General features: G+C 49.6%; 3 protein-coding genes and 1 long non-coding RNA gene across 6 annotated transcripts in view; 3 read left to right on the forward strand and 1 right to left on the reverse strand.

Moving 5' to 3' along the window:
• Positions 1–1,672: 1,672 nt before the first annotated feature.
• LOC142912571 (uncharacterized) lies at positions 1,673–7,021 on the reverse strand. Of its 2 annotated transcripts, XR_012934144.1 has the most exons (4): positions 6,847–7,021; positions 6,394–6,540; positions 5,801–5,927; positions 1,673–2,670 (listed from the first exon to the last, which is right to left on the reverse strand). It is a non-coding gene; the product is annotated as an uncharacterized LOC142912571 (long non-coding RNA). The 2 variants fall into 2 exon arrangements; XR_012934143.1 differs by having other exon boundaries at positions 6,394–7,016.
• Positions 7,022–16,786: 9,765 nt separating this feature from the next.
• On the forward strand, positions 16,787–33,818 carry LOC142912572 (protein LSM14 homolog B-like). Of its 2 annotated transcripts, none has more exons than XM_076060699.1 (8): positions 16,787–16,990; positions 20,782–20,939; positions 22,480–22,687; positions 25,552–25,704; positions 26,421–26,573; positions 28,027–28,129; positions 29,325–29,562; positions 33,162–33,818. In XM_076060699.1, the coding sequence occupies exons 1-7, from the start codon at positions 16,870–16,872 to the stop codon at positions 29,530–29,532; spliced, it is 1,104 nt and encodes a 367-aa protein (XP_075916814.1). In that variant the 5' UTR covers positions 16,787–16,869; the 3' UTR covers positions 29,533–29,562; positions 33,162–33,818. The 2 variants fall into 2 exon arrangements, with proteins under 2 accessions (XP_075916814.1, XP_075916813.1); XM_076060698.1 differs by having other exon boundaries at positions 16,870–17,005.
• Positions 33,819–41,539: 7,721 nt separating this feature from the next.
• On the forward strand, positions 41,540–45,084 carry LOC142912573 (beta-1,4-galactosyltransferase galt-1-like). The gene is made up of 2 exons (XM_076060700.1): positions 41,540–42,083; positions 43,236–45,084. Exon 2 carries the CDS (start codon positions 43,320–43,322, stop codon positions 44,697–44,699), a length of 1,380 nt encoding a protein of 459 aa, XP_075916815.1. The 5' UTR covers positions 41,540–42,083; positions 43,236–43,319; the 3' UTR covers positions 44,700–45,084.
• Positions 45,085–68,146: 23,062 nt separating this feature from the next.
• The window catches only part of LOC142912574 (uncharacterized), a 4,693-nt gene continuing 1,611 nt past the window's right edge, over positions 68,147–71,228 (forward strand). Inside the window, exon 1 of the mRNA XM_076060701.1 lies at positions 68,147–68,665. Coding sequence (XP_075916816.1) covers positions 68,618–68,665 — 48 coding nt within the window. The 5' untranslated portion in view covers positions 68,147–68,617. The remainder of the gene's footprint in view (positions 68,666–71,228) is intronic.

The following is a 71,228-nucleotide window of genomic DNA, read 5'->3' on the forward strand; positions in this document are numbered from 1 at the left end:
TGTGTGTGTGAGATTGTCAGTGTGTGTGAGTTTGTGTGTGTGTGAGGTTGTCAGTGTGTGTGAGTGTGATGTTGTCAGTGTGTGAGTGTGAGATTGTCAGTGTGTGAGTGTGAGGTTGTCAGTGTGTGTGTGTGAGGTTGTCAGTGTGTGTGAGTGTGATGTTGTCAGTGTGTGTGTGTGAGGTTGTCAGTGTGTGTGAGTGTGAGATTGTCAGTGTGCGAGTGTGAGGTTGTCAGTGTGTGTGAGTGTGAGGTTGTCAGTGTGTGAGTGTGAGGTTGTCAGTGTGTGTGTGAGATTGTCAGTCTGTGTGAGTGTGAGGTTGTCAGTGTGTGAGATTGTCAGCCTGTGTGAGTGTGAGGTTGTCAGTGTGTGTGAGTGTGAGGTTGTCAGTGTGTGAGTGTGAGATTGTCAGTGTGTGTGAGTGTGAGATTGTCAGTGTGTGTGTGAGTGTGAGGTTATCAGTGTGTGTGTGTGTGTGAGGTTGTCAGCCTGTGTGTGTGTGAGATTGTCAGTGTGTGTGAGTGTGAGATTGTCAGTGTGTGTGTGTGTGAGATTTTCAGTGTGTGTGTGTGAGGTTGTCAGCCTGTGTGTGTGAGTGTGAGATTGTCAGCCTGTGTGAGTGTGAGATTGTCAGCCTGTGTGTGTGAGTGTGAGATTGTCAGTGTGTGTGTGTGTGTGTGAGATTGTCAGCCTGTGTGAGTGTGAGATTGTCAGCCTGTGAGTGTGAGATTGTCAATGTGTGAGTGTGAGATTGTCAATGTGTGTGTGTGAGTGTGAGATTGTCAGTGTGTGTGTGAGGTTGTCAGTGTGTGTGTGTGTGTGAGATTGTCAGTCTGTGTGAGTGTGAGATTGTCAGCCTGTGTGAGTGTGAGATTGTCAATGTGTGAGTGTGAGATTGTCAATGTGTGTGTGTGAGTGTGAGATTGTCAGTGTGTGTGTGAGGTTGTCAGTGTGTGTGTGTGTGTGAGATTGTCAGTCTGTGTGTGAGGTTGTCAGTGTGTGAGTGTGAGGTTGTCAGTGTGTGTGAGTTTGTCAGTGTGTGTGTGTGAGTGTGAGGTTGTCAGTCTGTGTGTGTGTGAGATTGTCAGCTTGTGTGAGTGTGAGATTGTCAGCCTGTGTGTGTGAGATTGTCAGTGTGTGTGAGTTTGTGTGTGTGTGAGGTTGTCAGTGTGTGTGAGTGTGATGTTGTCAGTGTGTGAGTGTGAGATTGTCAGTGTGTGAGTGTGAGGTTGTCAGTGTGTGTGTGTGAGGTTGTCAGTGTGTGTGAGTGTGATGTTGTCAGTGTGTGTGTGTGAGGTTGTCAGTGTGTGTGAGTGTGAGATTGTCAGTGTGCGAGTGTGAGGTTGTCAGTGTGTGTGAGTGTGAGGTTGTCAGTGTGTGAGTGTGAGGTTGTCAGTGTGTGTGTGAGATTGTCAGTCTGTGTGAGTGTGAGGTTGTCAGTGTGTGAGATTGTCAGCCTGTGTGAGTGTGAGGTTGTCAGTGTGTGTGAGTGTGAGGTTGTCACAGTGTGTGTGAGTGTGAGGTTGTCACTGACCCTGGTGAATCTTCGTCGTTGTCAAGGCCGCAGGCTTCACCTCCCTCACGACTCTCAAAATGGCGGCGAGCGAGGAGGGGGAGGAGCCAGAAAACTTCACGTCACGTGGGAGGGGAGAAACTGAAACTTGATTGGCTCCAAGGCGGAGAGATTTTATTTTTTTTACGGGAAAACTTTATTGTTTTTAACCGTACGATGAATTTACAAAACTCACCATCAACAATAAATACTCGCGTTGGCATTGGTGCGGTCTGAATAAAAAAAATATTGGTTATGTAAATATTTATAAAACGCGGTAATATCAGAAATCTCATCTGAGTTATGAAAAAAAATGACCCCAATGATATTCCGTATTTAAGAATCTTTCCCGACTCGATCCATCAGAATCGATCTGCGGATTAATCCTCAAATCGATTCTCTCCATTCTTTCAATGCATTAACAAACGATTCTTAGATTCGATCGTCGATTCCAGCACACCTTTAGCTGAACAGTGTCTGAATCTGATCTCCCGTTGATGCCCCCACACCTGAAGATGACTGCTTTGTGTTGAGACTGGAACGTCGAGGTCTATTTATTTATTATTTTTAATTTGTTAATTTTGAAACCCCCCGTTGACTTTACCGAAAGACTCAAAGAAAATGAATTCCTGCAGTCACGACAGCTTTTAAGTCAAGATTCAAACAAACCTCTATCAAGGTTATATTTGGTTGTCAGATGGCTTCTCACATTTAGTTGGCACGCGTCAAACGAGAAATGGACCAGAATGCAGCAGGGACGTGGCCAGACTCCGCCGAGAGACTTGCAAGACATCGTTTCTGGTCAGCACCACGGTGGATAGGAGATGTTGACGACCTCGCCCGGTCTACAAGGAGGTCGTGGGTTCGATCCACGACCATGACACTGCCTGCTGTTGCTACTGCTGCTGCTGTATATTTGGAGTTTGCGTGTTCCTCTCTCTCTCACCGTGGTTGTGTAGATATTTTTTTTTTCCCAGGTACTCGGGATTCTTCCAACTCCAGATTTAAATCCAGCGTTGGCAGCGTTTTCCCGCCGCTCTACGCGTCCGCACCACGTGACGATGATGGCGACAAGCCACGGAGTTGAGCTGTCACCTGCGGTCAGAGGCGGGTCGCTTCTGAAACAAGAGACCCACAGCGTCCCAGTGGGGCCCTTAGTAAAGTGAAACAAATGTTTAAATTTTGATCTAAAGCTTTCGTGACTGCAGGGATTCATATTCTTGGTTCTGTCGGTAAAGTCGTCACGTAGAAGGGAAACAATAAAATAATAAAAATATAAAAATACATACTCTTTGGTTCTATTGGGTAAAGTCACGTAGGTGAAAATAAAATAATAAAAAATCACGACGTTTCGGCCACAACACAAGCGGCCTTCATCAGGTGAAGGGACAAGACTGTCTGGAGGACAGCGCTGGAGTGGGAGAAGCCACGCTTAGATCACGACCTTTAAGCTGTGTGAGAAGAAAAACACAAAGCGCCTTGACAAAGGAATTAGCATATAATTTAGCATTGAAATGGCTCATTGAAATAGCTAAGTTAAAGTATACACATCCGCAGAGGTACCCCTTGACAAAGGAATTAGCATAGAATTTAGCATTGAAATGGCTCATTGAAATAGCTAAGTTAAAGTATACACATCCACAGAGGCACCCCTTGACAAAGGAATTAGCATATAATTTAGCATTGAAATGGCTCATTGAAATAGCTAAGTTAAAGTATACACATCCGCAGAGGTACCCCTTGACAAAGGAATTAGCATAGAATTTAGCATTGAAATGGCTCATTGAAATAGCTAAGTTAAAGTATACACATCCACAGAGGCACCCCTTGACAAAGGAATTAGCATATAATTTAGCATTGAAATGGCTCATTGAAATAGCTAAGTTAAAGTATACACATCCGCAGAGGTACCCTTTGACAAAGGAATTAGCATAGAATACAATTTTATAAAACAATAAAATTGTATTGTTTTATAAAACTACAATTGTATTGTTTTATATTTTATTATTTTACTAGCGGTAAGTACCCGGCGTTGCCCGGGCGAAAAAGATAGACTCACACATCAACTTACATACACACATCGACCCACACACGTAGAAACACATCGACTTACACGCGCACACACATACACATATAGACTCACACAGACAGACATCGACTTACACACACACACATATGAACTTACACACACATAGACATCCACTTTAGATACACACACATGGAGTTACACACATACAGCGACTCACACACACATCGATTCACACACAGACAAAGGTGAACTCACACACACATTGACGTAAAAACACGTCATTACACACACACACATATCGAGTAAGACACACACACACACGGACGTATATATACACACACATGGACCCACGCACACACATTGACTTACACACACACACATAGACTCGCACACACATAAATAGACTGACACACACATTGCCCCACACACATATGGACTCTACTTTAGATACACACACATGGAGTTACACACACATATCAACTCACACACATGTATGGACTTACACACACACACATGTATGGACTTACACACACACATGTGGACTAACATAGAGACATGGACTGACACACATACACATGGACGTACACACACACATCGACTGACACACATAGACACACAAACGCACATTGACTTACACACTGACATGGAGCCATGCACACACATTGACTAACACACACACAAACACATCGACTAACACACACACAGCGACTGACACGCACACATGGACTGACACGCACCCTTGGACTGACACACACACAAACACATCGACCTACACATACCCACAGCGACTGATACACACACATGGACTGACACGCAACCTTGGACTGACACACACACACAAACACATCGACCTACACACACACACAGCGACTGATGCACACACATGGACTGACACGCACCCTTGGACTGACACACACACACACATCGACCTACACACACACACATCGACTGATACACACACATGGACTGACACGCACCCTTGGACTGACACACACACACACACATCGACCTACACACACATCGGGGGTTGTCCGTTAGAAAAAGACAGACACACGCATGGTCCTACACGCACACACGTATGGACTCAAACACACACATCAAATCACAAACAAAGATCCCCCATATAGCCTTAACAGACTGTAGGGGCAAGTGCTGTTAGCGAGCACCTATGAAGGCCGGAACGGTACACCAGGGGGTGAGTGGCCAGCACCACGCCCGACCGCCTTTGTCTCCCCAGTGCCGATGTTTACACACCGCACCAGTTACTCATTTAGAGGCTGAGTCGACCTAGGGGAGGCCCGGGACCGGTTCAGATAATCGTCACTGGTGTTGGCTGTGAGCGGGAATCGAACCCAGGTCGCCAGGTTCATAGCGCAGTGCGCTAACCGCTACACTATCGCTCCCCACATCAAATCACACACACACATCGACGTGCACAGCAATCCCCGATGATGGCACAGCTATGAGCATCGCAGTACTACGTATCAGCAAATAGTGTGACGTGAGCAATCGAAATAGTAGAAATGCATAGAAGAAATCAGCTGAAATAAGTGTACATGAATGAGCATCAGTATGCACAGGTAAGTTGAGAAGCAGGCTACAGTCTAGATTATAGAGTGGCAGTACGTCGACTCAATGACATAAGCATAGCTACAGTCGACATAAAAAGCTGGCAATATGGGCAGCAGCTGAAAAAGCAGGATACAGTCGACATGAAAGGCTGGCAGTACACTGAGTGAGGTAAAGAAGCAGGCAACAGATTATAGACTGGCATACACTCATAATGGGCAAAAGCTAAATTAGCAGTGTGTATAATAGCGGCGGTGCACTGGCGTGAATTAAACAGCAGGCAACAAGCCACATCACAGACTGGCAGTGCACGGTCTCAGCGTCATAAAAACACAGCTCAAAAAGGAAACATGTAGCAACCTAAGAATTAAAAAAGTATTTTTCTGCACACAAAGAAAGTGATTGTAATATCTGCCACCTTCTTTGTTTCATAATAGTAAACAATGAACCCGAGTTATTATCTGCACACAAACATTATTATTATTGTAATATCAGACAACTTATTTGTTTGGGAATAGTAAACAATGAACCCGAGTTATTATCTGCGCACGAACATTATCATTGTAATATTTGGCAACTTATTTGTTTGATAATAGTGTAGGGAGGGGCGTGTATGGGCTATGTGTAGCGACGGTCTGTGTACAACTTACCTGTAAGGGCTGACATAGTCCAGTAGGGGCAGTCGCAATATCCCTTGCCCCGTAGCAGGAGGGGGCTGTTGGGTGTCCTGGGATCCGCCGGGGTCCCTCCTGGGGGGGGAGGCGGCTGCCGGGTGTTCTGTTAAACACGTGAAATAAAATGTCCGGTGTGAGCTCCACTGAACGCACAACACTTGGCGCGGTCCACCGCCCCCTTCCCCCCCCCAAGCAATTGGCGTGAGTTGGTACGGTCAATGTCGCGCAGTAAATAAATTCATATAGCGAAATCCCACGAAATCGCTAATGTGACTAATTTAAAGGTGACGGACATGAAAAAGGAAGAGCCTATTCCCACCGTGGGGCTTAGGGCGTGCTGGCTGGCACATTTTTTTCGATGTCAACCCCACGGTTCGAGAGGCAAATCCCTCGCAAGCGCACGCGCGCGGAGACGTTTATAGATAAGATATTTACATACAAAAATTATGCCTTTTATTTCATAATACGAACGCCCGCTGGCAGAAGGTCAAGGGACAGACCCAGGTGCCACGGGTCGACTGACTGAGATGACTGGCTGATGCACCACCTGTGCCCCCTCCTGTGCCAACCTGCTGTGCTTTAGCCACCCGGCGTTCCGCTCGTTGTTGTGAGCGTCGCTCCTCCGCCCTCCGTTGTTGTTGGAGGGTGACTGCCTCCAACTGCCCAGTAGCAGCGTCCTTCACGAGCCTCCTCCACAGAGGCCGATCTTGACACCGCTGGTACCAGTCATCGGCAAGTCCACTCAGCTCCACGTCCTCCTGTACCACATCACTCCATCTCTTCTCTAGCCCGTGCCGCGCACAGACAAAGATACCCCGTATAGCCTTAACAGACTGTAGGGGCAAGTGCTGTTAGCGAGCGCCTTTAAAGGCCAGCACGGCACACGAGGGGGTGGGTGGCCAGCACCATGCCCGGCCGCCTTTGTCTCCCTAGCGGCGATGTTTACACATCGCTCCAGGTACTCATTTGAGGCTGAGTCGACCTACACACACACAGACACATATCCTTGTGCGTGGTCTCACCTGGTCGTCGTCCTCACGGTCAGTGAGCAGCGTGAGGAGTGAGCGCAGCGTCCCAGCCGCCCTCACCACCCCCACCGCCCACTTCTCGGGTTGCTCGCAACCACCACCAACACCACCAGCACCACCACCAACACCACGGCCACCACCCCCACCAACGCCACCACCACCACCACCGCCACCACCGCAACCACCACCACCAACACCACCACCACCAACACCACCCCCACCAACACCACCACCAACACCACGGCCACCACCCCCACCAACGCCACCACCACCACCACCGCCACCACCGCAACCACGACCACCAACACCACCACCACCACCACCACACCCACCACCACCAACACCACCACCACCACCAACACCACCACCACCACCACCAACACCACCGCCACCACCACCACCACCACCGCCACCACCACCAACACCACCCCCACCACCACCAACACTACGGCCACCACCCCCACCAACGCCACCACCACCAACACCACCACTACCCCCACCACCACCAACCACCACCACCAACACCACCACCTCCACCACCACCGACAACACCACCACCACCAACACCACCACCACCCCCACCAACACCACCAACACCACCCCCACCACCACCAACACCACAGCCAGCGGCGGTGGTGTTGGTGGTGCAGCAGCAGCAGCGTCTGAGAGCGCCCAGGAAGCCGAGCCACCAGCGGCACAGCGGGGAGCCAAGCGGCAGTGCGGCAGCAGCAGGAGCAGCAGCAGGGACAGCAGCAGCAGGGACAGCAGCAGCAGGGACAGCAGGGACAGCAGGGACAGCAGCAGCAGGGACAGCAGGGGCAGTAGGGACAGCAGCAGGGACAGCAGCAGGGACAGCAGCAGCAGGGACAGCAGCAGGGACAGCAGAGGCAGCAACAGCAGCAGGGGCAGCAGCAGCAGGGACAGCAGCAGGGGCAGCAGGGACAGCAGCAGGGACAGCAGCAGGGGCAGCATCAGGGACAGGGCGCGGAGCGTGAGACAGGAAGGCCGTGTTGGCCATGGTGGTGACAAAGTCCCTCGTCCTGGGGGGGAGGGAGGGGGAGTGGGGGAGTGGTGAGTGTACTAGTGGTGAGTAGTGGTGAGTGTACTAGTGGTGAGTGGTGAGTGTACTAGTGGTGAGTGTACTAGTGGTGAGTGTACTAGTGGTGAGTGTACTAGTGGTGAGTAGTGGTGAGTAGTGGTGAGTGTACGAGTGGTGAGTGTACTAGTGGTGACTGGTGGTGAGTGGTGAGTAGTGGTGAGTGTACTAGTGGTGAGTAGTGGTGAGTATACTAGTGGTGAGTAGTGGTGAGTGTACTAGTGGTGAGTGGTGAGTGTACTAGTGGTGAGTAGTGGTGAGTGTACTAGGGGTGAGTAGTGGTGAGTGGTGAGTAGTGGTGAGTGTACTAGTGGTAAGTGTACTAGTGGTGAGTGTACTAGTGGTGAGTGGTGAGTAGTGGTGAGTGTACTAGTGGTGAGTGTACTAGTGGTGAGTGTACTAGTGGTGAGTGGTGAGTAGTGGTGAGTGTACTAGTGGTGAGTAGTGGTGAGTGTACTAGTGATGAGTAGTAGTGAGTGTACTAGTGGTGAGTAGTGGTGAGTGTAAACTCACCAGGCGATGCTGAACCCCCCGGACCCGGATCCAACTCCACACGACGAACCGGTTCCAAACACAAGTCGACAAGGAATTGATTCAGACTCTAAGTCGATTCCTCATGCAATTCAATGAGCAATCGATTTCTAATACAACTCTACAATCCGATTCCCCGTGCAAGTCAATGGGAGTCGATTCTTAATGCGATTAAAAAGGAGTCGACTCCTCACGAAACAATGTTGAGAATCAATTTGAACGGTGGAGTCACGGAGGAAAAATAAAATAAAACAAAATAAAACAATTAAATCACGACGTTTTGGAGGCAACACAAGTCTCCTGCTTCAGGTGGAACAGACACAGCGGTGTACTAGTGGTGAGTGGTGAGTAGTGGTGAGTGTACTAGTGGTGAGTGTACTAGTGGTGAGTAGTGGTGAGTGGTGAGTAGTGGTGAGTGTTGAGTGGTGAGTAGTGGTGAGTGTACTAGTGGTGAGTGGTGGTGAGTGGTGAGTAGTGGTGAGTGTACTAGTGGTGAGTGTACTAGTGGTGAGTGGTGAGTAGTGGTGAGTGTACTAGTGGTGAGTGTACTAGTGGTGAGTAGTGGTGAGTGTACTAGTGGTGAGTGTACTAGTGGTGAGTGGTGAGTGTACTAGTGGTGAGTGTACTAGTGGTGAGTGTACTAGTGGTGAGTGGTGAGTAGTGGTGAGTGTTGAGTAGTGGTGAATGGTGAGTAGTGGTGAGTGTACTAGTGGTGAGTGTACTAGTGGTGAGTGGTGAGTGTACTAGTGGTGAGTGTACTAGTGGTGAGTGTACTAGTGGTGAGTGTACTAGTGGTGAATGTACTAGTGGGGAGTGGTGAGTGTACTTGTGGTGAGTGTACTAGTGGTGAGTAGTGGTGAGTAGTGGTGAGTCGTGAGTGTACTAGTGGTGAGTAGTGGTGAGTGTACTAGTGGTGAGTAGTGGTGAGTGGTGAGTGTACTAGTGGTGAGTGGTGAGTAGTGGTGAGTGGTGGGTGTACTAGTGGTGAGTGGTGGGTGTACTAGTGGTGAGTGTACTAGCGGTGAGTGTACTAGTGGTGAGTAGTGGTGAGTGGTAGGTGTACTTGTGGTGAGTGTACTAGTGGTGAGTAGTGGTGAGTGGTGAGTAGTGGTGAGTGTACTAGTGGTGAGTGGTGAGTAGTGGTGAGTAGTGATGAGTGTTGAGTAGTGGTGAGTGTACTAGTGGTGAGTGTACTAGTGGTGAGTGTACTAGTGGTGAGTGGTGAGTAGTGGTGAGTGGTGAGTAGTGGTGAGTAGTGGTGAGTACTAGTGGTGAGTGTACTAGTGGTGAGTGGTGAGTAGTGGTGAGTGGTGAGTAGTGGTGAGTGTACTAGTGGTGAGTGTACTAGTGGTGAGTGGTGAGTGCTAGTGGTGAGTGTACTAGTGGTGAGTGTACTAGTGGTGAGTGCTAGTGGTGAGTGTACTAGTGGTGAGTGTACTAGTGGTGAGTAGTGGTGAGTGTACTAGTGGTGAGTGTACTAGTGGTGAGTGTACTAGTGGTGAGTGGTGAGTGTACTAATGGTGAGTATACTAGTGGTGAGTAGTGGTGAGTGTACTAGTGGTGAGTGTACTAGTGGTGAGTGGTGAGTGTACTAGTGGTGAGTGTACTAGTGGTGAGTAGTGGTGAATGGTGAGTAGTGGTGAATGGTGAGTAGTGGTGAGTGGTGAGTGTACTAGTGGTGAGTGTACTAGTGGTGAGTGGTGAGTGTACTAGTGGTGAGTGTACTAGTCGTGAGTGTACTAGTGGTGAGTAGTGGTGAGTGTACTAGTGGTGAGTGTACTAGTGGTGAGTGGTGAGTGTACTAGTGGTGAGTGTACTAGTGGTGAGTAGTGGTGAGTGTACTAGTGGTGAGTGTACTAGTGGGGAGTGGTGAGTGTACTAGTGGTGAGTAGTGGTGAGTGTACTAGTGGTGAGTGTACTAGTGGTGAGTGTACTAGTGGTGAGTAGTGGTGAGTGTTGAGTGTACTAGTGGTGAGTGGTGAGTGTACTAGTGGTGAGTGTACTAGTGGTGAGTAGTGGTGAGTGTTGAGTGTACTAGTGGTGAGTGTACTAGTGGTGAGTGTACTAGTGGTGAGTAGTGGTGAGTGGTGAGTAGTGGTGAGCGTTGAGTGTAAACTCACCAGGCGATGCTGAACCCCCCGGACCCGGATCCAACTCCACACGACGAACCGGTTCCAAACACAAGTCGACAAGGAATTGATTCAGACTCTAAGTCGATTCCTCATGCAATTCAATGAGCAATCGATTTCTAATACAACTCTACAATCCGATTCCCCGTGCAAGTCAATGGGAGTCGATTCTTAATGCGATTAAAAAGGAGTCGACACCTCACGAAACAATGTTGAGAATCAATTTGTACGCTGGAGTCACGGAGGTAAAATAAAATAAAACAAAATAAAAGAAAACAATTAAATCACGACGTTTCGGAGGCAACACAAGTCTCCTTCTTCAGGTGGAACAGACACACCGGAACATCAGTGTCAAGTGGACAGCTCAGTGACACAGAATTCGTAAAGTTGGACTACATGTTTATTTCTCGAACGCATTTTGGCTGTAGACCAGTGTAACAAGTCACAAATTTAACTGGAATCATTATTTCTTCCAGCAGAAGACACATGATATGGTAGCTGCAGTAAGCCACCCACCGCCGACACACACACACCCACGTGTATTTGTGGATGCACTAAGTCCGACACACACACACACCTGTACTTGTGGATGCACTAAGTCCGACACACACACACACACCTGTACTTGTGGATGCACTAAGTCCGACACACACACACACACACCTGTACTTGTGGATGCACTAAGTCCGACACACAAACACACACCTGTACTTGTGGATGCACTAAGTCCGACACACACACACACACACCTATACTTGTGGATGCACTAAGTCCGACACACACACACACACCTGTACTTGTGGATGCACTAAATCCGACACACACCTGTACTTGTGGATGCACTAAGTCCGACACACACACACCTGTACTTGTGGATGCACTAAGTCCGACACACACACACACCTGTACTTGTGGATGCACTAAGTCCGACACACACACACACCGACCCCCTGTACTTGTGGATGCACTAAGTCCGACACACACACACACCTGTACTTGTGGATGCACTAAGTCCGACACACACACACACCTGTACTTGTGGATGCACTAAGTCCGACACACACACACACCGACCCCCCTGTACTGGTGGATGCACTAAGTCCGACACACACACACACACCTGTACTTGTGGATGCACTAAGTCCGACACACACACCTGTACTTGTGGATGCACTAAGTCCGACACACTCACACACCGACCCACCTGTACTTGTGGATGCACTAAGTCCGACACACACACACCTGTACTGGTGGATTCACTAAGTCCGACACACTCACACACCGACCCACCTGTACTTGTGGATGCACTAAGTCCGACACACACACACCTGTACTGGTGGATTCACTAAGTCCGACACACTCACACACCGACCCACCTGTACTTGTGGATGCACTAAGTCCGACACACATCCACCTGTACTTGTGGATGCGTTAAGTCCGACACACACACACCGACCCACCTGTACTGGTGGATGTCCTCGAAGGACTTGGAGTTGTTGATGGCGAAGACGCAGAGGAAGCGCTGGCGGTCGGAGACTGAAATGGTGGCGGCTGAGGAGCTTGTTCACTAGCTCACTCCTTGTTTAACAAATGCTGCTTTGAAGGTCTCGCTCTCAAAATAACTCTCCCAAATAATCAACGGATATTGGTAGTGTGCTGCTATCGACCGCCTAGTGGGAAGGATGTTGAAGCTGCGTCTGCACTGAGAGAGCTTTTTGGGGTCCTCCCTAAAGGTGAAATAGTTTTAGTGGGTGATCTACATTGGAATTGGCTAAACCCGCCGGCCGTGGCCACACATTTTGCAGATGAATTTAATCTGTTTCAATTAATAAATGTCCCCACAAGACCCAACCTAAAACATTCGGGACAATCAACTCTGCTTGACGTCCTATTGACAAATGCCCCTCACAATTTCACACTGACTGGTGTTCTGGGTAATAACCTTAACGATCACTCCTTCATTTTTGGAGTGAGATCATCAGCCAGACCCAATGCCCCCCCTAAATTGGTTGAGAAGCACTCTATGAAAACACTTCAGCACTCAGGCATTTGCTAATGATGTGCTTCACTCGGATATTGACAAGGTCTGTGATATCCCCAACCAGATTACGGCTTGGGAGACCTTCAGGTACACGTTTCTCCAAATTCTTAACAAACATGCTCCGTTGGTTAGATTTAAAACTAAATGCAACCGCCCACCATGGTTTGATCCTTGATTACAAAGCTAATGAAAACTAGGGACAAGGCTTGGGCATGTGCTCAGAAAAGTAATTTGGTCAATGACTGGCTAGAATACAGGATTTTAAGGTATAGATGCGTCAAAAAAATACGGCATGCAAAAAATGCCTACTTTTCCTCCACTCTCCTGGAATCACATGGAAATGCCAGGATTTTCTGGAAAACAAATATATCGAAAAGGTATCCAAAACAGACAATCTACCCATTGAGCTTAACCGAAATGGGGAAATATTTTTCAGATCCCAAAAAAATAGTTGACAATTTTAACCTTCATTTTTCTGAAGCTGGTAATCTTTTTTTATAATGTATTGGGAGTCACCTCTGCTCATGCAAATTCCTACACCCCTGTCCAAACATTAAACGAATTTAGTTTCCAGACAATCCACGAAAGTAATGTTCTGAAACAACTGTCTTACCTCAAAGGGCCTTCCTCTACCGGAGCAGATAGTATTCCCGTCTTTGCTCTACTAACTGTTGGTCACCTAATATACAAACCTATAGCCCATATTTTCAACCTGTCTATCAAAGAAGCATCAGTTCCTCTAGAATGGAAACATTCCTATGTCCGTCCACTTCACAAAGGGGGCCCTAAAGATGATCCAAATAACTACTGACCTATCTCAATTTTGTCCCCGTTGATGAAATTTTTTGAAAAATTATTGACCTACCAAATTAGCAGTTTCCTGTCCACCAACAATCTACTATATCTAAAACAATCTGGGTTCGGGAAAAAATACAGCACCACATCTGCTGCATTAGACTCTCTGAATCACATTTACACTAGCCTTGATAAGAAGCAGTACTGTACCTGTCTTTTTCTAGACCTGTCCAAAGGTTTTGATACAGTAGACCACAACACCCTGCTTAGTAAACTAAGTTGCCTCGGTTTTTCCGAAAACAGAGTAAAATGGTTACAAAATTACCTCTTTTCTCGCACCCAAACTGTATTCACAGATGGTTGGAGGTCAAACAGTGTGAAGATAACAAAAGGGGTTCCACAGGGTTCCATCCTCGGCCCCCTTTTGTTCTCTCTTTATGTCAATGACTTGGGCACTGACCTGGATCATTCCAGGGTAAATCTTTTTGCAGATGACACAATACTGATTACTGCTGGCCGCTCTCCGTATGACGTGATTGCTAAGCTACAGGGTGATTTCAACAAACTACTACATCAGCTAGTTGCTCTTAAACTAGTCCTGAATACCTACAAAACCAAGGTGCTATGCTTATCACCAGGACTAAAGCAGGAAGTTATGTTTCCCCAATTACATTCCTTAAATAATTATAAAATAGAGCAAGTCAAGATCTATAAGTATCTTGGGGTCATCCTGGATTCAAAACTGAATTTTGAAGATCACATTGATTATATTGGTAAAAAGACAAAAATAAAAATTGGTTTTCTGTATCGACACAAGCACTGCTTCCCCCCAATGTTCCGTTTGGAATTGATAAAAGCTACCATACTGCCTCTACTTGACTACTGTGACATCGTGTATAAATCAGCCCCAAGTACTGTACTGAAGAAGCTTGATCCCATCTTTCACTCGGCCTTAAGATTTACATTGAACTGCACATATAGGACTCACCACTGTGATCTCTACATTGGGTCAAACTTAACGTCTCTTAATGTTCGACGGCTTGTGCACCAGATCTTATTTATTCACGATGTACTTACAAAAAAATCCGCAGACTACCTGCTGGATCTCCACTCTGTTTCAAATAACAAATTTGACCTCAGGTCTTCGCTCATTTACCAGCTTCACATTCCCTATTGCCGTAGGAAGGGCCTTTGCTATTGATGCCCCCAGAGTCTGGAATGCTATTGCCAATAAACTGCAACTTGAATCGCTACCAATGAGATCTTCTCTCAAAACTGCTCTAGAGTAGTTGTACACCCCTAGCTGCCACTGCTATTCATTGGCGTAACATAAAATAAAATGTTTCGCTCCGGATGACGCTGCAAAGTATTATCTGTATTTTGATTTAGCGTGCTGATCTTAAAGGTACATTGAATAATTTGATACTCAGACCGATGCTTCTGTTGTTGTGGAGTAACTCATGCAGCCAACTATGGCTCTAGGATTTGGTGTTACATGTTATTTATGTAGTTTATTGTAAAAATTCGGTCACAGTCCCTGTGATCGCTGTTACGTTGCAATTATGGCTTTATTTATGGGTGATTTGGAAAACGTTTTTAGGTTTGGACATGTTTGTTTTGTTGTAGTACGGAGTTAGACTGATGGCCTTAATCTAAGTTCTTGTGATTGTTGTTGTTGTTTGACTTGCATCCCACTGGGATTTTTTGCACACAGCGTTGGTGTATGGTGCTTTTTTCAGGAATATTTTGCTGTTTTTTTTCATGGATTTTCTGTTTGCACAGTCACACACAGTCACTATAAGATGTTTTTCTTGTTCGTGTTTTTGTTTTTTTGTGTTTGTTGTGGTTGCACCCCGATTCAAGAGCCGAATGGCTCACAGGGCTATTACCAAAATAAACTGAAACTGAACTGGGCCTTCAAACCTTCACGGAGAGACGCGGGTGGAGGAGGGGCGGGGTTTGAAGGGGGCGTGGTGGAAGGAGGCGGGGCGGGGTAAAAGAGGGCGGGGCGGTGCAAGGGGGCGGGGTGTAAGGGGGCGGGGTGGGGGTGTAAGGGGCGGGGTGGACGGGGGGCAGGGTGGGCGGGGTGGGGAAATGCCCCTCGGTTTAAAAAAACGCCGCGTATTTCGATTGGTCGAGAGGCGTGCACGTGACCCGCTTTATATTTGATGCAGTTCACGTTCCTGGTTCTTTCGGTAAAGTCACGTAGATAGAAAATAAAAATTAAATTAAAAATAACTAAAATGAAACACAAAGCAAAAAACCCACGACGTTGAGCGGAAGAGAAACAAATCCCCCTCCCCCTCCCCCCACAATCCCGCCCACTTGGCGCTACCCAGAGTGCATTGCAGTGCCATTGGCGTGTCCGTGAACACGTGGGGGATACGCCGTGAGTTGTTGCCATCATCACCATCATCATCAACATCATCAACACCACCATCATCATCATCATCACCATCATCATCACCATCATCATCAACACCATCATCACCATCATCATCAACACCATCATCATCAACACCATCATCAACAACACCATCATCATCAACACCATCATCACCATCATCATCAACACCATCATCATCAACATCATCAACACCACCATCATCATCAACATCACCATCAACAACAACACCATCATCATCATAAACACCACCATCATTAACACCACCATCATCATCACCATCATCAACAACACCACCATCATCATCACCATCATCATCAACACCATCAACATCACCATTAACAACAACACCATCATCATCATAAACACCACCATCATCAACACCACCATCATCATCACCATCATCATCAACACCATCATCATCATCAACACCATCATCATCAACACCATCATCAACAACACCATCATCATCAACACCATCATCATCACCATCATCATCAACACCATCATCATCAACACCATCATCATCAACATCATCAACACCACCATCAACAACAACACCATCATCATCATAAACACCACCATCATTAACACCACCATCATCATCACCATCATCAACAACACCACCATCATCACCATCATCATCAACACCATCAACATCACCATTAACAACAACACCATCATCATAAACACCACCATCATCAACACCACCATCATCATCACCATCATCAACACCACCACCATCATCAACACCACCACCATCAACACCATCAACACCACCATCATCACCATCATCAACACCATCATCAACAACACCATCATCAACACCACCACCACCATCATCAACACCACCACCATCAACACCACCACCATCAACACCACCAACACCACCACCATCATCATCATCGTCGTCGTCTCGCGATCCGGGCCAAGTTTCCTCCTTCCCCCCCCTCCTCCTGCCCGGCCCCACCAAGGCGGCCCCACCAGCCCCTCTCGTCGCCCGTAGCCAGAGCCGGCGACCATGGCCACTTGGGCGGCCTGCATGGGCGTCAGGATGAGCTTGCTCTCCATGGCGGGCATCCGCTACGAGGGCATCCTCTGTGACATCAACACGGACGACTCCACCGTCGTCTTGGCGAAAGGTTACGCACTGGGGGGTGGGGGGTGGTTCACGGGGCGACTGTGGACACCCCGAAGCTGCGGGTTAGGGGTTTAATGAAGCCGCTTGAGTCGTCCTAACAGGCGACTCGCTCGGGCAGCGGCAGCAGCAGCAGCAGGAGGAGGAGGAGGAGGCCTTGGGGCTGGGGAAAGTTTGCCAGGAGGAGGTGAACGTGTCGGCGACGTTGCCGCCTTCTGGACAGATTGGTGTGAGTGTCGTGGGGTCAATGTATGGGGGGGTATTAAAGAGGGGTTTGACCCTTTTCAGGGCAATCAAACAGGAGGTGTTAAGATGCTCAAACGACAAATAAGATAGTCTTTGTTTTTTTTCGGTAAAGTCACGTAGGTGAAAAAAATAAATAAAATAAATGAAAAGAAATAAATGAAATCATGATTGTATTGGATTGCTGTATGTACTTTTGTGTTTTCAATTAACCTGGATTTGTAAGAGAGTCCTTAATCTCAGTGGGAATTGCCCAGAAATGTTTAAAATGACAGCCATTGATGCGTCACGTGGGGGTCAGACATTTGTGACGATGTGTGACGAGGGGCGGTGGGGAGTTGAGAAATGTGACGTCACATCAAAATTCACAACTTTAAATATAGACAACACGTTCTACTTATCTTCTTGGTTCTTTCGGTAAAGTCACGTAGAATGGAAATAAAATAATAAAAATAAAGCAATAACATTTTATTTTTAATAAAATTGTATAATGTTTTATTATTATTTTTTACTTATTTTTTAATAAAATAAAATGTTATTTGATTATGTTTTATTTTTATTATTTTATTTCCATTCTACGTGACTTTACCGAAAGAGCCAATGAGATGAATCCCTGCAGTCACGAAAGCTTTAAATCGAAACGTTCTACTTAATCAAATAGACTTGTTAATAAATGTTTTCACCTTCAACATCGGAGTGCAGCGCCACATTAAATACGCACTACAATGATAATAGTTTAAAGAGATTTGAAGCGTGTTTTATATTTTTTTTTTGGGGGGGGGGGGGTGGCAAAAATCGTCCAAAATCGCGCGACATCATTTATGGCCGGCGCCTCTAGCTGTGCTGGGGCAAAGTTCTTCAACTCGTCACCCGCTTAATCACGAATGTTCTGAGGTTGTTCTTGCTGATTCTGGGTCGCAGTGGTTTCAAGTATTTTTCAACGAAGGTTATTGGGTGCACAGCCGTTTCAATACGGGCACACATTGTTTCGTCCGTCTGTTTGCGTTTCTCCCTTGCGACGGGACCTCGTTGGCTAAACGTTGATATTTATAAGGGCAGGGGGTGACCAATCAGGGTTTGAATTGATCTGTAACAATCTAGGGGCACTGATAAGGGGTTGACAGCTATGCCAACACGAACGCGCGATTAACCCCGTTGACCTGAACAAGTTCGTGGTTTCGGTGCGTGCGCGTGTTCAAGTTTCAAGTTTCATTTATTAGGTATACCCCTGTGAGCCATGCGGCTCTTAAGTCGGGTGCAACCGCAACAAACAAAATTTGAACACAGAACATCTTAAAGCGACGACGCGTAACAGAAACATTCTGGAATAAACCAGCAAATATTCCACACAAAAAAAACGTATTAAAACGCTGTGTGCAAAAATCAAGTGTTGAAGTCGGGTCGGTAGTCACAGGGCAATGAGACGCGGCTGGTCACAGACGGCGCGTGACCCGGCCAAAGAGCCCGGCAGGGTGCCGCATAAGGGGCCGTCCATAAATGACGTCACGCGATTTTGAACGATTTTTTTTACCCCCGCCCTCAAATATGACGTCACAAAGCTCTGCCCCCTCCCCCCCCCGCCAAAATAAAACACGCTTCAAATCGCTTTAAACTATTGTTGTCATTGTAGTGCGTATTTAATGTGCCGCTGCACTCTGATCTTGTCGGAGAAAACATTAAAAAGTCTAATTAGGTGGAACGTGTTGTCTATATTTAAAGTTGTGCATTTTGATGTGACGTCACATTTATCAAACTCCCCCCCCAGTCGTCACACATCGTCACAAATGTCTGACCCCCCCAGGTGCGTGACGTCATTTCTGGACGGCCCCAAAACAGTTAATTTGGAAATGTTCCACATTCATTTTTGCCTTCATTCACAGATTTGGGCCAACGGCACCTGTCGGGATTAAATTGGCACAATGGAGAACTTCTTCTTTGCGACGGTGATGATAGCGATTTGTGATGTTGATACCCATAAACATTCAATACCTGCAGGCATATGGCTAATGGTTGACAGGCTATTGGTTTTAATACAGCTAAGACGTAATAAAATAAAATACATATAAAATAAATTTCATTTATATTTTATTTAAATAAAATAAATTTCATTTTGAGTTAATGTTTTATTTTTATTATTTTATTATTTCCCTTCTATGTGACTTTATTGAAAGAAACAAGAATATTTAATACAGCTTGTTGCAGGAAATAAATGAATCTTAATTTTTGGCTTGCAGAGTTGAGAAATGTGTGCAGCTCGAAACCCCGCGAGCTAGATTTGATTCCTGGCTACAGACAACGTCGTCGGTGGTGGCTTTGTATCCCAACACATTCTGGGCTTCGCGTAGGTAGACTGCCTTCAAGTGAAGTTACCTGGTGCGGTGTGTAAGTGAAAAAGATTATTAAATCAGCACTGGGGAGGATGAAGGTAGCTGAACCAGCTAGAAACTATTTTAAAGAATTGTTTAGGTTGCGAGTAAGGCCCACTTACTATATCGCTCTTTCAGAAGCGACCTGCCCACAAATGGTAGGTAACGCAACGAAGTGGCTTAGCGCGTGGGAACGTTTAGCCGCCAAATACTCTAAACGGATTCACAGATTTGGGTCAACGGCACCTGTCGGGATTAAATTGGCACAATGGAGAACTTCTTCTTTGCGACAGTGATGATAGGGATTTGTGATGTTGATACCCATAAACATTCAATACCTGCAGGCATATGGCTTATGGATGACGGGCTATTGGTTTTAATACAGCTAAGACATAATAAAATAAAATACATATAAAATAAATTTCATTTTAATTTTATTTAAATAAAAATAAAATACATTTCATTTTTATTTTATTATGTTTTATTTTTATTATTTCCCTTCTACGTGACTTTACCGAAAGAAACAAGAATATTTAATACAGCTTGTTACAGGAAATAAATGAATCTCAATTTTTGGCTTGCATGGCTTGCAGAGTTGAGAAATGTGTGCAGCTCGGAACCCCGCGAGCTAGATTTGATTCCTGGCTACAGACAACGTCGTCGGTGGTGGCCTTGTATCCCAACACATTCTGGTTTGCGCGTAGGTAGACTGCCTTCAAGTGAAGTTACCTGGTGTGGTGTGTAAGTAAAAAAGATGATTAAATCAGCACTGGGGAGGATGAAGGTAGCTGAACCAGCTAGAAACTATTTTAAAGAATTGTTTATGTTGCGGGTAAGGCCCACTTACTATATCGCTCTTTCAGAAGTGACCTCCCCACAAATGGTAGGTAACGCAACGAAGTGGCTTATCGAAAGACCTGGAGGGGGGGGGGGAATCCGCTCGACCCATGGGAAGAGAAAACCTCGCTGACTCCAAATATACAGCAGGTGTTGTCAGGGTTGGGATGAAACGCATGACCTTCGATATATACCAGGCGAGGTAGTTAACGTCTCACCACAGTGGCGCCCAAAACCCACAACCACGCACCTGCTCCGACCTGCATAGGTGCTCTCGACCGTAACAACGCTTGACCAAACGGGTACGTGGAGGTCTGTACCGGCGGCGGGCGTCTTTGTGTGCGCGCAGTGCGCTTGCGCGGGACGGAGGGGCGCCCCGCCGACCGTCCCATTGCCCCTCGCGAGGAGGTCTTCGAACACATCGCCTTTCGCATCAGCGAGATCAAGGACTTGACCCCGTGCGAGTACATGCTGTCCGCTCTGCACCACGACGTGGCCATGGTGCAGGTGAGAGGTGCAGCCGCTCTTTACCATTAAACTCTTTATTTATTGTACCATGTGAGGCCCACCGAGCTACTTAACTCTCTTTTCAGAAGCGACCCGGCCACAAATGATTTGCTCAACGAAGCGGCTTATCGTGTGGACATTTCCAGCAGCCAAATACTCCAAATGCACGTCGGTTCTAAAACGTGGAGGTAGAAACTGGATGACCCAGAAAAATCCACGTGACCACGGGGGAGGACGTTGAAAACTCCAAAAATATGCAGGCGTCGGGGGTCTGGATCAAACCCCACGACCTATTGTACTCCAGGCGAGGTAGTTAACATCTTGCCACTGCAGCGGTGCCATGGTTTAGGGGAGCGGTGGCACAGTGGTTGATGCGCTGCACCACAAACCCGCCTACGACCCACCGGGGTTTGATTCCCACTTACGGCCAACGCCAGGTGACGATTATCTGAAACGGTCCCGGGCTTTTCCTGAGATCTATCCAATGAGCACCTGGTGCGATGTATAAACATCGCCACTGGGGAGAAGGCGGTCGGGCGTGGGTCTGGCTTCCCCACCTCCTCCGTGTGCTTTGCCGGCCTCGTAGTTGCTCGCACTGCACTTGCCCCGAACGTCCGTTAAGACTTTAAGGGACATCTTTGGCAACATGTTGACAAAATGTGGAAAAAAAAGTCAACGCTGATCGGCCGCATTTCGGGCAAATTTTCCCTTCACGGCACTGGAATCGAGGAAGCCAGAGATGGTGGAGAATACGAGGTTGGAGACTGCACTTCACACTCGGGGGGCTTGATGAAAGTTGCATTTGAGAGTTACAATAGTTAGCTAACAGTGGTAGCTGTGGAGGGTTTTTACAGGTTGAGGAGGAGGAGATGGAAGAGGCTACCAAGATCCGAGCCCGGGTGCCAGCGTGCCAGTGGCTGAATTGCGCAACCCTTGACACCTGATTGGCTCTCGGGTGATGACATCGCAATTATCCCTCCTCCTAAGACCGAAACGGGAGAATCTCTCATGGTAGCCTGATGGCTTACAGAGGTTCTCTGTAAGCCATCTGGCTACCATGAGAGATTCGTTCATGAGGCTATCCACATATACAAACACAGAGACAATTTCAACCGAGAGGAAGGAATTCTGGCTTAGCAATCATTGGAAGGATTTGATAAATTGTTCACGCTTACGGTGGCTTTCAGACCGCATCCATCATTTTCGACTCCCCCCTCCTCTTTTCCGAACATAGATGGACTCGTCCATCTGAATAACTGCCAAATCGCTCTCCGTGGTGCTAACGTTAAAAAAAAACCTGCCACTTTAAAAAAAAAATGTCTTGCTGTGGTTTTTACACCTGATGATGATTGCTTGTGTTGCAGTCGAAACGTCGTGAGAATTTTAAAGTTTTATATTTTTATTATTTTATTGTTTCCCTTCTACGTGGTGGTGACTTTACCGAAAGAACCAAGAAGGTGCATAAGAAGTTTGACATGCGTACGTCGTCCATCGTGATTTGTTCTAATCGCTGCCTAACCCACCCTCACCCCCCGTCCAGTCCTCGCCGGGCACCCCGGGGGGGGCCGCCACTCGCTGCCACACGTGCGGTATCGGAGCGGCGGCGAGCTGCCACTCCGCGCCGGGCACGCCGACCGGACCCCCCCGCGGTGCCACGGGCGGCCACCCGGGCCACGCGCGGCACGACGCCTGGGCCACAGCGGTCGGGCACCGTCCCTTCGTGCAGCCTGCGTACGGAGGAGCTGTGGGTACGGGAGGGGGGGGGGTGCGGTGTGCGGTAAACATCGGCACTGCAGGGCTGCACCTTTGCCCTCTTAATGCCACGTGGTTTCCGTTGCCCAGTGGCCTTGCCTCGGGTCGTTTTCGCCTTTTGCTCGTTTAGAGGCAACTGCGTGATTTCAATGCGATCTTAATTGAACGCAGTTGAGTTACAGCTATCTTCATGGAATTATTTCCGTAAGCGCATGCAGGAAAATAAAAGGCTCTGTGTATGACAGCTCGATGATGATGATAATGTGTAGTGCATGCGGACGAGCATTTTTGTTTTTACTTTGCGCTTGATGGTGATACCCAGTGATTGTATTTTAAATTGTCGCCTTTTCAAAATAACCCGTCATTTAAAGCGTTATTATTTGGTGCCCTGTCAATGAACTGCTCGGCGAAGGCCGCGCTGTCTTGTCATGCGGGGTGGTTATTTCACCTGCCACGCTTCACTTGTGCGGTTGTGGTGAATGGGAAGGTGGGGAGCCAGCCACCGATTTGGATATAATTCGCTCGTGATATGGCTGAGAATCGAGTTATTTTTTGCGTCGTTGGGTTCGTAGTTGTGCGAGAGCCACTCTTCTACCACGAGATAATACAAATGTGGTGCTAAATGGGTTTTGTTGTTTGCAATAACGGCGTTTATCAAGAAAGCCGCTTTATTCAACGATCATTTGTGGTAAAGTGGCTTCTGAAAAAGTGCAAATATAGCTCGGTGTCTTGCCTGATAAAAAATAAAAACGTTTTAAAATTACCCCTCTTCCACAACTTAACCCAATTAAGATTTGCACCAACAAAATTTAATTGCGGCTTCAAGGTCCTGCACGATGCATTTCTCCATGGCGATGATGAACGAAGACTTTCTTTTTTAAAATCTGTGGTTTTGTGAGAAACGAGGTTGCCAGAGGCAACTTGCTATATTGATCTCAACGAGGTGCTATCGTGGTGCTGAGGTTGTGGCCACCCTGTTCACTGGCTGGGTATTGAGAGAAGAGAGGATTTCTGATCGGATCTCCACCTGCATCTTTTACCAAACACCTGATGCCCGATTTTGTAATGTCCAATGAGACGTCGTACGGAAATATGATTGTTTTTTTGGGTTTTTTTCAACATTCTGGTTTGCCGAAACCACATAAATTGGTGTGGTGCTCCAGGTGACAAATTTAATTTGTTGGGTGGCAGATGGTGTAGCAGAACATTGGGCATTGTAGAGCAGTACCCCAATTTACATTGGTGATGCGTTCCTGAAATGTGCGACGTAAATTTAAGCAATTTTTTCCCAAAATACCGTACATCAATAATGTATTTTGTTATCGAAAGCACAGTACATGTCGTCATGCGCGCAACACCACAGGGTAGTTTACAGGGTAGGTGAAGCAAGAGGCGATGGGGATACGAGAAAGGATCGATGCTGTCACCGACGTAAATTGTGTTAGCGGTGTTCATAATAAAGCGACGACGTGAAAGGGGTGTGAGTTGTAAATTGATATTACTGTGTTACCCCACGATCGTCTCGCCCAGTGGTTCTTAACCCAGGGGTGCACGCACCCCTTGGGGGTTGCAAGATCCCCTTTCTGGGGATTTCTTTCGAAGGTATATCATCGAAATACAGATTGGGTGCGGGCGCGCGGGCCGAGTGCAACCGCTTTGTTTCATCAAACCCCTTACGTCTGTTGACGTTGCACGTTGTTTGTGAACGATTGGGAACCAAAGGGGTTGCAAGGCTGCGGCAAAGGTTACAACAGCCACCGACTTTAACGGAAGCGTCGTGAATCCTCGTGCCGTCCGTGTTGGTGCAGCCGAGGCCTCCCTCTGCAGGCGGGAGGACGAGTCGTGAAGTATGCCGTGGCTTGTGGACAAGAGCCCCGGTGACCCTCGTTCCACCGTCTCGTTTATTAATGTTAACACCCCCCCAATGTAATGCTGCCCGACCCATAAAAGTTGCGCGCAAACGCCCCTAACGACAAACGTGTGCTAATATTTTTATATTTTAAACCCGTGCAAAAGAATCATTTTTGACAAAATATATGAATGGTGGTGCTATGGCAATTCTAGATTTAAAGCGTTTGTGACTGCTAGGATCCATACTCTTTGGTTCTATTGGGTGAAGTCACGTAGGTAAAAAATAAAATAACAAAAATCACGACGTTTCGGCCACAACACAAGCGGCCTTCCTCAGGTGAAGGGACGAGACTGTCTGGAGGACAGCGCTGTCTTCCAGACAGTCTCGTCCCTTCACCTGAGGAAGGCCGCTTGTGTTGTGGCCGAAACGTGATTTTTGTTATTTTATTTTTTACCTACGTGGCTATGGCAATTGGTTGCATCAAGAGCAAATGAAAGCGGAGTTTCCTTTTCGAAAATGTTGGAGACGCAAACGGGGTGGTCGGCAAACGCTGCGCTTGGCCGCTGAGTGATCTGTGCGGTTTTGACGGCCTCGCTCGAAGCGACGTAAAAATGGCACGCTCGGATACGCTGGGATTTGTGTGCGGTGAGCCCCTCTGCCTGGTGACAACACAAACGTGTGACCTGCAGTCGTGAGGAACGATAGGGGGGGAGGGGTGGTGGTGGTAATGATGATGATGATGACACTGACACCACGATGGGTGATGGAGGGCTATGGCACTTGTGTCTTGCCCACACAGCTGTTGTAGAACGCCCCCCCCCGCCCCATAATACCAACAGCCGCCTTTCGCCACTAAGTGACGGTGACGTCACCACGGCGCCCGTGCCAGATGAAGTGTCGCCGGTCGTTGCCGGGACGCACCGGGAGGGTCCCACGTGGCCCCCCCCCGACGGGCTGACGAACCGAGACGACCGGTGGGTGCGCGCCGGCTGTGCCCATCGCCCACAGGTGCGGCAGCGCCCACGGCCGGCGCGGCCGCTGCGCGCGTCAACGCCACGCCGCAGCAGCCGGCGAGGAAGAGCGGCACGGTGGAGCGGGGGGTGCAGACGGCGCCCCGGCGGCGGCGGCGGTGGCGGAGGGCCCCCGTGAAGCAGATTGCAGGTACGGCTACGGGTGGTGTGGGTGGTGTTCGCCCTCCCCACCCGCCACCCCCCCATGCCGTCATTAATCTTTTCATCAAATTTGTAAGTTCGTTTTGAAGCAACGTGTCCCAATTTACAGTCGGCGTCTCGTACCGACGGAGACTAATTAATGCGTTTGCGTATTGAAGGCTCGCCGTGCACAGCTTTTGTGGACGCATTCGTCGTGGGGCTTTGTAAATCGCGGTGGGAAGGCAAAAACCCCTTGCCACTTTTATCACTGACGTTGCCTCAAAGGCGACGCGGTGCATTAGCCTGGACTTTGGCAATGGCCTTTTGAACATGTGCAGAGGGCGGAGAGAATAACAGATTCTTGGCCGCTGGTGCCGACCTGAATACCGGGCAGCCGGTGCGCTATTTTTTTATGGTCGTGAATATTTACCCAGGAAACCTGGGTCGAAAGTAAGAGACTCACATTTGTCCATGAGGGTCCAGCAAAAGTGTTTTTTTCTTTGCAGCAGGGTGTACTCATTGATGCATTATTCCAATGGAGAAAGTTTGCAGGAAATGTTTCACATTTGGGGAGAACATGCAAACTTCCAAGTATACAGCAGGGGGTCGGGATAGAACCCACGAGCTCTTGCGTACCAGGCTAGGTAGTTAACATCTCACCACCGCCACCACCGCGGCGTTGGTGGATCACAAACCGAGCTGCCGTTTATTTTTCTCTCCCCGCAGGCTCGAGCCGCCATGGGCGCCCCCAGAAGGCACAGGCCCTGAACCTGGGCGATGAGTTTCAGGCGGAGTTTGACTTTGAGAGCAGCAACGCACAGCTGGACCGCGAGGAGCTGGACAAGGAGTTCCAGAACAACAAGGCCAAGCAAAGAGAAGGTGGTGGACCTTTTTTTTATTAAAAGGAGCACTTTGAGGGACCCGGTTTCACACCACCACCACCACTCCTGTGGGATGTCTCCTTTTAGAATCAGAATATTTATTTGTCCACTGGGGGATTTCGATGCGCTACAAAGGTTTTTTTGTCCACAGATGTTCAGTAGGGGCGGGTCAGAATGTAACAACATACAATACAAAAACACGATGGGAGTGCACAGTCTATAGGTCAAGTGAACAAATCGCTTGAAAAAATAAAAATCAACTAATCTTGTCTTACCAGGTAAAGATCACTGAGCTATTCGCTTTTTCAGAAGCGACCTGGGCACAAATGATAGCTCAATGAAGTAGCTTATGTGGACATTTATATTAGGCCCTTTTTTTCATACGAGTTAGAGTAATCGTGAGGAATGATAACTTGAGAAACTCTCCGCATGTGACAGCCTTTAGTAAGCTTGGCTGTCACTGCACTTGTGGGTGAGGGCCTCGCATCACTCTGGTCAGGTGTGGGTTGCAGAAAGAGTGGAGCTTGGATAATGTAAAGCATGGATGTGCAGTGCAACAGTGGATTTGTATTACACCGCCTCTCTTGTGCCAACAAATTATTAGGCGGCTGTGGGGGGGGGGCTACCTTGCCTCGTGGGTTTCACCAAAACCCTGACCATTGTATATTTGGAGTTTGCATGCGTCTCTCTCCCCGTGGTAGTGTGGATTTTTCTCTGGGTCGGTTGAACATGTAGGCTTTTGCGACCAATATCATCCATGATAGATTTTTTTTTGGGTTGGATCACGATCTAACCCAAAAAAACCTGTTTTCTCTGAGTCATCCGGTTTTTCCCTCCACATTTTAGAATCAACGTGCACTTATTGGAGTTTACCTGCCAGAAATTTTCATGTAATAAGCCACTTCGTTGAGCTATCATTTGTGGCCAGGTCTCTTCTGAAAAAGAGCCATATAGCTTGATGGGCCTGAAATATAATGCAAAGTTTATGGTCTTATTGTTTTAGCCCTGACTCGCATTGGTAAATGGTTGTATTTTAACAAATGGTAAAAATTTTTGGAGAATCCCCTGTGCTAAATGTTGGTCCCTTTAGGACCATGATGCACTTTTGACAATTTTTGTTCACGAGGAGCAATCTCCACGAGCGTCCATCACGGTGGCCTGTTGCCACTGCTGCCACGGCGGTTTCTGTTGAAAAGTTTGGTTCAACAAATCTGTACCGTCGCCCCCCTCTAGTGGCTCACCTCAGCCATCGCCATGAGGGAGACGAAGGTGGCCGGGCATGGTGCTAGGCCCACCCATGCCTTCGTGTGCCGTGCCGGCCTCGGGGTGCCACTCACTAAGAGCACTTGCCCCGATAGTCTGAAGCGAAACGGGGTGGGGATCTTTGTCTTTAATTGTCCAGGCCATCCCTTAATTAGTTTCTGACATTGACGTCTCCCTTTGTGCTGCAGACATGCAGAGGGGTCCCAGCAGGAGCTCTGCCGTGTTTCCTGACAAATGCTTCTACGACAAAACAAGATGCTTCTTTGACAACATTTCCAAAGATGGCGGCAGGTAATGGCATTTCTGCCACTTGTGATTTTTAATTGGGTCTCCTTGCTCATCGCGGGGTTGATGGTCTCGGACGGGCAGTGGTGGCGGCACACCTTTATATACAGCGCCTGGAGGAGGCAACGGGTTGGTGGTTCACAATCTTCTGCCATGTGCACCGACTTGCCAGGAGGTAGCAGTACAGCATGTTGATTCATCTCCATCTGTACGGAGATGGGGTTGCTGTTCCCCCCCCATTCACTCTCCCACCTTTGCACGTGTGGGTTTTCTTTGGTTTCGTCCCTCGTGTAATAAAAACTCACAAATGGAGTTGGCCTAACCATCCTAATATAGGATGACAGATCTCGGGCAATTGTTGGTGCCGTTGCTGGCTGCCTTCTCACTCGTATGCGGTTGACTACGCCTCCTGAATATCTGGAAACTTTGGGGCGTTGCAAATGTGTGACGTTAACTTTAATTACTCTGCGCAGAAAATGCATGCCGCGTGAATTGCGGTGTTGCGCTTGATTCGGGAAAAAATCCTAGCTCGAAAATAAGAGGAAGAACCGTGTAATTATTTGACTGGGCACGAGGCGAACATTTCTCTAAAACGCAGGATGGTGTGGAACCGTGCAGGGAACCTCTAATGTAGGGTTTAGCGTTCACTCGAGCAATTCTGTAGTACCGTGATCTATCGTCATCCACAGGCCACTCTTCAACATGGTGTGGGGTGAGCCACTGCTCGGAGCGTCAGACAGAGTCGTTGTCGCGTAACAACAAAACTATTCGCAGTGCAAATCTAGTGGCTGCTCTGATTTATAATACTGCGGGCGCATTAACCGGGATGTACGCCTGCTGCTTGGCAGGGAACATTCAAAGAATCCCGTGACGTGTTTTACAAGTGGCAGGCATTTTTCGTGTGCCGGTGTAAAAACTGCGATATTTGCCAAAATGAAAATGAGTGACTTACTGTGGCCCTTCTGCCAGTAGTAGTGGCACGAGCAAGAAGTTGTAGCACTGCATCTTTATCTCCTCCCTCCACCTCCAATACCAACACGCGCCATTCACTGCTCGGTGAAGGTACACGTGGAATGTCGAAGGCTCGCTGACAGGAGGTCATGGGACAGACCCCAGGTGGCCATGGATAGACTGAGATGACTGGCAAGATGCACCAGCTGTGCTCACAACCCCCGCCACCCCCTTCCTTCCATCTTGTAAGGAACTGCCGCGTGACGTTGGCGGAGGAGCAGCGCTTGAACATGCAGACGTTCGGGGAGAACCTCCCGGCCGCGCGCAATCGCCGCTTCTGGCACAGTTGGGGCCACGCGTCCTGGCTCAACCGCCGGACCCTGTGGGGTGGGGACGGGCGGCCGGGCATGCCCAAAGCAGGGGTGCGGTCTCCTCTGCCAGCCAAGGTGCAGGCCTAGACAGATGATGATGAGGAGGAGCACGTGCAGGTAAGGGCAGCTCCCGCTCCTGCACTCCCGTTAAGCTGCAAAACAAAAATATCGAGAATCTGCTCGTGCCTCCCTGAGGAAGTCACGTGACTTGTGTGGCCATCCCTGCTGAATCCCTTACCCTCTGCCCCCAAAACCCCCCCCCCTGTGAAAATACCCTGCTCCGTGGAGGATGATAGAGAGACCCTTTTAAGGTATTGTCTCTGATCCCATTTTTCCATTTTTCTGCTCTACCCCTTTCTATTCCTCTTCCCATTCATTACGTCCTTGACTCTACTCGCCTTCTCGTGGTTGTAGCCATGGGTACACTTCTAGATTTAAAGCTTTCGTGACTGCAAGGATCCATACTCTTTGGTTCTATTCGGTAAAGTCACGTAGGTAAAAAATAAAACAACAAAAATCACGACGTTTCGGCCACAACACAAGCGGCCTTCATCGGGTGAAGGGATCAGGCTGTCTCGAGGACAGCGCTGGAGTGAAACACAGCCACGCTCAGACCGCGACCTTTAAGCTGTGTGCGAGGAAACAAGGTGCCTTGACAAAGGAATTAGCATAAAAATTAGCATTTGATTGGCCGACTTAGCATAGAGGTGGTGTACGTGCGGGTGAACATGCCGTTTGGCGGGGGGGGGGGGGGAGTTTACCTATTGATGGTGTGAATGGGGAATTTTTAAGAGCTGCGAAAGTTTGGGGTACCACTACTTGAAAAATATACTGTACCATTGAAAATTAGTTTAATGTTTAGTTCGATTTAGAACATCTTTCCAATGGTTGCTTAATTTGAAACCATCTTCTCGGTGAAGGGATCAGGCTGTCTCGAGGACAGCGCTGGAGTGACTTTACCGAATAGAACCAAAGAGTATGGGTACACTACCGCATTTGCTCACATAATATAATTTGCATATTATATCGTGAAAAACTTCTCAATCATCATTTATATAAAATCTTAAACATGACTAGATTTTTTTTATCGATCAATCGCATGCCAAATTTAATGCTTTTGTACGATCTGACCTGCTGGAGGGCTACATGTGTAGTGGCCTTATTGACGTCGGAGACTGTTTACTTGAGGCAACACGTATTTATTACAGACACTTCTGTTACAGTTGCGAGTCTTATACTTGAAGAGGTAACGGCCTCTTCACCCGTACTTTATAGAGGGAAACGTTCCCCGAGCTTTAGCCCACGCTAGCTCCCTGGTTCCCTCTATCCTGTTCCTCTCCCGGGAGGCTATCTGACCTGGCCCAGCTTCGGCGCAGGTCCCGATCACCAGCCACACGAGTCCGGCCCTCAGAGGGACATTGGCCCTCGCGGCTCCGGTGTCGCACCCTGGCTTGCTTTGCCCGGCCCTCAGAAGGTCAGCGAATCAAAGGAGTTCCAGGGTCTGGCTAGTCAATCTTCGTTCTTCACTGGCTCTTCATCTTGCTTGAGTTGGACTGCCTCTCAGCTCCCCGGGTCCCACCTTTTATACTGTCTCTCACTGAGGGGCGGGGCTGGGAGTGATCACAGCATCCCCCACAGCCCCCCAGGGTGGTGACCGTAGCGGACGTGTTTGTGGCCACCGTTATACAACCGCGTGTCACCCTCCCGTAACACCTCTACACGTGTTTGGAAGATCAAGAGGTACAAGAATGGTTATGGCCAAGATTGGTACAGGTTTTCTTCAAGTGTCAGAATGTCCTCTTGACGATTCTATTTGGATGCCACGGTGGCTAGGAGATGTTAACTCACTTTGCCTGGTATGCAGCAGGAGGTCTGGGGTTCCATCCCAACCCCGACGCCTGCTGCATATTTGGAGTTTGCAAGTTCTCCCCGTGGTCATGTGGATTTTTCTCCGGGTCCTCTGTTTTTTTTTCCCTCCCACGTTTTTAAAAGCATGCGTTTTAGAGTATTTTGCTGCTATAAATGTCTACACGATAAGCCACTTCGTTGAGCTATCCATTTGTGGTGGCTGTCTCGGCCTCACTACGCTGCGTTGCATCACTGTCCGAGTAGTAAACCTTCAGAGCCAGGGTGACCATCCGACTCCAACGTATTTAACGAATAGAACGACATAAAACTCATGGGAAAACACAGCACAAAATAGAGCATCTGTTAATACTTGCAATATCAATATAATTAATTAACACTGCAACATCATAACATTGTCTTGGACAACATGAATCTCAATCATAGGTCCTGGATGGACCAGGCACCTACATTAGCACTGAATAGCTCTACAACAAGAGAATAAGCTACTATGTTCAATAAGGTCACTTTGGGTAATCACCATACTGCAGCCCAAATGTACAGCGCTGCTGCACATAACACTGAACTGTAGACGAGATACATCTTCATCCTTGCTCTCAAGAATGCATTAAAGTTACATGGGCACAAGTCTGGCTCGACTTATCTAATTACAAACAACTATTCACAATAATGCAAGTGGCAGGCTTCGTTGTTAACCAGGCCTCCATATTTATCGTAACAATTTAACAGCATTATAAAGGCATTTACAGCATTATAACGGCAATCCTAACATAACAGGAGTCCCAGTAATTATAAGAACACGAAGGGGTTTGGTGGCCAGCAGCACGCCCTGCCGCCTTTATCTCCCCAGTGGCGATGTTGACACCCAAGCAGTTACTCGTTTGGTGGCCGTGAGCGGGAATCGAACTCGGGTCGCCGGGTTCGTAGCGCAGCGTAGCGCTAACCACTACACTACAATGCGTTACGCTTACACACACACACACAGATACACACAGATACACACACACACAGACACACACACAGACACATACACACACAAACAACGCTAACCACTACACTGCAATGCGTTACGCTTCCACATGCGAGGGTCACGTGACAGATTTGACGCCACAGCTCACTTGCCGTGCAAAAAATCTATACATTATTGAGCTCCCCGCCCCCCCCCTAAAAAAAAGTGTATTTTTTTTATCATTTTTGCGTGGTGTACAGTCTGGTAAGTACCCACATGGCCAATTTCCAGTTGGTTGCAAGTCGGGAAGTATGCTAAACATTTTGAACAGGCACACATTCACAACTTTGCCTTTTATATATGGAGATAAACTAACTTGCAGACAATGATTCTTAAAGTCCCACAATGAGCAGATGCTCCCGTCTTCGCTGAGATGCTAATTGTGCCTCCATTTTGTACTCTTTGTAATGACTGACACCCCTGCCTTGCCTCGTCGCTTCGAGACCCTTAACGCGTCACTTCCAGGTCACGTGACCAAACTCGACACCATCATATCAGGAAGTTCCTGTGTAAACACAGCCCCATATCTGCCGTGGGGCAGAACAGTGGCCATGTCTCTCCGGAAAGAGCGCTGCATAGCTCCGTGGGCCTTACCTGGTAAAATACAAATGTAGAGTAGTTTCTTTCAAATGGAGTTGGTTGGCAACGCTCTCGTGCCCAATTTTAGAGATTGACGAAGGGAATTGGATGGTTTAGAGAGGCACCTTGTCACCAAATCTTGGCCTAAATCGTGACCACGCAAACCAAATTCTCCAAATGAGAATGGAGCCCTTTGTGGGGTCGACGATGATCTGTTGGTTTTGCTTCTTGATGTCGGCAATGCTTGCTTTTGTTGTTGCAGGTTGCAGAGAACTTCCTCCCAGAGTGTACATATATTGGGGGTTTGCTTGATTTAAAAAGTTAAAATTTGTTGGGTCTGAAGAAACGTTACGTAGAGGGGTAGTGCAAGGACTGTATGTGGGTTGTGTTAATTGATATGCGATTCTTTTAATGTCTATGGTGTGTAAATAAGATACACACCTCGTTTAGTTGAACACTTTACACATTTATAATTGTAAGTATAGTTTTAAACTTTAGTCTAATGGGTGTGGTAAAACATTTCTGTAAAGTCGGACTTAACTTTAAAGCTTTAATTGTCTCCTAAAATTGGTTATTTTGTGCGACCGGTCTTAAGCTGTAATGAGCATGGACATGACAATTTAATTGAGTTTTGTTTGTATTTCACAAGGCAGCATTAAATGTTGCGGAATTTATATCGGTGCATTCGCTGTGGTGAAATGGCCGGCAAATAATTAAGTTGGCCAACTGTTAGCTTTACAACATTGCTTCGTTGAATTTTTACTGCATTGCTTTAGATTCCTCTAAACTTTGTCCGTAATGTAGTACAATGCATGGCTTTAACAGGATCGGGGATGGTGGGAGGGGGGGGGGGTTGCTGTATTTGAAAAAAGTAAAGTGCATTTCAATAAATTGAGGCATCTGTTCCAGCTTGAGGGCCGATTTTGAAAATTGAATCTGTGCTTGGTATGTTATGCAGCGTGATGTGGCAGCCCAGCCCCAGCCTGCCAAGGTGCCACCTCGGCCGGCTGGGCAATCTAGGCGAGGCCGGGGGCTCTGCACGAGACTAGGCCTCACCACGGTACTCTGAGTAAGAAGTTAACTGCAATAGAGTCGGTATATACTACTGTTGAGTCGGTAGATACTGCTGCAGAGTAGATGCTACTTTAGAGTAATTAAATACTGTTATAGAGTAAGCAGACACTGCTATAGTCAGCTGATAATACTATAGTCAATAGATATGACTATCAATTCCATAGATACCGTGGTGCCACAGCAACGGAGCAACTCCGCCGGCGCCACCATCCCCTCGCACCCCTCCACACGAACGTACGCACACTCCCACTAAACACACACTCACGTAGGGTCTCGAAGGGGGAGGCCTGGCCCACGGGCTTTCATCCGAAGGGCCCCTAGCAGGGATGTCCCCCGGTTTCCCATTGCCAGGAGATTGGCTGACCCCCCCCCCCCCAGGCCGGATTACACGGCGGCCCCCCCTAAAATCAGCTTTAAAAAGTCGCAGGGGCGCATAGTGATTTACAGGCTGGCCGCAATGAAGCGCACGCAACACGGGAGATGGGGCCTCGAGGGCAGAACACTCCGCTGGCAGCGCAGACGTGGAGGTGGGAGGGAAGTTCCTAGCCACGCCGCGGGGTGGGGAGGACCGGGTAGGGAGGACCGGGTGGGGAGGAGGGGGTGGGGAGGAGGGGTGCGTAGACAATGGGTCAAGGCGCAACGGAAAGTCACGCTCCAGGTAAGGGCGGGAACATCGGTTTAAAATCGAAATGTAGGCGCTCGATTGGTCTGCGCAGGATAACACCACGTGACCCTGGATCTTCGGATTCCCAGGGCGTCAAAGGGAGGGAGGTGAAAAAACGTTCAGGTGGTTCTCCAGCCATCCAGCCACCCCAGTCTGACTCCCGGCCGCTCGCGGCGTCCGAGGGACGCTGGCGAGCGCCGCTACGACTCTACCCTAGGCGGAGACCTCTTGGATCATCGTCCCTCCGACTCCCGCAGCTTCCGTGCGACACCGTGAGTGCATCTGCGAGTTGAGAAGTAGAGTGTGGGGGGTACACCCAGGGATTGAATAGGGATAGGCTACACGCTGCTCGTGGAATATTTACTACAGGGCCGCACAGGGTTTTCTTTAGACGCGTCATTAATAAACTTCAGTTCAGAAGATCGGTGCGGTGCGATTTCTGTGTGCGCGTGTGGGCGAACTTCGGCGTGGTATCTGTGATTTTTGAGTGGAGCGACTGCGTGCGGGGGGCGGGGTGCGTGAGAGAGCGAGCGCGGGGCTGCAGGGTGTCGGCGCGGGGTTGGTGTGTGAGGTGCGCATCTGTAGTGGATTCGAATTAGGTGCACACACAACTTCTTGGGAGGCAACACTTATTTATTAATGAACACAAACAGTTAGCTCTTACATTACGCATAGGGTGGTGACCACCGACTTACTCTAGCTAACACACACTTCTCAGATACCCTAGGGAGGTACAGCCTCCTGTCTTGGCGGGACTTACAACACGTCTACCGCTATCCTAGAGTCCTCCGGCTGGGACCTACACACGGATCTCTTCTTGGCGTCTTCACGATGCATCTTCATTCTTGATACGGGCAGCCTCGAAGCTCGTGAGGAGGCTGCTTATATGGGCCTCGGCATGCCCGGGCTCCGCCCCGGCCACGCCTCCCTTCGAGAACCCTCTCGAAGCCCCCCCCCCCCCCTGCTGTCCACATGCCCCCCAAGGTGCCCCCTAGGCCCCCGGCCCCCACTGGGGTCCAGTCACGTGTCCAGCCGGGGTCACAGAGAGGGCCACGACCTCACACCACCCTCGTGGCCTCCCGAGTCCAGAACCGGCCCTGACGTCATTCCCGCCTCCAGCCGGGATGACGTCATGTGTGTGTAGACCGGCGTAGTAGTGACGCTCCCCCGCATAGTGACGTCACACGTGTGCGTGTGTACGCAGTAGTGACGCTACCATCACTACACATCTATTAACGTCTATACGACCGCAACTGGTTACACGGGGTATCGCGCGGTGTGTGTGTGTGTGTAGAAGACGCGCGTCTGCAGCGCAGCGTGAGCGATTAAGGTGGGGTTCGGGGTGCGCTAAATCCACTCCACCGCTGTGCGCGTAGATCGCCATCTCTACGACCCGCTACGGTTTACGTGAGGGTTTCGGCGTGGTGTGTGAGACGCGCGTCTGCAGCGCCGTGCGAGTGATTTGAGCGCGGTGCGCGTGAGGCGCTCCGTGTACTGCAGCACACGGAGCGGCCGTGCTCGCGTGCGTGTTGTTGCACAGCGCGCCTAACGCAGCACGTTCGCACAGTAGCATTCACGTTAACGGTGAGGCGTTGCCCCATAGCCTGGTCCCAGCCGTTCCTTTCCCGCTTGCATTAGCACCTGTGCACAGCGGATTAAGGCTTATCCACGGTGGGGGGGGGGGGGGTGTGCATATTTGTAGTGTTCGATTTCACTCGGACAACTTTTGTCTTTCTTTGAACACCGCTTTATTTACAACTCTCCACATGCCCTCAATATTTCACAGTATCCATGTCGCCACGGCTCGCTCGCCGTGCTTCACTCGACTCGCTCGCCACCTTTGTCTCTCCACTCCCCACGATTACTGCGCTTACTCCGCCGCTAACTTCTTCGTCTCCGCTCTCCGCTATCACCGTCACTATGCTCTCTCCACTGCTAACTGCTTCGTCTCTGTTCAGCTCCGCTATCGCTACGCTCTCGCCACTGCTGGCTGCTTCTCTTCTTCAGCTCCGCTATCGCTACGCTGTTTCCAAGCTCCGTCTCCAACTCTGTCTCTCCAACTCTGTCCCTCCAACTCTGTCGCCAAGTTCTCTACCCTTCAATTCCCCGCTGCTGACTCCAAGCTCTCCAACTTCAACAACCTCGCTCCAATTCCCGACTTCCCAATTTATCCCCGCTCTCATTACTCCCCAATTAATTAGTCCGTGCCCCAACGACGCTCTGCGTCGTTCGCACCTGTTTCTTACCCAGACCTTTAGGCGCCACTCTAGCCTTAACAACAGCTCCAGCCAATCACAGCCATCCTTGGCTCTCCCAGCTTAATTGCCCTAACATAACCTGCACTGTATTTGCCTTCGCTACAGGCTGACCCAACATAACCCGTACTGTCTGTGTTATCATGTAATCACGCTGTTTGCACTACACACCTTCCTACTCCACTACATATTCATACTGCCGCCAGTTATTTTCAGTTAGCATTGCGGGCACGCGGATTAGGCCTTAATCCCAGGAGGTGCGCGCGTGTTACTGACACAGCAGCAGCCGATTTCTTTGTTTAGCGCTCGGCGTGCGCGGGAGAACACCGGCGGCGGTGAGCCGGCCGTGTAGAGATGTCCCTTGGAGCTGGTGCGGGGGGGGGGGGGTGATCACTCGATCGGCGGGGGCCTGGCGAGAGGTGGCCAACGAGGAGGAGGAGGGGGGAGTTGAGGGGGTGGATGTCGCGCCCTGCCTGCTCACGGGGAGTGGGGAGGTGGGCGTCTGCCCCCACAAACGATGCTGTGCCAACTCCCTTCACGGTGGGCGTCAATCGACGACGAGCCACGCGACCCCCCCTGGCTCGCCGGGAGATGACGACATGGCAACGAGGCGTGGACTCCGCCTGTTGCCTCTCCACGGGGAGGCGAATCCCCATCACCTCCCCGATGTTGCACCGCACACTCGGCTTTAGGGTGCGAAAGAAGTTTCGACGTGACATGGGGGACTCACAGACGACCCGTAGACTCATAGACTCACCCATGGGTGTCTGTTGTGTGTGGGTGTCTGTTGTGTGTGGGTGTCTGTTGTGTGTGGGTGTCTGTTGTGAGTTTATGGGTGAATCTATGAGTCTACGGGTCGTCTGTGAGTCCCCCATGTTACATTGAATCTTCTTTCGCACCCTACACGCGTAAATATACACATGTAAATAAAATGGTCCGCACCTAGAGAATAAAATGTTTATTGCCAAAATAATCCTGCGGACCCACCCGAAGTGAGACCTGGGCTGGAGGGCCCACCGTGGGCTCCCTGGATGCGCTGAATGGAGCTCTCCTGCGCGTCTCACTTCATTTTGATGAATTCTTGCTCCAAAGGTATCATTGCCTTGTGACGGACGCCTTTTAAGGGACGTACGAAAGGCGTGCCCGTTGTGTAGATCAGGAAGCCGATTCACTGGAGGAGCGGCGCTTGACGTCACCTTGCGGGTGCCCCTTTCTCTGACGCGGGGCCACACGCCATGCGTTGCCGTGACGTCGATAACACACGGCGTGAAATAATGGAAAACAACAGCAAAGGTGGCAAACAAAATAAACGTTCTGATATTATTTTAATGTGACCATCACTAAAGGATTCGTGTACGACGGTGTTTTACCTTACTTGTTGGCTGTGTCGGGTGGTGGCGAGTTTAACGACATTTAGATATTTACGCGATCTAACCCACACACCTCTGTTATGGATGAACTGCATCGTTTTGCAAGTCGTCAGAGTGGACGAAACGTTTGCAGCTTGACGTTAATTGCAAGACAATTCACACAGGGTGACTGTAGCAGTGTGACACACAGGGTGACTAGCAGTGTGACACAGGGTGACTGTAGCTGTGTGTCACGTGACTGTAGCTGTGTGTCACACAGGGTGACTGTAACTGTGTGTCACGTGACTGTAGCTGTGTGTCACACAGGGTGACTGTAGCTGTGTGTCACACAGGGTGACTGTAGCTGTGTGTCACACAGGGTAACTGTAGCTGTGTGTCACAGCTACAGTCACCCTGTCAGACTGGACGAAACGCAAACGTTTCGTCCAGTCTGACGACTTGCAAAACGAAGCAGTTCATCCATAACAGAGGTGTGTGGTTTAGATCGCGTAAATATTAAAATGTGTCGTTAAACCCACCACCACCCGACACAGCCAACTAATAAGGTGAAACACCGTCGTACCCGAATCCCTTAGTGATGGTCACATTAAAATAATATCAGAACGTTTATTTTGTTTGCCACCTTTGCTGTTGTTTTCCCTTATTTCACGCCGTTTGTGTTATCGACGTCACGGCAACGCGTGGCGCGTGGCCCCGCGTCAGAGAAAGGGGCACCCGCAAGGTGACGTCAAGCGCCGCTCCTCCAGTGAATCGGCTTCCTGATCTACACAACGGGCACGCCTTTCGTACGTCCCTTAAAAGGCGTCCGTCGCAAGTCAATGAAACCTTTGGAGCAAGAATGAATCAAAATGAAGTGAGACGCGCAGGAGAGCTCCATTCAGCGCATCCAGGGAGCCCACGGTGGGCCCTCCAGCCCAGGTCTCACTTCGGGTGGGTCCGCAGGATTATTTTGGCAAGAAACATTTTATTCTCTAGGTGCGGACCATTTTATTTCCATGTGCATATTTACGCTGGCGTGAATTGTACCTTCAATATTTTTTTGTAAATGCTTTGTATATGTTTACGCGTATATATGGTAAGCGGTGCAAAGATCCACCGGACCAATGTGAATTTGGATCGGGTAGATATGTAGCGTTCGATTTCACTCGGACAACTTTTGTCTTTCTTCGAACACCGCTTTATTTACAACTCTCCTCAATATTCCACGGTGTCCATGTCGCCACGTACACGATGTGTGCGCGCAAACACAGTACCATGTATACACGGAATACACATGCAGGATGTTTACAATGATTATGAATGTAATGTCTTACACAGCACAAGTTCCACGGTACTGTTGAGTCCTTGTCGTACTTCCCAAAGCCACATTTACTACACCGTCATCAGCAGCTATGATCGATCCACTGCTGGGTGAAGGCCTAAGGTTAGAAAGCAAACATTTATTCCGTGGTGTATCCCCCAACCCTCTGCCCCCATCCCAACTCACCAGGCAAATTCAATGAATTGTCACAATTCAGGGTCGCGAATTGATTAAATAATCTATTCTTCTTTTATATATAAAATTGTGGTGAATGTATCGGCCACTAGTGGCTGCTGCGAGGGTTACACGATCCCATGACATGCAACATACGTATACGATTTCACCAAAACAAATATTATTCTTACATGTGCACGCACACACGATGATGCATCGTGAGGTTAATAATTCAACATGAATCAGTGCATCATCTCTAAGAGACCGTTGTTTTAGTCACGTTTGAGGAGCTGAAGAACGTCTATGAAAGCAAATCTCAGCAATCTCTCCAATGGACTTGGCAGTCCCGCTGTGGTTAGAAATGGAATGTTTACGTCAGCAGTGGCAGGTAGTGTGCTCCTCAACACAGTGGTGCTCACTTCCGGCTTTACTCTGAAACATTTTTTCCAACACCAACTTCTCTCTCTCTCTCTGCCCCCATCATGTTAATCCGCTGTTCTTTTACGTCGATCAACTGCGGGATGAATGCCTCCCCATGCCGAGCGGTCCGTGTGCGTTATTTGAACACATTTCATCGCGCCGGTCAGTGCGGGTTGGTGAGAATGGAGGTGCGTATGAAGTGGGAGCGTAGAAGAACGCTACAACAATGAACTTTCCTGTACTGCCTTCTCCTACCACACCGCATTGCCCCTGCCCTCTTGTACACGGTGGTTACTCATCCATGCACTAGCCGGGCTCAAACCTGCTTAGCTTCTGAGTGTTTTGATGACCTGGTGCATTCCGAGAAAATTGGTCACACGCCCTCGAGGCGTTCTGTCACCAAGAACACGATTTTTTATGTTGAGCCCCACAAGTCATCACAGTCAGCCAATTTTTGCAGTCCTCTCTTTCTCTCCTTCTTTCCTCCCACTGCTCGACTTTGAAATAAACAAAAAACTAAACTCTGAACTATTTTTCATTTCACCAGGAAAGGTCCCACTGAGCTACACACAGGCAGATATTTTTGTCAGAAGCGAGCAACCTGGCCACACATTATAGCTCAGCGAAGTGTGCTTATGTTGTGTGTGGTGGACATTTATAGCAGCCAAATATTCCAAATGCATGTTTCAAAAATGCGGAGGGAAATCCGGACCACGGGGAGAAACTGCAAACACCAAATATAAACATAAAATACCCCTCGTCACTTTTATTAAGTTCTTATTACCTTGCTTATTGCAGGAAGTGTGTTGACGCTTCTCTTTTGCACTGTTTGTTGCTGGCTCATTGACATTTTGAGCACAAGGCAGGATTGTGACCACAGGCTTACCCCTGCCTTGAATGTCACACGTGCACGTACAACAAATCATGACTCTGGCTCAGATCAAGAACCGCGTTCCACTCCCATCAACCACAGCTCCCATCAGAGTGCTGTTTGTGCCTGGCCACCTCGCGTGTTGGGCCTCTACTCAGCAACTGTTTGCACGCAAAATTTACAGGCAGAAACCATCGCTTTTATGATTTTATTATTTTTAATGTTCAATTTATTATTTTTATTTGAAAATGTTATTTTATTATTTTTATTTTCTATCTTCCTGACTTTACCGCAAAGAACCAAGAATATTGTAATACATTTACACTGTCAACTTTAGCTGTACATTGTGAATACGAAGTGTATATGGTATATTTATGTTTTATATAACTTAACACAATCAGCCATAGATCGGCGGGGTCGTGGTTCAAGTGCGGGGTCAGAGGTCGGCAGGAAGCGCACGGCGGGGTCAGAGGTCAGCAGGAAGCGCGCGGCGGGGTCAGAGGTCAGCAGGAAGCACGTGGTGCTGGCGGCAACGCGGCCAAGTTCAGTTCCATGTATTTGGTATAACCCTGTGAGCCATTCAGCTCTTGAATCGGGTACGGCCCTTCCCTCTGCTGCTGCCCTCTGCTACTGCTGCTGCCCTCTGCTGCTGCTGCTGCCCTCTGCTGCTGCTGCCCTCTGTTGCTGCTGCCCTCTGCTGCTGCTACTGCTGCTGCCCTCTGCTGCCCTCTGCTGCTGCCCTCTGTGCTGCTGCCCTCTGTTGCTACTGCTGCCCTCTGCTACTGCTGCCCTCTGCTGCTGCTGCCCTCTGTGCTGCTGCTGCCCTCTGCTACTGCTGCCCTCTGCTGCTGCTGCCCTCTGTACTGCTGCCCTCTGTTGCTACTGCTGCCCTCTGCTACTGCTGCCCTCTGCTACTGCTGCTGCCCTCTGTGCTGCTGCTGCCGCCGGTGCCCGCGGGCTGCATTGAGCTTCGCGTGCGAGCCGAAGGGCGACGCGAAGCGGCGCTTCTACGGAGAGGAACAGCAGCAGGAGGAGCACAGCGCCCTCGACTGGCAGGTGCGGTGGTGGCGGCCTGGGGTCGTGTTAGTGCTGGCTATGGTGGTGGTTGTGGTAGTGGTAGTTGTGGTTGTGGTGGCTATGGTGGTGGTTGTGGTGGTGGCTGTGGTGGTGGTAGTGGTGGCTATGGTGGTGGTTGTCGTAGTGGTGGTTGTAGTGGTTGTGGTGGTGGTGGTGGCTATGGTGGTGGTTGTGGTGGCTATGGTGGTGGTTGTGGTGGTGGTGGTTGTGGCTCTGGTTGTGGTGGTTGTGGTGGCTATGGTGGTGGTTGTGGTGGCTGTGGTGGTGGCTGTGGTGGTGGTGGTTGTGGTGGCTGTGGTGGTGGCTGTGGTGGTTGTGGTGGTGGCTGTGGTGGCTGTGGTGGTGGTGGTTGTGGTGGCTGTGGTGGTGGCTATGGTGGTGGTGGTGGCTGTGGTGGTGGCTGTGGTGGTGGTGGCTGTGGTGGCTGTGGTGGTGGCTGTGGTGGCTGTAGTGGTGGTGGTTGTGGTGGTGGCTGTGGTGGTGGTGGTTGTAGTGGCTGTGGTGGTGCTGGCTCTGGTTGTGGTAGGGGTGGCTGTGGTGGTGGTGGTTGCGGCTCTGGTTGTGGTGGTGGCTGTGTAATTGGTTGACAATATTTTGTATTTCTCTCAATTTAAATAGATTTTATAATTAGTATTGGCCAGTATTAAGACTAAAATAACACCAAAGAAATATGTTGATGTTTGCTTAAAACGAATTATTATTGGCCACGACTATTTAGATCATCTGTTGAAATTGAGAGAAATAAAAAACAATTTCACCGTTCTGACAGCTGCAGGATCAGTGCTGCTGGGAGCGTATTGTTTAGCAATACATTTAACGCATGCTTATATCCAGGTTATCGTATGGTTACTCTTTGGTTCTTTCGGTAAAGTCACGTATGTAAAAATAAAATAAAACAAAAATAAAAACTAAATTAAATCACGACGTTTCGGGCGCAACACAAGCGTCAAATATTGCATTCACTTGCAGAGAGTTGTACCTGTACATATCCGCCCTGAGGCCAATACAGTCTTTTGATTTTGGAGAGCTTTTGTTTTTCTGTGAGGTTTACCTGAAATGGAATTGTGTAAAGTGTTGTGCATTTTTAACGCGAAGCTCTCTGTGTGTGTTTTTACGTAAATGTAATCACAGGCCGAGCGATATCAGACTTTTCGTCCTGAGACGGCGGTCTAGAGATTTGATCCAGACGTCTTGTCTCCTTGCACGCCTCGAAAGATGATGAAGCTACGCCTCCCGGTCCTGTTCCTCTCGCTGCTGCTGCTCAGCGTCTCATTGCTGCTGAGCATCTGGTACATGTACAGCTGGACGGGCTTCCTCGTTCGCGACCTCGATGCACTCGGCAACTCGTCCGTCTTCAGGCCAAAGCCGGGGTCTGCTTCCGATAAGATCAACCACGTGACACTGTGCGGGCAACGGGGAGCGCTGCAGAACACGTCGATGATGCGCGTGCGCGACACCAAGATATTCTTGGTGTCGGCGTACCACGACCAGCGCGAGGCCGGTCAGAGCACACGCATCATCGGCATCGCCAACCGGTATGAGCCGGACGTGCTCTCCTGCCACTTCTGCTGCCGAGGGCACTCGGAGATCCTGACGGTCACCGCCAGCGCCTACGTCCACTCGGATCACTTTGACTTCCCGTACGGCACGGCCGACTTCCTGTGCACGGAGCCGCTGGACTGCGAGCCGGGACACGTGTCCGTCCAGCGCATGCGCACAATACCGGACGAGGAAGAGGCCGAGTGGGTCTTCATGCCCGTGCGAAATCGGCTCTACATGCCCCCCACCATCACACAGGAATTCAGCGTCTGCATCTCCACGCTCTTCGGGAACTACGGCAACGTCCTGCAGTTCGTGCAGGCGATCGAAATGTACCGCATCTTGGGTGCGGGCCGCGTGACGGTGTACAACACAAGCTGCAGCTCTGAGCTGAACAAAGTGCTCCTCTACTACATCAAGACCGGCCTCGTCGAGGTCGTTCAGTGGCCCATCACGGACTACGTGCGGGTGTCCAGAGGGTGGCACTACCCCGAGCACCCAGGCGAGCTGCACTACTATGGCCAGATAGCGGCGCTGAACGACTGCGTGTATCGGCACATGTACAGCACGCGCTACCTGGTCCTCACGGACATCGACGAAGTGATCATCCCTTTGAAGCACACAAACTGGAAGGACCTCATGCGGTACTTGAACGACAAGTACGGCGCCGACATTTACACATTCGAAAACAACGTGTTTCCCTACACGGTATCGGAAGAGTTTGGGTCGAAGTTCCAGGCGTGGAACGCCATCCCGGGCGTCAACATCATGCGCCACATTAGACGGGAGCCAAACCTGCCTGAGGTCTTCAACCCGACCAAGATGATCCTGAACCCACGCGCGGTGCTGCAGACGTCGGTGCACAGTACGCTCAACGCGCTGGGCATCTCGCAGACGGTGCCCGGAGACATCGCGATCATGCACCACTACCGATCGCCCGAGCAGCCCGACCTGGCGCTCGACTCGCTGGTCGTGGACCTCACGCTGTGGAGATACAATGCCACTCTGATCAGAAATGTCAACAAAGTCCTCAACAGGGTCTTCTGGAATGAGTAGGCACAACGGGCGGCGGTGGCGGCGGCGGCGTTGATTGTCGTCTTGCGTTTTTTGCGGTCTTGCAATTTAAGTTAAACACCGGTGTTTGTGAGTTTTCCGTTTGCAAATGTGGTCAATGTATGGGACATATTTATTTGCTAATCTTATGATTGCGTTTACAGTTAAAATTTGTTATCTTCATTTTTTTCTGCATTTTAATCCAACAGGGCACAATAGGGGTTGTATTGGTATGTCTTATGGAAGCTAGGAAAGTTAACATTGGTTTATTTTAAACCAATCCTAATTATTTCTATTGCTTTTGGGAGTACCACTCGAAATGTTTTCAGGTTAAAACATTTAAAATGTGGCACAAATTGATTTAAATAAATGTTCAGTGTGCATGTTCTACCAGTCTCTAATGAGCTTATTGTTTTCATGACTCGTGTCCACGGAGGATAGTCAAATCCCAGAGGATGGTGGCAGGATTTTAAAAAGTAAATCCTGTGGTGATAAAAAAAATGTACATACGATATTAAACTTTTAATTTGAGTGATAATTTGAATGACAGGTGTGTTTTGGGCCAAATGAGCTAGTAAAGACTCACATTAAACATTATAATAGATTCAGTAGGAATATATTTATATATCCAAATGTATATAGTTGTGTATTTGAATATGTAACAACACCAGCTGTTGATACATACAACTCATTTTAAATTATAAAGCCATGTTAATGTATTCCTAAACAATACATGGAGTTTACATTGCTGAATTGTTGCATTAGATAGTTTCACGATGGATTATTCAGCAGAAATCATCATTATCACGTATTATCAATCTTGCAAACCAGTTTTAAACATATACAGCAAAATGCTATTACTATTCTGTATCTACATATATAATATCACAGATCTGTCCTGTCATTCTGTGACTGTGATTAACGCCCCCGGATTGGTTTAAGTGCGTCACGTGACCCCGAGCAAGCAGCCAACCAGAGGTGCGCCCCCCCAAACATGTACGCCCCCGGATTGGTTTAAGTGTGTCACGTGACCGCGAGCAACCATCCAAGCAGAGATGAGCCCCTCCCAAACATGTACGCCCCCCGATGCTGCCCTGAGGCAGAGCCGTGCTCGGGCCGCTACTGCCCTGAGGGAGATGGGTGAAGAGACAGGTGACAGGAGAAGGGTGAGTGAGAGTGAGGAGAAGGGTGAGAGTGAGTGAGGAGAAAGGTGATTGAGAATGGTGAGAGTGAGAAGGGTGAGTGAGAGTGAGGAGAAGGGTGAGTGAGAGTGAGAAGGGTGACAGTGAGAATGGTGAGAGTGAGGAGAAGGGTGAGTGACAGGAGAAGAGTGACAGGAGAAGGGTGAGTGAGCGTGAGGAGAAGGGTGAGTGACAGGAGGATGGTGAGGAGAAGAGTGAGTGAGAGTGGAGAATATATGTAATTTGTACGTGTTTATCTTAGGGATGATCCTTTGGTAGAATACTTCAATACAAAACTTCCATAAGTCGTTAACAAGTTTATATGCTTAACCCAGATATCATGGCACTTATGTATTTGTAATGAGAGTGCGCCACCTACAGGACGACCGGGGGGGTTATTGCAGACACGTGCTATGTTGTCTCACATCCAATCAGTAAGGGGGATCCCATCTGGGTGAAAGGTAAATGGGTAGAGCTAGCGGGAAGCCTCGAGAGCCCTCTAAAATGTTCCGAGAGGGGCGTGGCTAGAGGCGGAGCTTAGCACCGCCGAGAGGGATATAAGCAGAAGCAGCAGAGGACTCTGGGTCGTCGGTGTGAAGAGCCTGGGTCCGAACGTCGTCACCACCTGCGCTACCACCCATCGGCCACGTGGCAGGCTCCACCAGCTGAGCCTCCCCTCTCTCCGACACGCCGTCAGCCAGCGGCGAGGTGGAGAAAGAGTGAGTGCCACGGCGGCGGGAGGCAAAGCGTGCGCCGCCGTCCCGGGAGCAAGAGAGAAGCCAGCCGCGCAGGGAGACACGTGCTGTACTGCAACTTGAGAATAAATACAACTGAAGTTTAACCCATGTCGGAGACGCTGATTACATATTGATAAGTGGATGTTAATAAAACATGCAACTAGTCGTAGTCAAAACCTTCTGTATTGTCATGTAACAATGTATCCGTTCACAAAAGTTAACATTTAAAATCGTGACGTTTAACAATATTCACATGCAGCGGTTGGCAATTTTACGTTTCAACTTTCCAGGCACTCGGGTTTGTTAATTCAGAGAGTGAAACAGCAAGGGACATTCTCGTCTCTTTGTCCTCTGTTTGCCTTTGGGTGCAGTGAGTTTATGGTGTTTTGCCATGGGTCCTCCCTTGCTCTCTCAGAAATTCCCTGAGTCACTTCTTGCCCATGGAAGAGTTATTCCTTTATGGCCTTTCATTAACGTTTCACCTTTTGCTACATGAGTTAGGTTTATTCCTGAGAAGCGAAATATTCGACGGCTTTAAGGCCTTCCTCAGCTCTGGTTATTCTCATCATGCCCATCTGATCAATGTCTCTTGTATTATGTTTACCCGTTTCTCATTATAGTGCTGTTTTGGCTTCGTCATCTGGTTTTCCCAAGCTTCAGCATGCAGGGAACGCATATTTGTCTCCAAGGAGCCATGATATAAAAATAGACAATATTACACTAACATTTTTTTGGAAGAGGCATATATACAACAGGTGTGGGAGCATGGCGCTGAGGTTTAGGAAACTGTAAGTCCCAGGCTTCTATGGTCTGGCCTTCCCATAAACAAAACACGAGGAATGGTAAGGGTGGTTGCTTACGCCTCCACCGACTATTAACACCAGTGGAGGGATGGAGGCAAGGCCGGTGAGTCAGATGCCTTCTATGACCTGTCACAAGTACTAGCTAAAGTCGCCCCTTGGGATGGAGTCATCCTGTCGGGTGACTTTAATGCCTGAGTGGGTCATGACACTGGCATCTGGGCCAAAGTGATTGGAAGGCATCGGCCAGAACAGCTCAATAACAACGGTAGGAGGCTGCTAGACTTCTATGCGGCACTCTGGGCTTACCAACACGCTGTTCCGGCATCGGCGCATCCACACAGCATCATGGATGCACACTGGGTCCAAGCAGGGACATCTGCTGGACTATATAGTAACAGAACACCGAATGCAAGCCCATGTCCTTGACACCAGGACCTACCGTTGAGGTGATCTGCCCGTTGACCATATGCTTGACATCTGTAAGATTTTCCACTCCGGTGGTGGGTGTCCATCTAGGACACCATTCAAAGCCACATTGGCCTGGTCTCAGCTAGCTGATGAACGTTGCAAGTTAGAATGTCATCATCTCTTGCAGGAGAATACAAGTTAGGAAGCATTAAAGTCAGAACACAGATCAGAACATTTAATAAAATGACTGCGTGTTGTCTTGGTGTGGTCTGGGACTGTTTTGTTGGTGTTTTACTGCCTTGCCCTAGCTTGCGTTCGGTATTGATACATCGGCAGGCATGTATGTACTCATTTAATTTGTACTTAGATACTATATTTATAGTCGTACATTTTTAGTGACTTGCATTACTTTTTTCTATTTTGTACTCCTAACAAAATTGTATTGCTTGTTGTAACTTGATCCGCCCCTGCTGGACATTTGTGAAAAAGACCAGAAACCTTCACATTACAGGCATCGCAGAGTCCAATTCCAGTTGCCTCCAGACACTCAGACCGCCACACGCAAGCCCGCACTTTGTTGAAGGAACTGGTTCCCAGAGAGTTGGCTGCAACAATCCAACGCAACCAATTTAACGGGGTTCAGGAGTTACATGAGGTGCATCCGAAGTCAACGCTACATATTGACAGAAATAATTGAATCACGCTCTACTGGGGGGCAGAGTGGTGCACCAGAATGTGTCTGGGATCGATTCCAGACTCGTGTGCTTTTTTGGGTGGGGTTGGCATGTACTCCCCTTGTTCTGCATGAGGGTGAGTGAGCGTGTGAGTGAGTGGAGTTGGAATGTACTCCCCTTGTTCTGCATGAGGGTGAGTGAGCATGTGAGTGAGTGGAGTAGGAATGTACTCCCCTTGTTCTGCATGAGGGTGAGTGAGCATGTGAGTGGAGTTAGAATGTACTCCCCTTGTTCTGCATGAGGGTGAGTGAGCATGTGAGTGAGTGGAGTAGGAATGTACTCCCCTTGTTCTGCATCAGGGTGAGTGAGCATGTGAGTGGAGTTGGAATGTACTCCCCTTGTTCTGCATGAGGGTGAGTGAGCGTGTGAGTGAGTGGAGTTGGAATGTACTCCCCTTGTTCTGCATGAGGGTGAGTGAGCATGTGAGTGAGTGGAGTAGGAATGTACTCCCCTTGTTCTGCATGAGGGTGAGTGAGCGTGTGAGTGAGTGGAGTTGGAATGTACTCCCCTTGTTCTGCATGAGGGTGAGTGAGCGTGTGAGTGAGTGGAGTTGGAATGTACTCCCCTTGTTCTGCATGAGGGTGAGTGAGCATGTGAGTGGAGTTGGAATGTACTCCCCTTGTTCTGCATGAGGGTGAGTGAGCGTGTGAGTGAGTGGAGTTGGAATGTACTCCCCTTGTTCTGCATGAGGGTGAGTGAGCGTGTGAGTGAGTGGAGTTGGAATGTACTCCCCTTGTTCTGCATGAGGGTGAGTGAGCGTGTGAGTGAGTGGAGTTGGAATGTACTCCCCTTGTTCTGCATGAGGGTGAGTGAGCGTGTGAGTGGAGTTGGAATGTACTCCCCTTGTTCTGCATGAGGGTGAGTGAGCATGTGAGTGAGTGGATTTGGAATGTACCGTGGCGAGGCCCTAATCCGCTGTGTACCAATGCTAATGATAACGAAAAAGGGATGGCTGCGGCAGGACTCTGGGTGCACGCCTCGCCGCTAAGGCTGTTTTTACTATGCACACGCTGTGTAAGTGCGCGCGAGTGCCAGCAAGTGGGCCCCACGCCGAAACCCTGCAGCCCCGCACACACCCTCTCATGCACACCGTCTCCCCACAAAAATCACAGACTCCACGCCGAGGCTCTACCCACACACACAGAAATGAACTAAAGTTTATTAACGGCACAAAAACCCGCTACCTGGAGGGGGAATATTTCGTGAGGAGAGCCTAGCCTAACTCTGCCTATGACCCCAGTTACACAAACGTCCTACCATGTACCTCGTAGCTGTTCTCACGGCATCGCACGGACGCTATGAGGGTCAGAGGGAGACGGACAAGCGAAACCCTTGCCTATCGCTGCCTCATAGCAGCACTCGCTGGCATCACATGGACGCTGCGAGCGGCTCGAGGAGGCAGGACCGCAGGCAGTGGGTCTGGATTGCCCGGAGGTTGAAGACAACTGCCCCAATCGTCCCGGGGCTCCCACCTTCATTCTCTAAACTTAAAAGGCCCAGGGTGGAATTGTACCGCGCGGCCAATCGCGCGCTTAACCTGCGCCGTCTAAATGGAGGGCCACGGGGTCTGCTGCCGCTCACCTATTGTCCTCCCGTGCTCATTAATTCTAACCCACTGGTCTGCTCTTCTGGCCAATTACTCCACACTCCGCCTATCCCAAGGTCGTGAGTAACTCATCGCGGTTGGTCCAGTGAACCTTTCCCTTCTGCGCCCATAAAATCTTCAGCCAATTTAGGGGCACCGCAGTGTAACCTGTCCTGTGGGGGGTCGGCCAATCTCCTGGCACCGGGAAAACTCTGTGCGGCAAGGCGTTTTCAGATTCATATATTCTTGTAACACACCAGAGAACACACACGGGAGAGAAACCCTTCAGGTGCACTCTGTGCGGGAAGGCATTTACAGTTTCACCAAAGCTTAAAGTACACCAAAGGACGCACACGGGAGAGAAACCCTTCAAGTGCAGTGTGTGCGTGAAGGCATTTGCACAGTCATCCGATCTTGTAAAACACCACAGAACACACACAGGAGAGAAACCCTTCAAGTGTGCTCTGTGCGGGAAGCCGTTTGCAGATTCATCAAATCTTCGAAGACACCAGAGAACACAAAAGAATCACAAGGAGCAAAGTCGGAGTCTGAAATCAGCTTGTGAAAGTCAAAGTGCCGCAATGAGCCCATCCCTCATGAAACACGAACCGGAAGAAAATCCCAGCTTGGACACTTTTAAAGGTATAAAGGTGAAATATGAAGAGGTGATGGTGAAATGTGAAGATGAAGATTCATTTCCAGAATGGGACCTTCACATTGATGAAGGCAACGTGAAGCAGGAGGAGAATTCTGACTGAGGCAGAGCGAGGCAACTCCCAGCAGTTTGTGGAAGTGGAGGTGTGGGTGGACTTGCTTCTAGACAATACAAAGTCAAGTGGAGACCCGGTAGATGTGTAAGCTTGAGACGATGTCGCTACAATAGATGCACCTTTGTCACAGGCCTTTAATGACAGGAACGTGAAGTTGAACACTTTGTGGGCCCGTGGGTTGGGTAGATCTCTAACCAGGAACAAGAGCCAATAAGCTCCCAAGCATTCACTATGTTATCATAATAATTGATTTTACATGGTGCTTGGTTAATCCCCTCAGCAACTCGGAGATTTGTGTCGTACCTCGCCTGAAACACTCAAAGAGCATCCCCAAGTAGCAGCTGCCCCTATGTGGCACAAGGTGGTGGCCCTGCACCAGCCTGCATGTGGACAAGAGCCTGTCAGTAGGGGGCGATGATTGATGCGTCATCTCAGTTGTGTAGTTTGTAGGCAATCTTGATTCGAAGCTTTCGTGACTGCAGGAATCCACACTCTTGAGTTATTTCGGTAAAGTCACCACGTGGGTAGAAACATAACAGATCACGGCGTTTAGATCACAACACAAGCAATCGTCATCAGGTGGGACAACCACAGCAAGAGAAACTGCTGAAGTAGTAGGCGCCTACTCCAGCAGTTTCTTCTTATTGCTGCTGTGCTTGTCCCACCTGATGACGATTGCTTGTGTTGCCATCGAAGTGCCGTGATCTATTATTTGTAGCGTAATGTTTAGAATTTGATACATTTTGACCCAGACGCCAGCATGCAACGGCCAAATACGCACCGTCTGTTAAGCAGACGGTGCGTATTTGTAAAATAACTTCTTGTTAATACGATGTAACGTGATGCAGTCAATTTCGCTGCAGTAATTCAATGTTGTTAATATGCCTGTCAATGATTTAGAATGAATACTTGTCTGATTGTGCGCGTGCATGTATCATTTTGTCTGAGGGTCACACATTGAATAAGTGATGTTAGGACAAAGTGTGTGTGTGTTTCGGAAGTAACCTGTACAGAGAACTCGGGTGAGACCCGTTGTTCTTGTGATACAGGTCAAAGGGTACTTTTGTGGTTCACGAAGCTTCTGCCTCTGGAGCAACTCATTGTCTTTGAAATAGGGAGCACGCTCGGATCATTCATCAGTTACAAGGCATACCACTTGAAAGTTAAACGTATAGGAGGAGATACATTCTCTACAACACGAATTGTAGTTTTGTCTTACGTGTTGACGTAGATTTTGTCTAAGACTATGAATGCTCCTTGCTGATTGACGTCTGGATGTTCGTTACCTATCGCTTGAAGCAAACCCCACTGCTGTTGTTGAGACGCTGTGCACCAATAAGGGTCCAACACATTGACGGCCTTCAGGCCAGGAAAGTCACAACATTTGCACACGAAGGACGCATTCACGCAAGTACCACATGCTCCGTTTTGAAGTTTTAAAATGAAACATCTTTGAATTGTGTTGTGTTTTGAATTAGATGATTTTATTTCTTCATTAAAAGCTTGTATCAATTTACATCTGGAAGACTTCATTGAAAGGGACATTTCGTGTGAATTTTCTCTCGTCATTAAGTAGATGGCCTTGCCGGGGGTTCGGTTCAATGTGGACACAAACAGTGTACACACACACACAGTGTATACACACACAGTTTATACACAGTGTACACACTGTATACACACAGTGTATACACACACACAGTGTACACACACACAGTATATTCACAGTGTACATACACAAACAGTGTACACACAGTGTACACACAAACAGTGTACACACACACTGTGCACATACAGTATACACACAGTATACACAAACTGTGCACACACAATGTACACAGTGTACACACACACAGTGTACACACACAGTGTATACACATAGTTTACACACACACACTGTACACACAGTGTACGCACACAGTGTATACACACACAGTGTACACACACAGTGTATGCACATAGTGTACACATACACACAGTGTACACACACAGTGTACACACACTGACACACACACAGTGACAGACGCACAGTGACACAGTGACACAACAACAATCGCCATTCGCAACTAAGTGGTGGTGACGTCACCACGACGCTTGTGCCAGGCACAGTGACACACACACAGTGACACAGTGACACACAGTGACACACACAGCGACACACAGAGCGACACACAGTGTACACACAATGTACACACACAGTGTACACACACACAGTGTACACACAGTGTACACACACACAGTGTACACACACAGTGTACACACACAATGTACACACACAGTGTATACACAGTGTACACACACAGTGGACACACAGTTTATACACACAGTGTACACACACACAGTGTACACACACAGTGTATACACATAGTGTACACACACACAGTGTACACACAGTGTACACACACAGTGTATACACATAGTGTACACACATACACAGTGTACACACACACAGTGTATACACAGTGTACACACACAGGGTATACACAATGTACACATACAGTGTACACACAGTGTACATACAGTGTATACACACAGTGTACACACACAGGGTACACACACAGTGTATATATATACACACACACAGTGTACACACACGCAGTGGCACAGAGTTTATACACAGTGTACACACAGTGTACACACAGTGTACACATACACTGTACACACACAGTGTATACACACACAGTGTACACACACACAGTGTATACACACACAGTGTACACACACAGTGTATACACAGTGTACACACACACAGTGTACACACACAGTGTACACACACACAGGGTATACACAGTGTATACACACACAGTGTACACACACAGGGTACACACAGTGTACACACACAGTGACACACACACAGTGACACACACAGTGACACACAGTGACACACACAGCGACACAGTGACACAGTGTATACACATAGTGTACACACACAGTGTACACACACACAGTGTACACACACACAGTGTACACACACACAGTGTATACACAATAATGTCCACGTTGTTGCTGAGCTCACACACCCAAGGGAGGGAGCAATGGAAAATGAATCTAAATCAAATTAAACTCCAACTCTGTGACGTCACCACTCTGCATTACTTCATCGGTGTGAAACGCCAGGGGGAGGTGTACCTCGCTAGTGACGTCATGTCACCACGGTATTCACCCCTCCCCCGTCCACCGCGCTCTTGAGCGTGACGTCACCTCCGCTTGGGTCACTGCCTATATCGTTCCAGTGGCAATCCTTATTTGGGCAAAGTTACGCCCAATGACTGGTGGCTCATTAACATAATGTAGCCGTCGCGAGTTTATTGCGACGGGTTCAGCCTCATTAACATAATTTATTCAGTTAGAGAGCCGTTCGTGGGAGGGAAGTGACGTCATACTACTTCCTGTTGCGCGGGGTAACAGGAAGCTGCCGTGTGCGCGCTTGCACTGAAATCCGAGGTGAGAAATTCTCATAGTTGTGGTGGCTGTTGTTGTTGTGGTGGTTGTTGTTGTTTACCAAGGTAGAGCCTCTCTCTCGTAGGGATGTCAGTTGAGTAGCAGCGAGCATGGAAATCGATGTCCAGGTTGGAACTTTACAACGCGGGGCCTAGCCACGCGGGGCCTTGCCTCCTGCCCTCGCCTGATTGCGTTTGGTGGTGATGTTGGTGGTGATGTTGGTGGTGGTGGTGTTGGTGGTGATATTGGTGGTGGTGATGTTGGTGGTGATGTTGGTGGTGATGTTGGTGGGGATGTTGGTGGTGATGTTGGTGGTGCTGGTGATGTTGGTGGTGGTGGGGATGTTGGTGGTGGTGGGGATGTTAGTGGTGGTGATGTTGGTGGTGGTGGTGATGTTGGTGGTGATGTTGGTGGTGGTGGGGATGTTGGTGGTGATGTTGGTGGTGGTGGTGTTGGTGGTGATATTGGTGGTGGTGATGTTGGTGGTGATGTTGGTGGTGGTGATGTTGGTGGTGATGTTGATGGTGGTGGGGATGTTGGTGGTGATGTTGGTGGTGCTGGTGATGTTGGTGGTGGTGGGGATGTTAGTGGTGGTGATGTTGGTGGTGGTGATGTTGGTGGTGATGTTGCTGGTGGTGATGTTGGTGGTGATGTTGGTGGTGGTGGGGATGTTGGTGGTGATGTTGGTGGTGGTGATGTTGGTGGTGGTTATGGTGGTGGTGATGTTGGTGGTGGTGGTGATGTTGGTGGTGGTGGGGATGTTAGTGGTGGTGATGTTGGTGGTGGTGATGTTGGTGGTGGTGATGGTGGTGGGGATGTTGGTGGTGATGTTGGTGGTGGTGTTGTTGGTGGTGATGTTGGTGGTGGTGATGTTGGTGGTGGTGATGGTGCTGTTGGTGGTGGTGATGTTGGTGGTGGTGGGGATGTTGGTGGTGATGTTGGTGATGGTGGTGGTGATGTTGGTGGTGGTGATGTTGGTGTTGGTGGTGATGTTGGTGGTTGTGATGTTGGTGGTGATGTTGGTGGTGGTGGGGATGTTGGGGGTGATGTTGGTGGTGGTGATGGTGGTGGTGATGTTGGTGGTGATGTTGGTGGTGGTGGGGATGTTGGTGGTGATGTTGGTGGTGGTCGTGTTGGTGGTGATATTGGTGGTGGTGATGTTGGTGGTGATGTTGGTGGTGGTGATGTTGGTGGGGATGTTGGTGGTGGTGGGGATGTTGGTGGTGATGTTGGTGGTGGTGATGTTGGTGGTGGTGGGGATGTTAGTGGTGGTGATGTTGGTGGTGATGTTGGTGGTGGTGATGGTGATGTTGGTGGTGGTGATGGTGCTGTTGGTGGTGGTGGTGGTGATGTTGGTGGTGGTGATGTTGGTGGTGGTGAGGATGTTAGTGGTGGTGATGTTGGTGGTGGTGGTAATGTTGGTGGTGTTGATGGTGATGTTGGTGGTGGTGATGGTGCTGTTGGTGGTGGTGGTGATGTTGGTGATGGTGATGTTTGTGGTGGTGATGTTGGTGGTGGTGATGGTGCTGTTGGTGGTGGTGATGTTGGTGGTGGTGGTGATGGTGGTGGTGATGTTGGTGGTGGTGGGGATGTTGGTGGTGATGTTGGTGGTGGTGATGGTGGTGGTGGTGATGTTGGTGGTGGTGGTGGTGATGGTGGTGGTGATGTTGGTGGTGATGTTGGTGGTGGTGATGTTGGTGGTGATGTTGGTGGTGGTGGGGATGTTGGTGGTGATGTTGGTGGTGGTGATCTTGGTGGTGATGTTGGTGGTGATGTTGGTGGTGGTGGGGATGTTGGTGGTGATGTTGGTGGTGGTGTTGGTGGTGGTGGTGATGTTGGTGGTGGTGGTGATGTTGGTGGTGATGTTGGTGGTGGTGATGTTGGTGGTGATGTTGGTGGTGGTGGGGATGTTGGTGGTGATGTTGGTGATGTTGGTGGTGGTGATGGTGGTGGTGATGTTGGTGGTGGTGGTGATGTTGGTGGTGGTGGGGATGTTAGTGGTGGTGATGTTGGTGGTGGTGATGTTGGTGATGGTGGTGGTGGTGGGGATGTTGGTGGTGATGTTGGTGGTGTTGGTGGTGGTGGTGATGTTGCTGGTGGTGGTGATGTTGGTGGTGGTGATGGTGCTGTTGGTGGTGGTGGTGATGTTGGTGGTGGTGGTGATGTTGGTGGTGGTGGGGATGTTGGTGGTGATGTTGGTGGTGGTGATGGTGGTGGTGATGTTGGTGGTGGTGATGTTGGTGTTGGTGGTGATGTTGGTGGTGATGTTGGTGGTGGTGGGGATGTTGGGGGTGATGTTGGTGGTGGTGATGGTGGTGGTGATGTTGGTGGTGATGTTGGTGGTGGTGGGGATGTTGGTGGTGATGTTGGTGGTGGTGGTGTTGGTGGTGGTGGGGATGTTGGTGGTGATGTTGGTGGTGGTGATGTTGGTGGTGCTGGGGATGTTGGTGGTGATGTTGGTGGTGATGTTGGTGGTGGTGGGGATGTTAGTGGTGGTGATGTTGGTGGTGGTGGTGATGTTGGTGGTGATGTTGGTGGTGGTGATGTTGGTGGTGATGTTGGTGGTGGTGGGGATGTTGGTGGTGATGTTGGTGGTGGTGGTGATGTTGGTGGTGGTTATGGTGGTGGTGATGTTGGTGGTGATGGTGATGTTGGTGGTGGTGGGGATGTTAGTGGTGGTGATGTTGGTGGTGGTAATGTTGGTGGTGGTGGGGATGTTGGTGGTGATGTTGGTGGTGGTGGTGTCGGTGGTGGTGGTGGTGGTGATGTTGGTGGTGGTGGTGATGTTGGTGGTGGTGATGGTGCTGTTGGTGGTGGTGATGTTGGTGGTGGTGGTGATGTTGGTGATGTTGGTGGTGGTGGGGATGTTGGTGGTGATGTTGGTGGTGGTGATGGTGGTGGTGATGTTGGTGGTGCTGGGGATGTTGGTGGTGATGGTGGTGGTGGTGGTGATGTTGGTGGTGGTGGGGATGTTAGTGGTGGTGATGTTGGTGGTGGTGGTGATGTTGGTGGTGGTGATGGTGGTGGTGATGTTGGTGGTGATGTTGGTGGTGGTGGGGATGTTAGTGGTGGTGATGTTGGTGGTGGTGATGTTGGTGGTGGTGATGGTGATGTTGGTGGTGGTGATGGTGCTGTTGGTGGTGGTGGTGATGTTGGTGGTGGTGATGTTGGTGGTGGTGAGGATGTTAGTGGTGGTGATGTTGGTGTGGTGGTAATGTTGGTGGTGTTGATGGTGATGTTGGTGGTGGTGATGGTGCTGTTGGTGGTGGTGATGTTGGTGATGTTTGTGGTGGTGATGTTGGTGGTGGTGATGGTGCTGTTGGTGGTGGTGATGTTGGTGGTGGTGGGGATGTTGGTGGTGATGTTGGTGGTGGTGGTGATGTTGGTGGTGGTGGGGATGTTAGTGGTGGTGATGTTGGTGGTGGTGGTGGTGATGTTGGTGGTGATGTTGGTGGTGGTGATGTTGGTGGTGATGTTGGTGGTGGTGGGGATGTTGGTGGTGATGTTGGTGGTGGTGATGTTGGTGGTGGTTATGGTGATGTTGGTGGTGGTGGTGATGTTGGTGGTGGTGGGGATGTTAGTGGTGGTGATGTTGGTGGTGGTGATGTTGGTGGTGGTGATGGTGGTGGTGGTGGGGATGTTGGTGGTGATGTTGGTGGTGGTGGTGTTGGTGGTGGTGGTGATGTTGGTGGTGGTGGTGATGTTGGTGGTGGTGATGGTGCTGTTGGTGGTGGTGATGTTGGTGGTGGTGGTGATGTTGGTGGTGTTGGTGGTGGTGGGGATGTTGGTGGTGGTGATGGTGGTGGTGATGTTGGTGGTGGTGGTGATGTTGGTGTTGGTGGTGATGTTGGTGGTTGTGATGTTGGTGGTGGGGATGTTGGGGGTGATGTTGGTGGTGGTGATGGTGGTGGTGATGTTGGTGGTGATGTTGGTGGTGGTGGGGATGTTGGTGATGTTGTTGGTGGTCGTGTTGGTGGTGGTGGTGGTGATATTGGTGGTGGTGATGTTGGTGGTGATGTTGGTGGTGGTGATGTTGGTGGTGATGTTGGTGGTGGTGGGGATGTTGGTGGTGATGTTGGTGGTGGTGGGGATCTTAGTGGTGGTGATGTTGGTGGTGGTGGTGATGTTGGTGGTGGTGATGGTGATGTTGGTGGTGGTGATGGTGCTGTTGGTGGTGGTGATGTTGGTGGTGGTGAGGATGTTAGTGGTGGTGATGTTGGTGGTGGTGGTAATGTTGGTGGTGTTGATGGTGATGTTGGTGGTGATGATGGTGCTGTTGGTGGTGGTGGTGATGTTGGTGATGGTGATGTTTGTGGTGGTGATGTTGGTGGTGGTGATGTTGGTGGTGGTGATGGTGCTGTTGGTGGTGGTGATGTTGATGGTGGTGGTGATGTTGGTGGTGGTGATGTTGGTGGTGGTGATGTTGGTGGTGGTGGGGATGTTGGTGGTGATGTTGGTGGTGGTGATGGTGGTGATGTTGGTGGTGGTGGTGGTGGTGTTGGTGGTGGTGGTGATGTTGGTGGTGGTGATGTTGGTGGTGATGTTGGTAGTGGTGATGTTGGTGGTGATGTTGGTGGTGGTGGGGATGTTGGTGGTGATGTTGGTGGTGGTGATGGTGGTAGTGATGTTGGTGGTGATGTTGGTGGTGGTGGGGATGTTAGTGGTGGTGATGTTGGTGGTGGTGATGTTGGTGGTGGTGATGGTGGTGGTGGTGGGGATGTTGGTGGTGATGTTGGTGGTGGTGGTGTTGGTGGTGGTGGTGATGTTGGTGGTGGTGGTGATGTTGGTGGTGGTGATGGTGCTGTTGGTGGTGGTGATGTTGGTGGTGGTGGTGATGTTGGTGGTGTTGGTGGTGGGGATGTTGGTGGTGGTGATGGTGGTGGTGATGTTGGTGGTGGTGGTGATGTTGGTGTTGGTGGTGATGTTGGTGGTTGTGATGTTGGTGGTGGGGATGTTGGGGGTGATGTTGGTGGTGGTGATGGTGGTGGTGATGTTGGTGGTGATGTTGGTGGTGGTGGGGATGTTGGTGATGTTGTTGGTGGTCGTGTTGGTGGTGATATTGGTGGTGGTGATGTTGGTGGTGATGTTGGTGGTGGTGATGTTGGTGGTGATGTTGGTGGTGGTGGGGATGTTGGTGGTGATGTTGGTGGTGGTGGGGATCTTAGTGGTGGTGATGTTGGTGGTGGTGGGGATGTTAGTGGTGGTGATGTTGGTGGTGGTGGTGATGTTGGTGGTGATGTTGGTGGTGGTGATGTTGGTGGTGATGTTGGTGGTGGTGGGGATGTTGGTGGTGATGTTGGTGGTGGTGGTGATGTTGGTGGTGGTTATGGTGGTGGTGATGTTGGTGGTGGTGGTGATGTTGGTGGTGGTGGGGATGTTAGTGGTGGTGATGTTGGTGGTGGTAATGTTGGTGGTGGTGGGGATGTTGGTGGTGATGTTGGTGGTGGTGGTGTCGGTGGTGGTGGTGGTGATGTTGGTGGTGGTGATGGTGCTGTTGGTGGTGGTGATGTTGGTGGTGGTGGTGATGTTGGTGATGTTGGTGGTGGTGGGGATGTTGGTGGTGATGTTGGTGGTGGTGATGGTGGTGGTGATGTTGGTGGTGCTGGGGATGTTGGTGGTGATGTTGGTGGTGGTGGTGATGTTGGTGGTGGTGGGGATGTTAGTGGTGGTGATGTTGGTGGTGGTGGTGATGTTGGTGGTCGTGATGGTGGCGGTGATGTTGGTGGTGATGTTGGTGGTGGTGGGGATGTTAGTGGTGGTGATGTTGGTGGTGGTGGTGATGTTGGTGGTGGTGATGGTGATGTTGGTGGTGGTGATGGTGCTGTTGGTGGTGGTGGTGATGTTGGTGGTGGTGATGTTGGTGGTGGTGAGGATGTTAGTGGTGGTGATGTTGGTGGTGGTGGTAATGTTGGTGGTGTTGATGGTGATGTTGGTGGTGGTGATGGTGCTGTTGGTGGTGGTGATGTTGGTGATGTTTGTGGTGGTGATGTTGGTGGTGGTGATGGTGCTGTTGGTGGTGGTGATGTTGGTGGTGGTGGGGATGTTGGTGGTGATGTTGGTGGTGGTGGTGATGTTGGTGGTGGTGGGGATGTTAGTGGTGGTGATGTTGGTGGTGGTGGTGGTGATGTTGGTGGTGATGTTGGTGGTGGTGATGTTGGTGGTGATGTTGGTGGTGGTGGGGATGTTGGTGGTGATGTTGGTGGTGGTGATGTTGGTGGTGGTTATGGTGATGTTGGTGGTGGTGGTGGTGATGTTGGTGGTGGTGGGGATGTTAGTGGTGGTGATGTTGGTGGTGGTGATGGTGGTGGTGGTGGGGATGTTGGTGGTGATGTTGGTGGTGGTGGTGTTGGTGGTGGTGGTGATGTTGGTGGTGGTGGTGATGTTGGTGGTGGTGATGGTGCTGTTGGTGGTGGTGATGTTGGTGGTGGTGGTGATGTTGGTGGTGTTGGTGGTGGTGGGGATGTTGGTGGTGGTGATGGTGGTGGTGATGTTGGTGGTGGTGGTGATGTTGGTGTTGGTGGTGATGTTGGTGGTTGTGATGTTGGTGGTGGGGATGTTGGGGGTGATGTTGGTGGTGGTGATGGTGGTGGTGATGTTGGTGGTGATGTTGGTGGTGGTGGGGATGTTGGTGATGTTGTTGGTGGTCGTGTTGGTGGTGGTGGTGATATTGGTGGTGGTGATGTTGGTGGTGATGTTGGTGGTGGTGATGTTGGTGGTGATGTTGGTGGTGGTGGGGATGTTGGTGGTGATGTTGGTGGTGGTGGGGATCTTAGTGGTGGTGATGTTGGTGGTGGTGGTGATGTTGGTGGTGGTGATGGTGATGTTGGTGGTGGTGATGGTGCTGTTGGTGGTGGTGATGTTGGTGGTGGTGAGGATGTTAGTGGTGGTGATGTTGGTGGTGGTGGTAATGTTGGTGGTGTTGATGGTGATGTTGGTGGTGATGATGGTGCTGTTGGTGGTGGTGATGTTGGTGATGGTGATGTTTGTGGTGGTGATGTTGGTGGTGGTGATGTTGGTGGTGGTGATGGTGCTGTTGGTGGTGGTGATGTTGATGGTGGTGGTGATGTTGGTGGTGGTGATGTTGGTGGTGGTGATGTTGGTGGTGGTGGGGATGTTGGTGGTGATGTTGGTGGTGGTGATGGTGGTGATGTTGGTGGTGGTGGTGGTGTTGGTGGTGGTGGTGATGTTGGTGGTGGTGATGTTGGTGGTGATGTTGGTAGTGGTGATGTTGGTGGTGATGTTGGTGGTGGTGGGGATGTTGGTGGTGATGTTGGTGGTGGTGATGGTGGTCGTGATGTTGGTGGTGATGTTGGTGGTGGTGGGGATCTTGGTGGTGATGTTGGTGGTGGTGATGGTGTTGGTGGTGGTGATGTTGGTGGTGGTGGTGATGTTGGTGGTGATGTTGGTGGTGGTGATGTTGGTGGTGATGTTGGTGGTGGTGGGGATGTTGGTGGTGATGTTGGTGGTGGTGATGTTGGTGGTGGTGGGGATGTTGGTGGTGATGTTGGTGGTGGTGATGTTGGTGGTGGTTATGGTGGTGGTGATGTTGGTGGTGGTGGTGATGTTGGTGGTGGTGGGGATGTTAGTGGTGGTGATGTTGGTGGTGGTGATGTTGGTGGTGGTGATGGTGCTGTTGGTGGTGGTGATGTTGGTGGTGATGGTGGTGCTGATGTTGGTGGTGGTGATGTTGGTGTTGGTGGTGATGTTGGTGGTTGTGATGTTGGTGGTGATGTTGGTGGGGATGTTGGGGGTGATGTTGGTGGTGGTGATGGTGGTGGTGATGTTGGTGGTGATGTTGGTGGTGGTGGGGATGTTGGTGGTGATGTTGGTGGTGGTCGTGTTGGTGGTGATATTGGTGGTGGTGATGTTGGTGGTGATGTTGGTGGTGGTGATGTTGGTGGTGATGTTGGTGGTGGTGGGGATGTTGGTGGTGATGTTGGTGGTTGTGATGTTGGTGGTGGTGGGGATGTTAGTGGTGGTGATGTTGGTGGTGGTGGTGATGTTGGTGGTGATGTTGGTGGTGGTGATGTTGGTGGTGATGTTGGTGGTGGTGGGGATGTTGGTGGTGATGTTGGTGGTGGTGATGTTGGTGGTGGTTATGGTGGTGGTGATGTTGGTGGTGGTGGTGATGTTGGTGGTGGTGGGGATGTTAGTGGTGGTGATGTTGGTGGTGGTGATGTTGGTGGTGGTGATGGTGGTGGGGATGTTGGTGGTGATGTTGGTGGTGGTGTTGTTGGTGGTGGTGGTGATGTTGGTGGTGGTGATGGTGCTGTTGGTGGTGGTGATGTTGGTGGTGATGGTGGTGGTGATGTTGGTGGTGGTGATGTTGGTGTTGGTGGTGATGTTGGTGGTTGTGATGTTGGTGGTGATGTTGGTGGTGGTGGGGATGTTGGGGGTGATGTTGGTGGTGGTGATGGTGGTGGTGATGTTGGTGGTGATGTTGGTGGTGGTGGGGATGTTGGTGGTGATGTTGGTGGTGGTCGTGTTGGTGGTGATATTGGTGGTGGTGATGTTGGTGGTGATGTTGGTGGTGGTGATGTTGGTGGTGATGTTGGTGGTGGTGGGGATGTTGGTGGTGATGTTGGTGGTTGTGATGTTGGTGGTGGTGGGGATGTTAGTGGTGGTGATGTTGGTGGTGATGTTGGTGGTGGTGATGGTGATGTTGGTGGTGGTGATGGTGCTGTTGGTGGTGGTGGTGATGTTGGTGGTGGTGATGTTGGTGGTGGTGAGGATGTTAGTGGTGGTGATGTTGGTGGTGGTGGTAATGTTGGTGGTGTTGATGGTGATGTTGGTGGTGGTGATGGTGCTGTTGGTGGTGGTGGTGATGTTGGTGATGGTGATGTTTGTGGTGGTGATGTTGGTGGTGGTGATGGTGCTGTTGGTGGTGGTGATGTTGGTGGTGGTGATGGTGGTGGTGATGTTGGTGGTGGTGGGGATGTTGGTGGTGATGTTGGTGGTGGTGATGGTGGTGGTGGTGATGTTGGTGGTGGTGGTGGTGGTGATGTTGGTGGTGATGTTGGTGGTGGTGATGTTGGTGGTGATGTTGGTGGTGGTGGGGATGTTGGTGGTGATGTTGGTGGTGGTGATGGTGGTGGTGATGTTGGTGGTGATGTTGGTGGTGGTGGGGATGTTGGTGGTGATGTTGGTGGTGGTGTTGGTGGTGGTGGTGATGTTGGTGGTGGTGGTGATGTTGGTGGTGATGTTGGTGGTGGTGATGTTGGTGGTGATGTTGGTGGTGGTGGGGATGTTGGTGGTGATGTTGGTGATGTTGGTGGTGGTGATGGTGGTGGTGATGTTGGTGGTGATGTTGGTGGTGGTGGGGATGTTAGTGGTGGTGATGTTGGTGGTGGTGATGTTGGTGGTGGTGATGGTGGTGGTGGTGGGGATGTTGGTGGTGATGTTGGTGGTGTTGGTGGTGGTGGTGGTGATGTTGGTGGTGGTGGTGGTGGTGATGTTGGTGGTGGTGATGGTGCTGTTGGTGGTGGAGGTGATGTTGGTGGTGGTGGTGATGTTGGTGATGTTGGTGGTGGTGGGGATGTTGGTGGTGGTGGGGATGTTGGGGGTGATGTTGGTGGTGGTGATGGTGGTGGTGATGTTGGTGGTGATGTTGGTGGTGGTGGGGATGTTGGTGGTGATGTTGGTGGTGGTGGTGTTGGTGGTGGTGGGGATGTTAGTGGTGATGTTGGTGGTGGTGATGTTGGTGGTGATGTTGGTGGTGCTGGGGATGTTGGTGGTGATGTTGGTGGTGATGTTGGTGGTGGTGGGGATGTTAGTGGTGGTGATGTTGGTGGTGGTGGTGATGTTGGTGGTGATGTTGGTGGTGGTGATGTTGGTGGTGATGTTGGTGGTGGTGGGGATGTTGGTGGTGATGTTGGTGGTGGTGGTGATGTTGGTGGTGGTTATGGTGGTGGTGATGTTGGTGGTGGTGGTGATGTTGGTGGTGGTGGGGATGTTAGTGGTGGTGATGTTGGTGGTGGTAATGTTGGTGGTGGTGGGGATGTTGGTGGTGATGTTGGTGGTGGTGGTGTCGGTGGTGGTGGTGGTGATGTTGGTGGTGGTGGTGATGTTGGTGGTGGTGATGGTGATGTTGGTGGTGGTGATGTTGGTGGTGGTGGTGATGTTGGTGATGTTGGTGGTGGTGGGGATGTTGGTGGTGATGTTGGTGGTGGTGATGGTGGTGGTGATGTTGGTGGTGCTGGGGATGTTGGTGGTGATGTTGGTGGTGGTGGTGATGTTGGTGGTGGTGGGGATGTTAGTGGTGGTGATGTTGGTGGTGATGTTGGTGGTGGTGGTGGTGATGTTGGTGGTGATGTTGGTGGTGGTGGGGATGTTAGTGGTGGTGATGTTGGTGGTGGTGGTGATGTTGGTGGTGGTGATGGTGATGTTGGTGGTGGTGATGGTGCTGTTGGTGGTGGTGGTGATGTTGGTGGTGGTGATGTTGGTGGTGGTGAGGATGTTAGTGGTGGTGATGTTGGTGGTGGTGGTAATGTTGGTGGTGTTGATGGTGATGTTGGTGGTGGTGATGGTGCTGTTGGTGGTGGTGATGTTGGTGATGTTTGTGGTGGTGATGTTGGTGGTGGTGATGGTGCTGTTGGTGGTGGTGATGTTGGTGGTGGTGGGGATGTTGGTGGTGATGTTGGTGGTGGTGGTGATGTTGGTGGTGGTGGGGATGTTAGTGGTGGTGATGTTGGTGGTGGTGGTGATGTTGGTGGTGGTGGGGATGTTTGTGGTGGTGATGTTGGTGGTGGTAATGTTGGTGGTGGTGGGGATGTTGGTGGTGATGTTGGTGGTGGTGGTGTCGGTGGTGGTGGTGGTGATGTTGGTGGTGGTGGTGATGTTGGTGGTGGTGATGGTGCTGTTGGTGGTGGTGATGTTGGTGGTGGTGGTGATGTTGGTGATGTTGGTGGTGGTGGGGATGTTGGTGGTGATGTTGGTGGTGGTGATGGTGGTGGTGATGTTGGTGGTGCTGGGGATGTTGGTGGTGATGTTGGTGGTGGTGGTGATGTTGGTGGTGGTGGGGATGTTAGTGGTGGTGATGTTGGTGGTGATGTTGGTGGTGGTGATGGTGGTGGTGATGTTGGTGGTGATGTTGGTGGTGGTGGGGATGTTAGTGGTGGTGATGTTGGTGGTGGTGGTGATGTTGGTGGTGGTGATGGTGATGTTGGTGGTGGTGATGGTGCTGTTGGTGGTGGTGGTGATGTTGGTGGTGGTGATGTTGGTGGTGGTGAGGATGTTAGTGGTGGTGATGTTGGTGGTGGTGGTAATGTTGGTGGTGTTGATGGTGATGTTGGTGGTGGTGATGGTGCTGTTGGTGGTGGTGATGTTGGTGATGTTTGTGGTGGTGATGTTGGTGGTGGTGATGGTGCTGTTGGTGGTGGTGATGTTGGTGGTGGTGGGGATGTTGGTGGTGATGTTGGTGGTGGTGGTGATGTTGGTGGTGGTGGGGATGTTAGTGGTGGTGATGTTGGTGGTGGTGGTGATGTTGGTGGTGATGTTGGTGGTGGTGATGTTGGTGGTGATGTTGGTGGTGGTGGGGATGTTGGTGGTGGTGATGTTGGTGGTGGTTATGGTGATGTTGGTGGTGGTGGTGATGTTGGTGGTGGTGGGGATGTTAGTGGTGGTGATGTTGGTGGTGGTGATGGTGGTGGTGGTGGGGATGTTGGTGGTGATGTTGGTGGTGGTGGTGTTGGTGGTGGTGGTGATGTTGGTGGTGGTGGTGATGTTGGTGGTGGTGATGGTGCTGTTGGTGGTGGTGATGTTGGTGGTGGTGGTGATGTTGGTGATGTTGGTGGTGGTGGTGATGGTGGTGGTGAAGTTGGTGGTGGTGGTGATGTTGGTGTTGGTGGTGATGTTGGTGGTTGTGATGTTGGTGGTGGTGGGGATGTTGGGGGTGATGTTGGTGGTGGTGATGGTGGTGGTGATGTTGGTGGTGATGTTGGTGGTGGTGGGGATGTTGGTGATGTTGTTGGTGGTCGTGTTGGTGGTGGTGGTGATATTGGTGGTGGTGATGTTGTTGGTGATGTTGGTGGTGGTGATGTTGGTGGTGATGTTGGTGGTGGTGGGGATGTTGGTGGTGATGTTGGTGGTGGTGGGGATGTTAGTGGTGGTGATGTTGGTGGTGATGTTGGTGGTGGTGATGGTGATGTTGGTGGTGGTGATGGTGCTGTTGGTGGTGGTGATGTTGGTGGTGGTGAGGATGTTAGTGGTGGTGATGTTGGTGGTGGTGGTAATGTTGGTGGTGTTGATGGTGATGTTGGTGGTGATGATGGTGCTGTTGGTGGTGGTGGTGATGTTGGTGATGGTAATGTTTGTGGTGGTGATGTTGGTGGTGGTGATGTTGGTGGTGGTGATGGTGCTGTTGGTGGTGGTGATGTTGATGGTGGTGGTGATGTTGGTGGTGGTGATGTTGGTGGTGGTGGGGATGTTGGTGGTGGTGGGGATGTTGGTGGTGATGTTGGTGGTGGTGATGGTGGTGATGTTGGTGGTGGTGGTGGTGTTGGTGGTGGTGGTGATGTTGGTGGTGGTGATGTTGGTGGTGATGTTGGTGGTGATGTTGGTAGTGGTGATGTTGGTGGTGGTGGGGATGTTGGTGGTGATGTTGGTGGTGGTGATGGTGGTAGTGATGTTGGTGGTGATGTTGGTGGTGGTGGGGATGTTGGTGGTGAAGTTGGTGGTGGTGGTGTTGGTGGTGGTGATGTTGGTGGTGGTGGTGATGTTGGTGGTGATGTTGGTGGTGGTGATGTTGGTGGTGATGTTGGTGGTGGTCGGGATGTTGGTGGTGATGTTGGTGGTGGTGATGTTGGTGGTGGTGATGGTGGTGGTGATGTTGGTGGTGGTGGTGATGTTGGTGGTAGTGGGGATGTTAGTGGTGGTGATGTTGGTGGTGGTGGTGGTGGTGATGTTGGTGGTGGGGATGTTGGTGGTGGTGATGGTGGTGGGGATGTTGGTGGTGATGTTGGTGGTGGTGGTGGTGATGTTGGTGGTGGTGGTGATGTTGGTGGTGGTGATGGTGCTGTTGGTGGTGGTGATGTTTGTGGTGGTGGTGATGGTGGTGATGTTGGTGGTGGTGGGGATGTTGGTGGTGATGTTGGTGGTGGTGATGGTGGTGGTGATGTTGGTGGTGGTGGTGGTGATGTTGGTGTTGGTGGTGATGTTGGTGGTGGTGATGTTGGTGGTGATGTTGGTGGTGGTGGGGATGTTGGTGGTGATGTTGGTGGTGTTGGTGGTGATATTGGTGGTGGTGGTGGTGGTGATGTTGGTGGTGGTGATGTTGGTGGTGATGTTGGTGGTGGTGGGGATGTTGGTGGTGATGTTGGTGGTGGTGATGGTGGTGGTGATGTTGGTGGTGGTGGGGATGTTGGTGGTGGTCGGGATGTTAGTGGTGGTGATGTTGGTGGTGGTGGTGGTGATGTTGGTGGTGGTGATGTTGGTGGTGATGTTGGTGGTGGTGGTGGTGATGTCGGTGGTGGTGGTGGTGGTGATGTTGGTGGTGGTGATGGTGATGTTGGTGGTGGTGATGGTGCTGTTGGTGGTGGTGATGTTGGTGATGGTGATGTTTGTGGTGGTGATGTTGGTGGTGGTGGTGATGTTGGTGGTGGTGATGTTGGTGGTGGTGATGGTGCTGTTGGTGGTGGTGATGTTGGTGGTGGTGATGCTGGTGGTGGTCATGGTGGTGGTGATGCTGGTGGTGGTGATGGTGGTGGTGATGTTGGTGGTGATGGTGGTGGATGGAGCGTTTGTGTGAACTAACATAAATGATGGTGTCAAAAATCATTACGTGAAAGGATTTGGCCTTTAAAAGGTAGCAAAGCATTTATTTGCAAGGCAATTTTAACAAATTGCATGAACATGAACCATTCAAAAACGTGTCATAACGTGAATGATCAAACATCACGAAAACGTCTGAGGCCTGCGCCCAGAACAATTACCGCACTCCCGGTCAAAGTGCGCCGTCTAATCTGGGAAACGGGGGCATTACAGGAGCAAGGTAAAATTTAATTTAACAACAACATCAATAATAATATTTGGACAAGTTCGGCAGGCCGGATTAAAAAGCCCAACGGGCCGTCCTTTGCCCACGTCTGGCCCAGCCCGTGTAGAGACGGAGCTACGGGATCGCTTCATGACGCAGGAGTGAAGTGTAACGTGGCCCTTGCAGTACCGAGAGCAACTAACAAGGGGGGTGCCCTTCACCCCGCAGCGGATAGACCACGGCTGAGACTGATGACGGACCGGTTGAGGGTCACGGCGTTCCTCTGAGGCCGAATGAATCAGCCTCGCCCCCCTCCGCTGCACTCCGGGCTCTCACGTGATGTATCCTGTACACAAATTGAACGTCTCTGAATGTAGATTGAACTGTCGCCGGTTCCAACGTGCAAGCCTCATCTCCCCTCTTACACCAGGCACCGCCTCCGTGCGCTCTGCGCTGCAGGAGCCGAAGCTTTCTGATCGAAGCGGCGAGTTGACCTTCTTCTTGTGTAGAGGTCAACCCTCGATTCGTCATTTGCCTCGCCTTCTCCTCTTGCTGCCTCCAAGATCTGGAACTTACTTCCCTCAACCATCTGTCCACGTCCAAGCTAAATACATTTCCTCCTCTTCTCTGCCTATGGCCGTCTCTCTCTTAAAATACCGGACAAGTATCACGCCTCGTTGTTACCGGTTAGGTGCACGCGTCTGTTGTGGTATAGCGTCGTGAGATTCGGTTGCATGTAGATGCTCTCTAAATTAAAAATCGTGTTAACTTATTCTGTACAAGCTACACCACTGTCGTCATGTATAATTATCACACACACACACACCACTCGCGCTATTCGCCACCGCAGAGTTAATCGTGTAGGCAATGTCACAACAGTAACGCAGCTACCGACCTACTCACCTACAAAGAGTGCAGTATAGCTAGGAGCTTATATGATTAAGCGATTAAGTGAATTGACCAAACTTATAACTTTTGTGTGCATGTATGTTGTTGAACTTCTTTCGCGCTGTACGGTAGTTAACCGTGCCAATCAGAGATGTGGGGGAAGGACGAAAGACTAAACACAAAGCAGTTAAATTTTAATTTAAAGCTTTCGTGACTGCAGTAATTCATATTCTTAGCTCTTTCGGTAAAGTCACGTTGAAGGGAAACAATAAAATAATAAAATATATATAAAACAATAAAAATCATGATGACCGTTTGTGTTATGGTCGAAACGTCGTGAGAATTTTTATTTTTATATATTTTATTATTTTATTGTTTCCCTTCAACGTGACTTTACCGAAAGAGCTAAGAACACAAAAAGCAGTTCTAAAGAAATGAGTTTTAAATCTAGATGTGAATGTGTATAGCTCCAGTGGCTTCCTAATATGGTAATAAAAAGTATTCCAGGCGGCTGCAGAAACACATCTGACAGCGTGCGATACAGTGACCGTCTTTGTTCGGTGACTGAGGATTAATAAACAGCGACCATTTCAGCGTCACGCTTCCCGAAGGTAGGAAACCCCCTACAAGCCACGCCCAGCATAATACAACTGATTATGCCGCACCCATAACCTCCCATCCAGTGGCACATATGCGGACAAATTTTTAAAAACTAATTGTTATCCAATTTGTCGAGTAATGAAACCGATATATTTGGTTGAGTGATCAACGACTTAAGAAATATGATGATACCCCAGCTCTAATTATAAATGCGGTTATTTAAGAGATGGTCAAAGCAAAATTCATCACCCTAATTCATGACACAAATTTATAAATTCTGATATATAAAATATTTTACTTAATTAAAACCATGCGATATTATTTATTTCGTCGTTGAGCTGCGTGAATTGTAAAACATGCACTCCATTGATTTCAAATATCCATTTAAAAATTGTATCCTTTTAGCAATTTGATCAAAACCTATTTGCGATTTCGCATCTTCATGAGATCAAAGATGAATCGGCCCACTCTGAAACACAAGCAAAATTAATATCTGAATATGAATGGCGTGACCAAATAAAACATATCCTGGATCGTTTTGGTGAACGCTACACTAACAACAATACTCATTTCTATACAATGTCTGGCTCGCATGATTACTCTGTGTGGTTCATAAGGTGGGGCGTGTGCTGCTTTGATGATGGCAATTCAATCAACCCCCGACCCACCACCCTCCCCAACAACTCGCTCCAACCATTCTGCGGTCATGATTTGGGACTGTGATTCCATTTGCAAGTAAACTCACATTTCAACAACGAGGGTTTGAAAGCATTAAGCATTAAGATCTGTCTGCATGTCTGCTCTGTTGTAAAGATGATCCAATATGAACACAATTGTAATACAACAGCTCTGTTGCTGTTAGGGACCATACAATGTTGAAAACTGGCCACAGTTGATTAAATGGCCCACTCATGGTCCAGAGCAGAACTCGGTACCACCTAAGTTAGCAAAACTTTAGTCGTACCCATTTATTTGAATGGAAAATGAAAGTAAATTACTTGATAGTCTCACTCATTGAATTTGTTTATCCCTGGCCACGTAGAGAAATTGCAACTGCTCAATTTAGGCCACCTCACGTGGTACCGACAAAGGAGACATCTCATGGGCTATGGAAAAATAAGAATAGGTTGTATCCTTTCTGGCAATAAAACAGATCTTAAGATTCATTGAAGAAGGTTTCTGTTTGGTGTTTGAACATCTAAACACCCGTTTTGTTGCCAAAAAAGGATCAAATCTATTCTTATTTTGTCATACTTTGATACCGGCAAAACGGTCTCATTTTGAAGCGTCTCATGGACTATTGGATGGGGAGAAAAAAAACGGCGCTAAAAGTCAGCGCCGACCTCTCCTGTCGTGCCCAGTGACGTCATCACGGGCAAAGTTCACCGCGCGAAGTCAAACGCCGCCTCGTGAGCG

The sequence above is a fragment of the Petromyzon marinus genome, unplaced genomic scaffold, assembly GCF_048934315.1.
Source record: "Petromyzon marinus isolate PM22_M1 ecotype Great Lakes invasive population unplaced genomic scaffold, UKy_Petmar_22M1.pri1.0 PM_G_Scaffold_21, whole genome shotgun sequence".
In the NCBI taxonomy this organism is placed as follows: domain Eukaryota; kingdom Metazoa; phylum Chordata; class Hyperoartia; order Petromyzontiformes; family Petromyzontidae; genus Petromyzon; species Petromyzon marinus.

What these genes read in the sequence shown, in the direction of transcription:
- LOC142912572 (XM_076060698.1), top strand. Translation starts at nt 16,870, where the DNA reads ATGGCCACTTGGGCGGCCTGCATGGGCGTCAGGATGAGCTTGCTCTCC. An exon ending in ACGACGTGGCCATGGTGCAG is followed by an intron (nt 20,940 to 22,479) that starts GTGAGAGGTGCA and finishes CCCCCCGTCCAG; the next exon opens with TCCTCGCCGGGCACCCCGGG. An exon ending in CAAGGCCAAGCAAAGAGAAG is followed by an intron (nt 26,574 to 28,026) that starts GTGGTGGACCTT and finishes TTTGTGCTGCAG; the next exon opens with ACATGCAGAGGGGTCCCAGC.
- LOC142912573 (XM_076060700.1), top strand. Translation starts at nt 43,320, where the DNA reads ATGATGAAGCTACGCCTCCCGGTCCTGTTCCTCTCGCTGCTGCTGCTC.